Source organism: Chelonia mydas, unplaced genomic scaffold (assembly GCF_015237465.2).
Source record: "Chelonia mydas isolate rCheMyd1 unplaced genomic scaffold, rCheMyd1.pri.v2 scaffold_61_arrow_ctg1, whole genome shotgun sequence".
Taxonomy (NCBI): Eukaryota; Metazoa; Chordata; order Testudines; family Cheloniidae; genus Chelonia; species Chelonia mydas.
In genome coordinates, this window is record NW_025111272.1 from 59,144 (window position 1) to 124,640 (window position 65,497).

At 62.7% G+C, this 65,497-nt stretch overlaps 6 protein-coding genes and 2 non-coding genes across 12 annotated transcripts in view; all 8 read right to left on the bottom strand.

The window, feature by feature from the left end:
- The window catches only part of CD68 (CD68 molecule), a 7,379-nt gene extending 3,863 nt beyond the window's left edge, over positions 1–3,516 (bottom strand). The window contains exons 1-4 of the mRNA XM_043537619.1: positions 3,500–3,516; positions 2,886–3,089; positions 2,366–2,466; positions 268–866 (exon numbers count right to left, since the gene is read on the bottom strand). Of these exons, the coding sequence (XP_043393554.1) occupies positions 268–866; positions 2,366–2,466; positions 2,886–3,089; positions 3,500–3,516 (921 nt within the window). The remainder of the gene's footprint in view (positions 1–267; positions 867–2,365; positions 2,467–2,885; positions 3,090–3,499) is intronic.
- Positions 3,517–5,405: 1,889 nt separating this feature from the next.
- EIF4A1 (eukaryotic translation initiation factor 4A1) lies at positions 5,406–13,710 on the bottom strand. The gene is made up of 11 exons (XM_037888781.2): positions 13,644–13,710; positions 12,047–12,095; positions 11,490–11,622; positions 11,051–11,190; positions 10,319–10,487; positions 9,929–10,038; positions 8,587–8,730; positions 8,091–8,228; positions 7,495–7,584; positions 6,920–6,999; positions 5,406–6,441 (listed from the first exon to the last, which is right to left on the bottom strand). The coding sequence occupies exons 1-11, from the start codon at positions 13,664–13,666 to the stop codon at positions 6,297–6,299; spliced, it is 1,221 nt and encodes a 406-aa protein (XP_037744709.1). The 5' UTR covers positions 13,667–13,710; the 3' UTR covers positions 5,406–6,296.
- On the bottom strand, positions 8,377–8,511 carry LOC114018729. The gene has a single exon (XR_003563992.1). It is a non-coding gene; the product is annotated as a small nucleolar RNA SNORA42/SNORA80 family (small nucleolar RNA).
- On the bottom strand, positions 10,118–10,244 carry LOC114018730. The gene has a single exon (XR_003563994.2). It is a non-coding gene; the product is annotated as a small nucleolar RNA SNORD10 (small nucleolar RNA).
- A 5,960-nt stretch (positions 13,711–19,670) lies between the features above and the next one.
- On the bottom strand, positions 19,671–32,595 carry SENP3 (SUMO specific peptidase 3). Of its 3 annotated transcripts, XM_043537621.1 has the most exons (12): positions 32,473–32,581; positions 30,579–30,699; positions 26,275–27,140; positions 25,889–26,137; positions 25,176–25,287; positions 24,847–24,994; positions 24,525–24,572; positions 23,956–24,033; positions 23,053–23,190; positions 22,059–22,142; positions 21,174–21,224; positions 19,671–20,433 (listed from the first exon to the last, which is right to left on the bottom strand). In XM_043537621.1, exons 1-12 carry the CDS (start codon positions 32,564–32,566, stop codon positions 20,323–20,325), a joined length of 2,100 nt encoding a protein of 699 aa, XP_043393556.1. In that variant the 5' UTR covers positions 32,567–32,581; the 3' UTR covers positions 19,671–20,322. The 3 variants fall into 3 exon arrangements, with proteins under 3 accessions (XP_043393556.1, XP_043393557.1, XP_043393558.1); XM_043537622.1 differs by lacking the exon at positions 30,579–30,699 and having other exon boundaries at positions 26,275–27,141; positions 32,473–32,595; XM_043537623.1 differs by lacking the exon at positions 32,473–32,581 and having other exon boundaries at positions 30,629–30,696.
- A 6,439-nt stretch (positions 32,596–39,034) lies between these two features.
- Positions 39,035–42,872, bottom strand: LOC102942355 (thialysine N-epsilon-acetyltransferase). Its single transcript, XM_037888786.2, has 6 exons — positions 42,546–42,872; positions 41,725–41,776; positions 41,371–41,454; positions 40,636–40,737; positions 40,321–40,361; positions 39,035–39,872 (listed from the first exon to the last, which is right to left on the bottom strand). Exons 1-6 carry the CDS (start codon positions 42,606–42,608, stop codon positions 39,693–39,695), a joined length of 522 nt encoding a protein of 173 aa, XP_037744714.1. The 5' UTR covers positions 42,609–42,872; the 3' UTR covers positions 39,035–39,692.
- Positions 42,873–43,812: 940 nt separating this feature from the next.
- LOC102948152 (thialysine N-epsilon-acetyltransferase-like) lies at positions 43,813–54,773 on the bottom strand. Of its 3 annotated transcripts, none has more exons than XM_043537625.1 (10): positions 54,622–54,773; positions 54,158–54,212; positions 53,767–53,850; positions 52,893–52,991; positions 52,324–52,364; positions 46,701–46,752; positions 46,095–46,178; positions 45,249–45,350; positions 44,380–44,522; positions 43,975–44,264 (listed from the first exon to the last, which is right to left on the bottom strand). In XM_043537625.1, the coding sequence occupies exons 1-10, from the start codon at positions 54,682–54,684 to the stop codon at positions 44,088–44,090; spliced, it is 900 nt and encodes a 299-aa protein (XP_043393560.1). In that variant the 5' UTR covers positions 54,685–54,773; the 3' UTR covers positions 43,975–44,087. The 3 variants fall into 3 exon arrangements, with proteins under 3 accessions (XP_043393559.1, XP_043393560.1, XP_037744711.1); XM_037888783.2 differs by having other exon boundaries at positions 43,978–44,264; positions 44,482–44,522; XM_043537624.1 differs by lacking the exon at positions 44,380–44,522 and having other exon boundaries at positions 43,813–44,264.
- A 1,480-nt stretch (positions 54,774–56,253) lies between these two features.
- Positions 56,254–65,497, bottom strand: part of CHRNB1 (cholinergic receptor nicotinic beta 1 subunit) — a 13,584-nt gene continuing 4,340 nt past the window's right edge. The window contains exons 4-11 of the mRNA XM_037888788.2: positions 64,752–64,861; positions 64,258–64,366; positions 63,167–63,314; positions 60,433–60,624; positions 58,830–59,053; positions 58,500–58,672; positions 57,580–57,727; positions 56,254–56,606 (exon numbers count right to left, since the gene is read on the bottom strand). Of these exons, the coding sequence (XP_037744716.2) occupies positions 56,466–56,606; positions 57,580–57,727; positions 58,500–58,672; positions 58,830–59,053; positions 60,433–60,624; positions 63,167–63,314; positions 64,258–64,366; positions 64,752–64,861 (1,245 nt within the window). The 3' untranslated portion in view covers positions 56,254–56,465. The remainder of the gene's footprint in view (positions 56,607–57,579; positions 57,728–58,499; positions 58,673–58,829; positions 59,054–60,432; positions 60,625–63,166; positions 63,315–64,257; positions 64,367–64,751; positions 64,862–65,497) is intronic.

Sequence of the window (65,497 nt, forward strand, 5' to 3'; positions counted from 1 at the left end):
GCCACCCCTGCTCTGACCCACCAGCCCCCACTCCCCTCCCAGAGCCGGGGAGAGAACCCAGGAGTCCTGGCTCCCAGCCACCCCTGCTCTAACCCACCGGCCCCCACTCCCCTCCCAGAGCCGGGGAGAGAACCCAGGAGTCCTGGCTCCCAGCCACCCCTGCTCTGACCCACCAGCCCCCACTCCCCTCCCAGAGCCGGGGAGAGAACCCAGGAGTCCTGGCTCCCAGCCACCCAGCCCTAACCACTAGCCTCCCCTTCCTCTTACCCGCACTTTGGAGCGGTTCTCGTATTGGATCCGGATCTGGAGGCCCGACTGAACCCGGAGGCAGATGTCCGACCCGTTCCACACCGAGTAGTTCCCTACCGCCGCGTCCGGGGGCAGCGTCGGGGCCGCCGTGGTGAGGTGGGGGGTCGTGTGCTGGGTGGTGTGGTTGGTCGGGTGGGTCGTGGTGTGGTTGGCCGGGTGCGGGGTGGTGTGGTTGGTCGGGTGGGTCGTGGTGTGGTTGGTCGGGTGGGTCGTGGTGTGGTTGGCCGGGTGCGGGGTGGTGTGGTTGGTCGGGTGGGTCGTGGTGTGGTTGGCTGGGTGTGGGGTGGTGTGGTTGGCCGGGTGGGTCGTGGTGTGGTGGGTCCCGTGGGTCGTGGTGTGGTTGGCCGGGTGCGGGGTGGTGTGGTTGGCCGGGTGGGTCGTGGTGTGGTTGGTGGGGCGTGTCGTGCGGTGGGGCGTGGTGGGGGTGGTTTTGGTGAAAGACGGCACGAGGGTGGCCGATGACTTATGGCGGGGGCAGCCGTCGCACCGGGCCTCGATCCCGGAGCCGGGCGTGGTTAGTTCCTGGGCCCCATCACCGGGCGGGGTGAAGATGCAGACTAGAGGGGTGAGGAAGGGGGGGACACAATTAGACCTTCAAAGTAGACACAGGGCACCAATACACCTCCCCTGGCTAGCTGCATGTCAATGGCCATCATTAGGGTCCAGAGTAAACACACACGTTGCTAACCTGGCTGCCGGGGACAGGAAATATAGAAGGCTAATTTCTCTCCTCCCACAACCTCTACCCTCTGCCTGCCCCCTGCCCCATGCCTATGTTGAGTGCAATCTTTTAACTTGCTTTCATTTTGCCACCATTAGGGCCCAGAGTGAATACCCTCCTAAATATCCAGATTCCATCCTCCATGTTCCAAAGGATGTGGGCCCCCCAATTACATCATGCCCTCAAATCCTGCCCCCTAAGTGATCCTCTCTCAGCCAACACCAGCGGCAACATGAAACGTACCATCATTAGCCTTCAGAGTTAACATCCCAATTGAGAAGACACATCCCCTGGGGCGGAAAGGTGGGGCCAAAGCCCCAACCCCAGCTTCCCCCTGCCCCCCGAACCCAAATCCTTCTGCCTTGTTCTCCAGCCACCCAACTCAGTTTTGGTGGCTCATTTCCAATCATGCCCTCATTAGGTTTCAGAGTTAACGCGGCTTAACATTCTCTTCGGATCCAAAAAATGGACTTTTAGGGCAACTCCACAGATTGCAACTCTCGACAGAACCCGGTTTGCCGCCGCCTTGGTCCCGGGATACGAGCCAGACACAGTGGGCGGGGTCGTAGCTGACGGATTTATACATCTGACCCTTTTGGAAAGCCGGGGTGGGGGGGTTGGCCCACTTTGCACCCCAATATTGCCGGGAAAAGGAGCAAGGTCCCTGTTTTGGGGGTGGAGGGGGGGTGGAAACTGAGGGGGCAACCAAAAAAATTCCATTTTTCTGCACCCCAAACCGAGCAAAGTCGGGCCCCGCTGGCCAAGCTGCGGCAGGCGAAAGCTCACGACATTTCCGCGGTGACCCTTGCGCAAGGGTGACCTCGGGCTCGACGCAGGACGAGAAAATAGAAATAAAACTCCCCCTTCGGCTGGGCAAACTTCGCGTGCTCTGCCCCCCGCCCCCCGAATCGACCAGACTGCTCACTTTTCGATGCCAAATGGGGCGGGGGGCTGGGAGCCAGGACTCCTGGGTTCTCTGCCTGGCTCTGGGAGGGGAGTGGGGGGCTGGTGGGTTAGAGCAGGGAGGGCTGGGAGCCAGGACTCCTGGGTTCTCTCCCTGGCCCTGGGAGGGGAGTGGGGGCTGGTGGCTTAGAGCAGCGGGGGGCTGGGAGCCCGGACTCCTGGGTTCTCTCCCCGGTACTGGGAGGGGAGTGCTGGATTAGAGCAGCAGGGGGGCTGGGAGCCAGGACTCCTGGGTTCTCTCCCGGGCCCTGGGTGGGGAGTGGGGGCTGGTGGGTTAGAGCAGGAGGGGCTGGGAGCCCGGACTCCTGGGTTCTCTCCCCGGCTCGGGCAGGGCAGTGGGGTGCGGTGGGTGAGAGCAGGGGCGGCACCTACCTGCCAGGCAGAGCAGCAGGACCAGGGCCCCCATGCCGAAGACGCTGCCGGATCGTCCGTCTGTCCGTCCCGCCCGGCCCTTCCTGCGCGTCCCTGATAAACTGAAGGAAACGAAACCAGTTCCCCTGCCAAGGTCGCTCCCCCACCCCCCACCCCCGCCCGCCAGCGCGCTCGGAAACGGGCCTCGCGCACAGATAGCAAGGCCTCGAGGCCGAGATGCAGCCACCTCTGGGGTGGGGCGGCCGGTGAGACGGGGACCCCTCGCCCGGCGCCAAGATGCGGCCACCTCTGGGGCGGGGCGGCCGGTGACGCGGGGACCCCTCGCCCGGCGCCGAGATGCCGCCACCTCTGGGGTGGGGCGGCCGGTGACCCGGGGACCCCTCGCCCGGCACTGCGGCGCGGCCACCTCTGGGGCGGGGCGGCCGGTGACACGGGGACCCCTCGCCCGGCATGTGGCCACCTCTGGGGCAGGGCGGTGGGTGACACGGGGACCCCTCGCCCAGTGCTGAGATGCGGCCACCTCTGGGGCGGGGCGGCTGGTTTTACAGGTGCTGAGGTGACCCCCTCCTCGGCCGTGGGGCTGGCGACATGCTGGGCCCCATGGGCTGGGGGTGGCGGGAGGCCACGCAAGATGGGCTCGTGGCTCTGACGGACACCAGCTGCCTCAGGGAGGGGGGCTGATGATTCAGGGCTTTCGGTTCCCCATGAGGCTCCGGGGACAGACCTGAGTCAGCCCCCAGGAAAGGCCCGTGACCTTCACGTGGTGGGCGTGGAGCTCGGGGTGGGGGCTGGGAGCCCGGACTCCTGGGTTCTCTCCCCGGCTCTAGGAGGGCAGCAGGGGCTGGTGGGTTAGAGGGGGGTGGGGGCTGGGAGCCCGGACTCCAAGGTTCTCTCTCCAGTTCTGGGAGGGGAGTGGGGGCTGGGAGCCCGGACTCCTGGGTTCTCTCCCTGGGTCTAGGAGGGCAGCAGAGTCTGGTGGGTTAGAGGGGGGTGGGGGCTGGGAGCCCGGACTCCTGGGTTCTCTCTCCAGTTCTGGGAGGGGAGTGGGGGCTGGGAGCCCGGACTCCTGGGTTCTCTCCCCGGCACTGGCTGTCTCTATCTCTTCCTTGTTTTATAGGTGCAGGTTCCCTCGACCTTTGAGGCTGGGGCATGGCCGGGCTCCAGGTGCGGCTCTGCCCTGGCTGCCGGCAAACGATCCTGCGCCCCCCACTCCGGCGGGGTGAGCCCCGGCTGCCCCCTAACTGGGCCAGACCCGCTGTGCCTTGGAAACCGGCCTGGGAGTTAACACTGGGAGCCAGGACTCCTGGGTTCTCTGCCCGGCTCTGGGAGGGCAGCGGGGGCTGGTGGGTTACAGTGGGGTGGGGGCTGGGAGCCCGGACTCCTGCGTTCTCTCTCCAGCTCTAGGAGGTGAGTGGGGGCTGGGAGCCAGGACTCCTGGGTTCTCTCCCCAGCTCTGGGAGGTGAGTGGGGGCTGGTGGGTCAGAGAGCCAGGACTCCTGGGTTCTCTCCCTGCCTTTGCGAGCTGGTGCATGAGAACCAGGAGGTGGGGGGGCTGGGAGCCAGGACTCCTGGGTTCTCTCTTGTAGGTACAAAGGGCTGGGTGGGAGATGAGCCCACCCCAGAAGTGGCTGCAACCCCCCTCTCCGCGACTCACCTCTGGCCTGCCGCAGGGCCCCAGCTCGCTCTACTTCCGTCTCCCCCTGGAGGTGCTGGGGAGGGGAGCAACTTGTGCCCTCCCACCACCAGGGGGCAGCCTCACGCCCCCCCTCCGGCCCTGGGGAGCTCTCTGCCTCGGCCTCTCCTTGTAGGCCCATTGCCAGCTTACTAAAGTCTAACACGAGAGACCTGCGGAACTCCCTGCCGCCAGGGCGAAGAGTAATTCATTAGGGCGCTCAGTTAATCAGGGAGGGGGCTAGTGGGGGCTGTGGGCTCGTAGTCCCGCCCAGCAGTCCTGCTGCAACCTCTTACAGGAACAGGGGAGTTGAGGCAAAGGAAAGGGCAGGAGGGGGAGCCCGGACTCCTGGGTTCTAGCGGCCCTGTTCCCCAATAGATTTGGGCTCGGATGCCTGGGTTCGATGCTTTCGAGCTGTGAACCTCTGGTCACGGACTGGGGAAGTCTTACCCATGACTCAGGAGGAGCTGAAGCCGGTCTAAGCATTGTGACAGCCTAGCACAACAGGAATCCTGGTTGTTCACCTGCGGAACTCCCCGCCGCAAGATTGCGGCTGTGGGACAACTCTTGGAGGACCAGCAGAACAGGGTAGGAGAGAAGAACGGGCCCTGCTGGATGTGGGACCTCACCCGTCCACCCATGCAGTTTGGGGGGAGGTGGGTGAACAAAGAGCTCCTCCCACCTTTCATCTCATGGGTCAGCAACCATGTTCCCTAAATCACAAGACATCAGGATCCCCACTGTCAGCCCCCCCCCCTTTTTCTTTTAAAGGGCCTTGAGCAACAGCTGCCCCCGTGAGTCAAAGGAGGGCGAACTCATAGCCCCATTGTTCAACAGGGGAGACTTTGCCCCCCTTCCCCCTCCTATTAGTCCAGCTGCAGGGGAAACGGCTGGGATCCCACTGCTGACACCAACACCCTCTGCTATAGTCACCACTTTCAGTCAGTAGATTGCTAGGCCCTCCCCCAGAAGGTGCTATCACCTCAATTTCTCTGTGGGGAAAGTGAGGCAAGGAGGGGGGAAAGCCGCAAGCCAAGTGTCATTCAGGAAGGACAGAGGGGGAGGGAGAAAAAAAAGCAGGTAGCCTAGTGCAGTGCGAACTAGCCCACTTTGGCTAGTAAGGGGACTGCTGTGGTAAGGGATTTCCCCCCCATGCACCTGGGACAATTAGGCATGCAAGACTCTGGGATCCCACCGCTCACACCAATGCCTTTAGGAGAGGATTAGCCATGCAAAGAACCCCAGGAACAGAGAGTACACCCCTCCTCCAGCCAACTGGGATTGGGGGAGGGTCCGGCCAAACTGCCTTGAGCCCCGGGGGGGGGGAGGGGCCACCCCCCCTTTACAAACACAACCCAAAGCAGCGGCCATTTTGCAAGAAGATTTTTATTTGGTACGTTCGTTTCCTTTCAATAAATACTATACAAAAAGAAAGTAAAAAGGTCGCACACAATTTTGTTGGATGGGTGGGGAGGGTACGACAAATTTCCAGCTTACTGTTGCTTTTTTGGGGGGCAACTGATTTTGGGGGGGGCTCCCTCCCATGACAGCTACCAACCCTGAGGTAGGTCCGACTTGCAAGCAGTTCGATTTAGCACCAGGATCAGGGTGGTGTAGCTTTGGCTGGGGGGGGCCTCGTTAGGAGAGACGGCCAGATCTGTGGGGGCTAGGACAGCAGGACTCCTGGGTTCTACACTGGAGCGGGGATAGAACCCGGCAAATCCTAGAGAGCATGTGTGTGGGGGGGGGATTAGTGGATACAGGGGACAGAAGTAGGAGCCAGCGTCCCATCTGCCCCCTCCTCCCCAAATTAAAGGAGGGACCCCCAAACCAGGATGCCTGGGTTCTAACCCCAGCTCTGTAGCAGATCAGAGCCAGGACGCCTGGGTTCTGCGCGAGATGAAGAGGACCCAGGAGTCCGGCCACACCCTATTCTAGGAACACGAAGGAAACGGGGGGGAGGGGGGACACCGCAAGCCAGGATGCCCCCACTCCAGTTAAAGGAGGCTCCGGGTCCCCCCCCCAGGTTTGGCCTTGGGGTGCGAGCGGCAGGACAGCGAGAAGTGGACAGAGACCAGAGAAATGCCACGAAACACTAAATTGGATTTTTCTCACCTCCAAAAAGTGACATTTATTCAAAAGCCAAAAAAAAAAAAGGAAAAATAATTAAAAAACGAGAGAGAGAGAGAGAAGAGAGTCTGCAGCCGGCGCGTGACAGCGGCTGGCGGGGCAGCGCCCGGGGCGCCCACCGGGGGGCGCTCAGATGAGGTCGGCCACGTTCAAGGGCATCTCCTCGATGGAGGTGTTGTAAAAGGTCTCTATGTCGCGCAGGGTGCGTTTGTCCTCCTCGGTCACCATGTTGATGGCCACCCCTTTCCGGCCGAAGCGGCCCCCTCGGCCGATCCTGGGGGGGGCGGGGGGAGAAGGGGTGAGCGCAGGACGCCTGGGTTCTCCCCCTGGCTTGCTTGGGAGCTAGTGGCTAGGAGGAGCCGGGGAGCCAGGACTCCTGGGTTCTCCCCCCAGCTCTGTGAGGAGCCCATGGGGCTGGTGGGGGTACTGCAGACGGGAGCCAGGACTCCTGGGTTCTCCCCCCGGCTCTGCGAGGGGCCTGGGGGCTGGTGGTTAGAGCAGGGGGGCTGGGAGCCAGGACTCCTGGGTTCTCCCCCCAGCTCTGCGAGGGGGCTGGTGGGGGTACTGCAGGCTGGAGCCAGGACTCCTGGGTTCTCTCCCTGGCTCTGCAAGGGGCCCAGAGGCTGGTGGTTAGAGCAGGGGGGCTGGGGGCCAGGACTCCCGGGTTCTCTCCCTGGCTCTGGGAGGGGAGTGGGGGCTAGTGGTTAGAGCAGTGGGGGCTGGGAGCCAGGACTCCTGGGTCCCCCCAGTACCTGTGGATGTAGTTCTCCCGGTTGGTGGGCAGGTCGTAGTTGATGACGAGAGACACTTGCTGAACGTCAATCCCACGGGCCTGGGGGGGAGAAAAGACAGGCAGCGTTCAGGCCCCGGCCCCCCACGTGTGGGGCAGCGCCCATTCCCAGGCTGTGGGCTGCTGTGCCACGGCCGAGGCCCGGGGGGGTGGGGGCGCCCGCCGCGGGGAGCAGCCCCCCCTTGGTGTGCCAAGGAGCTACATTCCGCGTACAGCACGGGGGGGGCTGGGCGGAGAGGGAATCTCCTTGGGGGCTGGGGGCGCCCAGGCCACCTGGGTTCGCCAACACCTAAGATGGCCGCTGTCATGTGATGGCAGCCATTTTAGAGGGGCCGGATCTTTCCAGCTGCCCCCCAAAACCAGCACCCCCCAGTTCCCCCCCCTCCCAGGGCAGACCCAACCGCAACCCGCAAATCCCTGCTCTTAAAAATCCCTCACAGCAGCCCCCCCAGGGAGCTGCCCCCAAGTTAACCCACCCCATTCATCTGTCCCCCAGGTTTGGCCCCCCCTCCCCCCCAGCCCCCCAAGTCTCCTCACCAGCAGGTCAGTGGTGATGAGGACCCGGCTGGAGCCGGAGCGAAATTCGCGCATGATTACATCACGCTCCTTTTGGTCCATGTCTCCATGCTGGGGGGCGAGAAAAAGAGGGTCACCAGCAGCTAATCCACAGGCCTAACCGTGCACTGGGGGGTCTCACTGCACCCCACCCCAGATCTCTGGGGTAACCCCCCTGAGAATCCTGCACCTTCCAGCAGCCAGCGAAGGGGGAAGGGACAGAACCCAGGAGTTCCTGGCTCTTAACTCCCCCCACAGCTCTAAACCTGGCACACACAACTCTGGGATCCCCCACCCCACCCCAAACAGCTGTACCCCCCATTTCAGGGACCGGGAACCCAAGGGCACCCATAGTTCAAGGGGGCCAACTGCTGTTGCATGGGGTACACTACGGAAGGGCCACGGGCGGGGGGGACGGGACGACTCCACCATAAATCCAGATCCATGCAGCTGGGGTGAGACCCAAACACCCTGGCTCCCAGCACCCCCCCCCCCCCGGCTCTAACCACCAGCCCCCACTCCCCTCCCAGAGCTGGGGAGAGAACCCAGGCGTCCTGGCTCCTCCCCGCCCCCTGTACCATGGCAGAGACGGTGAAGTCCCGGGCATGCATCTTCTCGGTGAGCCAGTCCACCTTCCTGCGGGTGTTGATGAAGATCACGGCTTGGGTGATGGTCAGGGTCTCGTAGAGATCGCACAGGGTGTCCAGCTTCCACTCCTGGGGGGCACAGGACCCGTGGGGGGGGTGTGAGGGTGACAGCCCCCCCCAGGGCATTCATGTGGGGGACCCCTGGAAAATCCACTCCCAACTCCACCCCGGTGGGCAGAGCCTCCCCTGCTCCCAACACAGCCGTAACCCAGACCCACAGTGTGCCCCCCATTTCAGGGACCGGGACCCAGAGACATTGGGGCGGCCATGGTTCAGGGGGGCTGATCGCTCTCGCATGGGGTACACTATGGAGATGCCATGGAGGGACCCCTCCATAAATCCAGGACCATGCGGTGAGGATAGAACCCAGGAGTCCTGGCTCCCAGGGTGCCCCCGATCTCCCCCCCATGGGAGAGCCCCCCCTCACCTCTCTCTCAACATTGATGTAGAACTGCCGGATGCCCTCCAGGGTCAGCTCCTCCTTCTTCACCAGGATGCGGATCGGGTCCCGCATGAACTTCTTCGTGACCTCCAGGACGTCCATCGGCATCGTGGCCGACAGGAGCACCACCTGGGGGGGGACAGACAAGGGGGGCAGTGAGCGGCGCTGCTGCCTGCCCCACCCAGAAATCCCCTCTGCTCCCTGACAGCTGTAGCATCTCCCCCTGGGTTCTAGACCCCTCTACGGGAAGTTCTAGCTCCCCATTAACTAGTGCCTGCCCCCTGGGTTCTAGACCCCTCCACTCGTTCTTCTAGCTCCCCATCAATAGGCCCTGCCCCCCTGGGTTCTAGACCCCTCCATGGGTGCTTATAGCTCCCCATCAACTAGTGCCTGCCCCCTGTGTTCTAGACCCCTCCACTCGTTCTTCTAGCTCCCCATCAATAGGCCCTGCCCCCCTGGGTTCTAGACCCCTCCATGGGTGCTTATAGCTCCCCATCAACTAGTGCCTGCCCCCTGTGTTCTAGACCCCTCCACTCGTTCTTCTAGCTCCCCATCAATAGGCCCTGCCCCCCTGGGTTCTAGACCCCTCCATGGGTGCTTATAGCTCCCATCAACTAGTGCCTGCCCCCTGTGTTCTAGACCCCTCCACTCGTTCTTCTAGCTCCCCATCAATAGGCCCTGCCCCCCTGGGTTCTAGACCCCTCCATGGGTGCTTATAGCTCCCATCAACTAGTGCCTGCCCCCTGGGTTCTAGACCCCTCCACTCGTTCTTCTAGCTCCCCATCAATAGGCCCTGCCCCCTGGGTTCTAGATCCCTCCATTAGTAGCTGCAGCACCCCACCGACTAGCCCCTGGATTCTAAATCCCTGCCCTACCCTTCCCCACATGACTGACCTGCCCTTTGGGTTCTAGACCCACCCCCCCTTTACTGCCAATTCTAACTCCTTATGGACTAGCCCTGCCTCTGGGTTCCTCCCAGTTCATTCCACTGCTCCTTGGGTTCTAGACCCGCCATGACAATCCCAGCTCCTTCTGGTCTAGTCCGCCCCTGGGTCCTAGATCCCTGCAGCTGGGTTCGACTCCCCGTGGACAGTCCCCGTTGGCTTCTAGTCCAACCGCTTCATCTGGTCTTGCCACTCCCCGAATAACCTAGACCCACACACCAGTCCTAGGCTCCCCATCCATTGTAGGGGTCTCCTGCAACAAACCCATACTCAGATGAACCCCCAGTTCTGGATCCAGCTCCTCCCAGGCGACTGCTCTTGGCCCACCAGGGGCCCTTGATTCCAGACCCCCCGCACCTCCCCCCCCCGGGTTCCAAGCTCACCTGGGTGTTCCCGCTCAGCTTCTGGAATATGTCGTAAATCTGATCCTTGAACCCCCGGCTCAGCATCTCATCGGCCTCGTCCAGGACGAACATCTTAATGAATTTGGGCGCTGCGGGGAGAGGGCAGGGAGGCCGTTAGCCTGAGCAGGGTGCGGGGGGCAAGGAGGGGAGTCAGCCCCCAGAGATGCTGTTCTCAGTCAGAGAGCTCTGATCACACCCAGAAGCCCCTGTGCCAGGCCCGGACGGCAGAACGCCTAGCAGGGGGCACAAGGTGGCACTGGCATCAGCTGACACGCATGGGGAATCGTCACTGAACAGATACGGGGCAGGTCCACGCCCACCCGCCCAGGGGGGCGCCCAGAGCGGGGACCCCCAAGCCATGGAACTTACACAGGTATCTCCTGTTCAACATGTCGAAGACACGGCCCGGAGTCCCCACAATGATGTGGGGCGCTTCCATCTGCAGCTTCTGCACCTCGGCCCGGACGTTGGTGCCCCCAATACAGGCATGGCAGGAGGCCCCCATGTAGTCCCCGAGGGCCATCACGACCTTCTGGATCTGCAGGGAGGAAGCGAGGGTGAACGGCCGGAGAGCCAGGCTTTGCCCCAGAGGCGGCCGCATCTCCGCACCGGGCGAGGGGATCCCCGCACAATCAGCCGCCCCCACCCCAGAGGTGGCCGCATCTCCGCGCTTGGTACCGAGGGGGCCCCCCCCCGACAGCCGTGTGCCCCCCGCATGAACCAGCGACAGCCACTGCCCGGGATACTGCGCTGGGATGAATGGGGGCTCGTCTCTCTCCCCCTGCTAGATTCAAGAGCCGCGCCACCAATCAGACGCGTCTTTGCCCAGTTAGCAAGGGAGGAAGTGGGCGTGATTCCTACCAAGTAACCATGTGGACCGAGCTTGCTCTCCCACCTCCCCTCCCACACGCCTTGAGCCGTGCCCCAGGACTCCTGGGTTCTCTCCCAGGCTCTGGAGGGTTTGAGCAGTGAAGGCTGGGAGCCAGGACTCCTGGGTTCTGTCACCCTTGATGTCTCAGTTAAGAAGAGAGGCAGGGATTGTCACCCGACTGAGTCACCCCTTTAAACGAGGGAGCGGGGGCACCGCCCTGCCCAACTCACCTGCTGGGCCAACTCTCGGGTTGGGGCCAGCACCAAGGCCTGGGTCGCCTTGAGGTCCAGCTCGATCTGCTGGAGGATAGAAATGGCGAAGGTGGCCGTCTTCCCAGTACCAGACTGAGCTTGTGCAATGACATCATAACCTGGGGGAGCGGAGAAGTCACCGGTCAGCGCCCCGCCCCAGAGGTGGCCGCATCGCAGCACTGGGTAGCCCCGATAGCCGTGTGCCCCCAGCATGAACCAGCGACAGCCACCGCCCGGGATACTGCGCTGGGATGAATGGGGGCTCGTCTCTCTCCCCCTGCTAGATTCAAGAGCCGCGCCACCAAGCGGACGCCTCTTTGCCCATTAGCAGGGGAGGGGGAAAAGTCCGGCCGGGTTCTCCGCCACTGAAGTCTGCCCCGCTGGGACCCACCCCCCCCCTCCCCAGGGGCCGACTCACCCTTGATACAAGGAAGAATGGCTCTCTGCTGGATGGCGGAGGGCTTCTCAAATCCGTAGGCGTAAATTCCCCGCAGCAGGGACTCCGACAGGTTCATGTCGTCAAAGCTGTCAACGATCTCATTCCAGTTGCTCTGAGGGGGGGGGGGGGAGGAGGAATGGGTTAATACCCCCCCCATAAAGTCCCGCCCATGAATTCCCCATGCACCCCCCAGCCCCTCGAGACTCCTGTCTTGGCCCCCCCCCCACCGCATACAAACCTCTCTCAGCCTGCTGCTCGCCTAATTCACCATCCCCAAAAGTAATCCTGGCTGGGTACCCCCGCATCTCTAGTGACACCCCATTAGGCACTGCTTTGCTCCCTGCAGCCCCCCCCCCCCCAATGAGCCCATCCACCCACCCCCCTGCACTTCAGAGCCTCTGCCACAGCCCAACCCCCCCAGATACCCTATCCCTTCCCCCAAGGAGCCCATCCACCCCCCTTGCACCTCATGGCTGCCCCCCCCCACCTGCACAACTCATCCTCCTGCCCCACAGACCCCCCCACCCCCAGCCCACCTCAATGATGCCATCGGGGTCCATTCCCTCGGGGCCATTGTCTCTAGAACTGGAAGGCAAAAGGGAGACAAGGGGTGGGGGTTAGACGAGGTTAGCGAGAACCAGACGGCGCCCCCTGGGGCTGCTCCCCCGCCCCCCTCCAGACCCTCACTTGAGGGCCCCCCCCCACTCACCCTGCCCCCCCCTGCACCCACCAACACCATCAGGACCCCCCTGCACCCACCCCCGGGGCAGGGTGTGCCCCCCCTTCTCCAGGGGGCCGAGCGCCCCCCCCCCCTTTCTAGACGCCTCCCCCAAAACCACGTCCTCCTCACAGCCTCAGCCTAAAGAGCCTGGGGTCCCCTCAACCCCCCGGGAATCCCCCCCCCATCCCCCCCTTTCCCTTCCCCCCCAGCCTGGGGGGGGCTCAATCCCACCCCCCCGCCCTTCCCCTTCCCCATCCCCCCCCTCAAGCCTGGGGGGCTCAATCCCACCCCCCCCCGGCTCCTGACAAGCAAGGGCCGGAAGTGGCCCCCCCTCCCCTCCCGTGACCTCGCGCCGCCCCCAGGCCCGGCCCAGGCCGCTCCACGTGCTCGGGCCTCTCCCTCGGCCCTTCCCCCCCCCCTTCCTCACACCCGGAAGTCCCGCCCCCCTCTGCCCATTGGCGGGGAGGCCGGCGTGACGTCACGGCCGCGTTCCCCGGATGCCCAGCGGCAGGACAATGGAGGCGCCCGGCGGGGCCGCGCGCTTCTCCTCTCCCGCGCGCGCGCCGCGCCCCCCCCCCGCAGGGAAAGAATGGATTCGCCCACCGCTCTTCCCCCCCCCGCTCTCCCGATAATGGACTGGGCCGGGGAGGGGGGGATCGAGGGATGGGCTCGCCCATCTCCCCCCCCCACGCCCCGCGGATGGATCCGCCCAGGCGAGACCAACCCGCATCCCCGCGCCGCATTAACGCCCCCCCCCATTGGGTGGTTCCGTCCTGTCGTCCCCACGAAAGTTACTGGAATTGGGCTGCCCCCCCCCACAGGATTCCCCCCCCCGACGGGGAGAATCGACTCGTCCCCTCCCCCCCCCCCCCGCCGGATCGGATGGTTCCGTCCGGAGCCAGGCCGCATCCAGATCGTCCAGCGTCACAAAATGGCGTCGCGCACCACACCGCCCGCCCCCCCCCCCCACTCGGGCGGGGATGGTTCCGTCCAGCCCCCCTTCTCGGTGGCTCGAACTGCACCCCCTCCCCCTGAGCGCGAATGGGCTCGCCCACCTTGTTCTCTGCCCTCCCCCCCAGGCCCGGATGCTTCCGCCCGCGTCCCCCGGGGAGGGGGTTTAAATGGACTCGCCCATCCCCCCCAAAGGAGAAGGAAAACAAGGGATTGGATTGGCCCATCCACCTCCCAAACCGGAATGACTCCCCCCCTCCCCCCAAAACGAGTGGTACGAGTCGAATTGCGGCCTAAAAGCCCCTTTCCTGTCATGGGCTCGCCCGACTCCCCCCCCGCCCGCGGAATGGTTCGGCCCGCGCGCGCAGGGAGCAGAACGCCGCGGGGGTCGCGCCCGCCCCTCTGGGGGGCTGGGCAGTGGTACGGTCCGGCGGGGCCTAGTCGGGGCCGCGCGCACTCACCGGCTCTCCAGACACGCAGACATCCTGGGCAGGATCCTTCCCCCACCCGCCTCGCCCCGTCTTATAACCCCCCGGCAAGCCCCGCCCCCGCCCCGCTCCCATTGGCCGCCCGCCCACCGGCCCCGCTCCCATTGGCTGCTTCCCCGCCCAGGGCCCGCCTCCCGGCTCCGCGCCCATTGGCCGGCTCCCGGCCCGTGACGTCGAAGCCGATTGAAAAGAGGCGTGTGACGTCAAGGCGTCCTGCCCCCCCCCACTTCGGGGGACCCCGCCCGCCAGCGGGGTGAGTCAGGCGCCAACACGCCGGGCGGCGATTGGCTGGCGCGCGCGCTCGTCAGGGCTCAGCGAGCCAATGGCCGGGCGGGCAGGAAGGGGCGGGCTCCGGGGCCGGAAGTGAGGCCGCCAGGGGTCACACACGTGGGTGGGGAAAGGCTGGGGCCTGCCTTTGTGCGCGTCTCGCCCACCCGGGCCGTGACCCCTCCCGGCCCCCGTACCCCAGCCAGCCCCTCCCCATCCTCCCCGCCACAGAACCCCCCATTCCCAGTGCCCCCCCATCCCCTCTAACCAGCCCCCCCGCCACAGGCCCCCCCCGGGATCCCTTCCACCAGCCCCCCCGCCACAGGCCCCCCCCATTCCCCACAACCCCCCCCCCGGATCCCCTCCTACCAGCCCCCCCGCCAGCCAGCCCCTTCCCATCCCCAGCCCCCCCGCCACAGGGCCCCCCGGGATCCCCTCCACCAGCCCCCCCCGCCACAGGCCCCCCCATCCCCTCCTACCAGCCTCCCCTCCAGCCAGCCCCTCCCCAGACCCCCCAGCCACAGCGCCCCCCCGAGATACCCTCCTACCAGCCCCCCCGCCAGCCAGCCCCTCCCCATCCCCCTCCCCCCCGCCACAGGCCCCCCCCGGGATCCCCTCCACCAGCCCCCCCGCCACAGCCCCCCCCCATTCCCAGTGCCCCCTCATCCCCTCCTACCAGCCCCCCTGCCACAGGCTCCCCCCGGATGCCCTCCACCAGCACCCCCATCTCCAGCCCCCCCAGCCACAGTGCCCCCCTAACCCCTCCTACCAGCCCCCCCACCACAGGCCCCACCTGGGATCCCCTCCATCAGCCCCCCTGCCACAGGCCCCCCCATCCCCATCCCCAGCACCCCCACATCCCCTCATACCGGACCCCCCCACAACTCCCTTGGATTCCCCCCTCCAGATCCCCTCCCACTAGCCCCTCCCAGCAAGGGCCCTACCCAGAGCTATCTAGCTGGGGACAGTTTTGCTTCGAGCCTCCCCTGTCTGTTCCCCGCCCCCCCTCGAGCTCATTCCCCACCCTGGGCTTCCACAGGCACCTCTGCCTGCCTCAGTTTCCCTCCTCCAACAGCTCCCCCCACCCCCGCCAGACCACTGTCACACCCCCGGGTCCAGCTGCCCGATGGCTCTGATGGCCAGGTGGGGGCTCTCGGGCCGTGGGCCTGCCCCAAACCCATTCAGCGCTGGGGGGAACGGATGAGAGCGGGGCGCCTGGTGGGCTGGGTGGCCGCCAGGCAGGGGTTGGCGGGGCTGTCGGCGGCTGCGGGGCTCTGGGTTTGTGGGCCTGTTCTCACAAACTGGCGTTTCTCACCCTGCTCCCATTACCGGCTCCGGGGTCACCGGGCAGAGACTCTCAGTTAGGGGCCCACAGCCGAGAGGACCCGGTAACGCGTTCCCCCGCGTGACCATTGGGCCACCATCAGACTCCCGCTCCGGCCGGGCTGAGCCCAGGGATGGATTATAATTGGGGGGCGCATTAGCCACACAACGGCATCGAAACCGGTCCCCAGGCTGCAACAAAGGTCAAAGGTTTGGCTGGCACGCACGGGCCAAACACACTCAGAGGCCACTGCGTCTGCTGGACCCCAAGGCAGAAAAGTACGAGCAAATGCATCAAATATAACACCATCCCCGCCCCCACGCTAAGGTGAAATATTTCCAAAGCCGGCCCGTTTGTGTTTAGACGCTTTCGGCCCATTAGGGGGAAAAACCAGATGTCGTTTCGATGGGTCGGGGCCCTTTGGGCGAGGTGATGCTGTTTGCCGATCGCCTGGCCCGGGACGTTGAAATGTTCCGCGAGAAAGAAAAACTGCCCAAGGTCTCCAGCCGCCCCCCGGCTCCGTGCCCGGCATGGTAGCACTGGCCTTGGTCGAGCTGCCGGGTGACCCCGCCGTGCTCCAAATGGTGCCAGGCTGGTAAATTAATAGTATGCTGGATTGCTGGACTCCTGGCTCCTTTCCCTGGTTTGGAGAGGGGAGCGGGGTCTAGCGGTTAGAGCAGGGGGGGACCCACAGATCCCTTTCCGCGGTACTCCTGCCTAGGCAGTCCGTGCCCGTTGTGTGCAGCTGACTATTCCTTACTAAGTGGGGTACTGTGCATCTGTCCTGATTGAATTTCATCCTCATTTCTCCGCCTCGTTTTGAATTTCAATCCCCTCCTCCAAAAGCACTTGCCACCCCTCCCAGCTTGGGTGTCGGCCGCCAACTCGAAGCGTGCTCTCGCCGCCATTATCTAACTCCCCGATGAAGATACAGAACCGATCCCTGCGGGACCCCCTTCGTTATGTCCTGCCAGCTTGACTACGAAGCGCTGATAACTCCTCGCTGGGAACAGTTTTCCAACCCGTTCTGCACGCCTCTTATAGTAGCTACCGCTATAGTAATGGCTTGTGAGGTCACGTGAGCCAGTATCAAAGCCTCACTAAAGTCAAGATAGACCCTCTCTACCGCTTCCCCCCTAGCCACGAGGCTTGTTACCCTGTCAAAGAAAGCTAGCAGGTTGGTTTCATGCGATTTGCTCTTGCCAAATCGGAATCATAGAAGATCAGGGCTGGAAGGGACCTCAGGAGGTATCTAGTCCCACCCCCTGCTCAAAGCAGGACCAACCCCAACTAAATCATCCCAGCCAGGGCTTTGTCAAGCCGGGCCTTAAAAACCTCTAAATCCATGCTGACCGTTACTGATCACCTTATTATCTGCTTGGTGTTTGCATATTAGTGGCTTAATTCTTTGCTCTGTTATCTTTCCGGGTACCAAAGTTAAGTTGACGGGTCTGTAATGCCCCGGCTTGCCCTTAGATTGGCCCTCTGGAACCGCTCCCGTCTTCCAGGACTTTCCGAAGATAACGACCAATAGCCGAGCTATCTCCTCAGTCAGCTCCGTGAGTGTTCTAGGATGGACTCATGTTAGCAACAAGGTCAGGGAAAGCGAGGGCCCCTGACTGAATGGGGGAGGCAACCACGTGACAGGGGATGTGGAAAAAGCTGAAGTACTCAGTGCTGGTTTTGCCTCGGTCTTCACAGACAAGGGCAGCTCCCAGACTGCTGCACTGGCCAGCACCGTGTGGGGAGGAGGCGAGCAGCCCTCAGTGGAGAAAGAACAGGTTAAGGGCTGTTTCGAAAAGCTGGACGTGCACAAGTCTGTGGGTCCAGATCTAATGCAGCAGAGGGTGCTGAGGGAATTGGCTGATGCAATTGCAGAGCCATTGGCCATTGTCTCTGAAAATTCGTGGCCACTGGGGGAGGTCCCCGACCATTGGAAAAAGGGCAAAAAGAGTACCCATCTTTTAAAAAAAGGGAAGAAGGAGAATCTGAGGAACTACAGACCGGTCAGCTTCACCTCAGTCCCTGGAAAAATCATGGAGCAGGTCCTCAAGGAATCCATTTTGAAGCACTTGGAGGAGAGGCAGGTGATCAGGAACAGTCAACCTGGATTCACCATGGACAAGTCATGCCTGACCAACCTGATTGCCTTGTACGATGAGATAACTGGATATGGGGAAAGAGGTGGATGTGATATATCTTGACTTCAGCAAACCTTTTGACACGGTCTCCCACAATATTCTTGCCAGCAAGTTAAAGAAGTATGGTCTGGATGAATGGACGATAAGGTGGATAGAAAGCTGGCTAGATCGTCGGGCTCAACGGGGAGTGATCAATGGCTCCATGTCTAGTTGGCAGCCGGTATCAAGTGGAGTGCCCCAGGGGTCGGTCCTGGGGCCAGTTTTGTTCAATATCTTTATTAATGATCTGGAGGATGGTGTGGATTGCACTCTCAGCAAGTCTGCAGAGGACACTAAACTGGGAGGAGAGGTAGATACGCTGGAGGGCAGGGATAGGATACAGAGGGACCTAGACAAATTAGAGGACTGGGCCAAAAGAAATCTGATGAGGTTCAACAAGGACAAGTGCAGAGTCCTGCACTTAGGACGGAAGAATCCCATGCACCGCTACAGACTAGGGACCGAATGGCTCAGCAGCAGTTCTGCAGGAAAGGACCTAGGGGTGACAGTGGACGAGAAGCTGGATATGAGTCAACCGTGTGCCCTTGTTGCCAAGAAGGCCAATGGCATTTTGGGCTGTATAAGTAGGGGCATTGCCAGCAGATCGAGGGACGTGATCGTTCCCCTCTATTCCGCATTAGCGAGGCCTCATCTGGAGTACTGTGTCCAGTTTTGGGGCCCACACTACAAGAAGGATGTGGAAAAATTGGAAAACGTCCACCAGAGGGCAAAAAAAAATGATTAGGGGGCTGGAGCACATGACTTATGAGGAGAGGCTGAGGGAACTGGGATTGTTTAGTCTGCGGAAAAGAAGAGTGAGGGGGGATTTGATAGCTGCTTTCAACTACCTGAAAGGGGGGTTCCAAAGAGGATGGAGCTCGGCTGTTCTCAGTGGTGGAAGATGACAGAACAAGGAGCAATGGTCTCACGTTGCAGTGGGGGAGGTCTTGGTTGGATATTCGGAAACACTATTTCACGAGGAGGGTGGTGAAGCACTGGAATGGGTTCCCTAGGGAGGTGGTGGAATCTCCTTCCTTAGACGTTTTTAAGGCCCAGCTTGACAAAGCCCTGGCTGGGATGATTTAGTTGGGGTTGGTCCTGCTTTGAGTAGGGGGTTGGCCTAGACACCTTCTGAGGTCCCTTCCAACCCTGATCTTCTCTGATTTCATCAGGCCCTTGGTGACTTGAAGACATCTCAGGTGGCTGAGTCATTTTTAACTTGTTCTTTCCCTGTTCTAACCTCTGCTCCTAGCTCCTGTTCAGTACGTGGGACGTCCAATCCCCGTGAAGCTTTTTGGTGAAAACAAACAAAGAAAAGTCAGTTAGCACTTTTGCCATTTCAACGTTTTCTATCATCGTTTCCCTCCCCCCTCGTTGAGTAACGGGCCGACCCCTTCCTTGGTCTTCCTCTTGCTTCTAATGGATTTGCCAAATGTTTCTTTGTTACCCAGTATGTCTCTAGCTAGTTTGTTCTCGTTTTGGGCCTTTCGAATTTTGTCCCTACGTATTTGTTTATATTCCTTTGTCATTTCACCTAGTTTCCACTCTTGCGTTTCAGATCCTTGACGATCTCCTGGTTAAGCCAGGGTGGTCTCCAGGCATACTTCTCTCTCTCTCTCTCTCTCAGGGCAATCGTTTGCTTTTGCACCCTTAATCACGTCTCCAAAAGAAAACGGCCAAATCTCTCAAACTCGTTTTCCTCTTAGACTTGCTTCTCACAGGATCCTACCTACCAACTCCTTGAGTTTGCTAAAGTCGGCCTCCTTGAAATCCATTGTCTTTATTGTGCTGTCTTCCGTCCTATCCTTCCCTGGAATCACGAACTTGTCTTCCACCTTCAAATTCTTAACCAGTTCTTCCCCCTTCGTCAAGGCCTCGCCCCGAGTTGCTTTCTCCACCTTCTGAGCGAAAAAATGGCGTCCAAGGCAGTCCAAGGATTCATCGGATCAGCTGTCCCCTGCCACGTTGTTTTCCCGACAGACGTCGTGGTAGTCGAAGTCACCCGTGGCCACCAAGTCCCGGGCTTCGGCTGAGTTTGTTAAGTTGTTTCAAACTCGGCTTGTCTTACCAGTATCCCGCTTCCCACCCCGGCGCCCCCTAGCAGACATTCTTCCTCCAAACGGCCAACACGGGGAGACAATTTGCCCCGCTTGGCGGGCGGGGCGGGGGAGTACACAGGGCAAATGACACCCCCTCCCTGCAGGACCCACATTTCAAGCCCAGGGGGGGTTCTCCAAAGAAACGAAGTTTATTGCCCAGAACAATTTCCCGCCGCATTATATATATATATATATATATAAAAAAAAAAAGCTTCTCATCTCACAGCCCAGTGTATAAACTTGTGTCCCCCCCCCCACCCCACAACATACAATTTCACTAACACAAATAACCCACGGGAGAAGAAAAGGTGGGGGTAGAGATTCCAACGTCATCTCCCCTCTGCCCCCCTTCCCCGAGGTCTGGGTAGAAATGGCTCCTTCTCCCCCCGCCCCCGTAGTGACACCCCTCCCCCCAAAGCCGGTGTCTCCCCAAAATTCAGGGGTAGGGGGTGTATTTACCATGACCCCCCCCCTCCAAATATGTAACAAGGGAAACTGGGTTTAAATATGAAAAAAATAATACAGAACCGGGGGAGAGGGGGACGCCCCCCACCCCCCCAAGTAAAAAACGGTCCCCCAGAAGTCTGGTTGGCGGGGGCAGGAGGGAGCTGGGATTAGCTGCCTCCCTCACCCCGGCTTGAACAGTTCCAATGCTACAGAGTTAATGCCCCTTCCCGCTGCCCGTCCTGGGGTTCGGGGTGCCCCCCCCGGAGCGGGGGAGGAGGCGGTGTCCGCGTGGCCCCCTCCGGGAGGGAAGAGGCGGCTGCGTGGGGGGGGGCGTCTCACACGCTGAGTTTGCAGTGGCAAAGCTCCTTGTACATCTGTCGCCGGAGCTTCGGCATGTCCTGCTGGGTGAAGGTGAACGCCCGGCCCAGCGCCAGGAACTTGCAGTACTGGGGGGCGGGGGGGGGAGAAGCAGAGTTAACGAGGGGCACAGAGAAAAAGTTTTCCCCTCTAGGGGGCGCCGGCTCCCACCTGGGCCCAGGGCGGGGACTGGCGGGCTCAGGGGGGCAGGGAATGGGGCCCGGGGCCTGTCCCCTCTAGGGGGCGCCAGCTCCCCTCGGGCCCCAGGGCCGGGCCTGGCTGGCTCAGGGGGGCGGGGAATGGGGCCCGGGGCCTGACCCCTCTAGGGGGCGCCGGCTCCCACCTGGCCCCAGGGCGGGGCCTGGCGGGCTCAGGGGGGCGGGGAATGGGGCCCGGGGCCTGACCCCTCCAGGGGGCGCCGGCTCCCATCCGGCCCCAGGGCGGGTCCTGGCGGGCTCAGGAGGGCGGGGAATGGAGCACGGGGTCTGTCCCCTCCAGGGGGCGCCGGCTCCCATCCGGCCCCGGTCTGAGTGAGCTGAGCTCGTCGGGTCTCAGCCCAGTTCCCGGCCCATCACCAGCGCGGGTGGCGCGAGACGCGGCCCACCACTGCGATGGGGAAAACGCACGGTGGGACTCGGGGGGCAGGGGGCGGGGAGAGAATGCGAACGGCATCCCTGCAGCCTCCGCTGTGGGTGGAGTTGGCAGGTCTAACGGGGGCCTAGTGGCTGGGGGCTGTCAGTGTGCACAGGGGGAGATCCGGGCAATGGGGGGGCGCCAGTGAGGAACCGCTGCTCCCCCCGGCTCCCCCCCAGCCCCAGCTGCCGCTCACCTGCAGGACAAAGGCTCCGCAGTCACTGTCGTTATTCTGCCTGGCCACGTTCTGGGGAGAGGGGAGGGGGGAGCGAGTGAAGTCCGAGCACCCCCCCTGCCCGCGGCAAGAACCCAGCCCCCCCCGCTCTAACCACTAGCCCCCACTCCCCTCCCAGAGCCGGGGAGAGAACCCAGGAGTCCTGGCTCCCAGCCCCCCCGGCTCTAACCACCAGCCCCCACTCCCCTCCCAGAGCCGGGATGAGAACCCAGGAGTCCTGGCTCCCAGCCCCCACCCCCTGCTCTGACCCACCAGCCCCCACTCCCCTCCCAGAGCTGGGGAGAGAACCCAGGAGTCCTGGCTCCCAGCCCCCCCTGCTCTGACCCACCAGCCCCCACTCCCCTCCCAGAGCTGGGGAGAGAACCCAGGAGTCCTGGCTCCCAGCCCCCCCCCCCGCTCTAACCACTAGCCCCCGCTCCCCTCCCAGAGCCGGGGAAAGAACCCAGGAGGCCTGGCTCCCAGCCCCCACCCCCTGCTTTGACCCACCAGCCCCCACTCCCCTCCCAGAGCTGGGGAGAGAACCCAGAAGTCCTGGCTCCCAGCCCCCACCCCCTGCTTTGACCCACCAGCCCCCACTCCCCTCCCAGAGCTGGGGAGAGAACCCAGGAGTCCTGGCTCCCAGCCCCCCCTGTTCTAACCACTAGCCCCCACTCCCCTCCCAGAGCCGGGGAGAGAACCCAGGAGTCCTGGCTTCCAGCCCCCCCCGCTCTAACCACTAACCCCCACTGGCCTCCCAGAGCTGGGGAGAGAACCCAGGAGTCCTGGCTCCCAGCCCCCCCCCGCTCTAACCACTAGCCCCCACTCCCCTCCCAGAGCTGGGGAGAGAACCCAGGCATCCTGACTCACCATCTTAAAGGAGCCCCTCCAGCCATCTCTGAAGTCCGGCCGATCCTTCTTGTCTGCTTCAGCCTGGAGGTACCTACAGATGTGCTGGGGGGGGGCGTTGAGGGGGGGCAGGAGGAGCACAAAGGGGGTGACTCAAGGTGGGGGGGGGGGGGGAAGGGGCCACTGCCAGGAGTTGAGGGTGCAATGGATGCCCCCTGGAAAGGACAGGCCCCTGCCCCATTCCCCACCCCCCTGAGCCAGCCAGGCCCCGCCCTGGGGCCGGGTGGGAGCCGGTGCCCCCTGGAGGGACAGGCCCCGCCCCATTCCCCGCCCCCCTGAGCCAGCCAGGCCCCGCCCTGGGGCCGGATGGGAGCCGGCGCCCGCTGGAGGGGACAGGCCCCTGCCCCATTCCCCGCCCCCCTGAGCCAGCCAGGCCCCGCCCTGGGGCCGGGTGGGAGCCGGCGCCCGCTGGAGGGGACAGGCCCCTGCCCCATTCCCCGCCCCCCTGAGCCAGCCAGGCCCCGCCCTGGGGCCGGGTGGGAGCCGGCGCCCCCCAGAGGGGACAGGCCCCGCCCCCTGCCCCCCTGAGCCAGCCAGGCCCCGCCCTGGGGCCGGATGGGAGCCGGCGCCCCCTGGAAGGGACAGGCCCCTGCCCCATTCCCTGCCCCCCTGAGCCAGCCAGGCCCCGCCCTGGGGCCGGGTGGGAGCCGGCGCCCGCTGGAGGGGACAGGCCCCTGCCCCATTCCCCGCCCCCCTGAGCCAGCCAGGCCCCGCCCTGGGGCTGGATGGGAGCCGGCGCCCGCTGGAGGGGACAGGCCCCTGCCCCATTCCCCGCCCCCCTGAGCCAGCCAGGCCCCGCCCTGGGGCTGGATGGGAGCCGGCGCCCGCTGGAGGGGACAGGCCCCTGCCCCATTCCCCGCCCCCCTGAGCCAGCCAGGCCCCGCCCTGGGGCCGGGTGGGAGCCGGCGCCCCCCAGAGGGGACAGGCCCCGCCCCCTGCCCCCCTGCCCGGTTACCTTGGGGCAGCGGCGGTTGAGTGTCCGCTGGGAGTCGAAGTAGGTGATGCTCTTCTGCCGCACGTCCACGGAGACCAGGGACCAGTGCACCTCCAGGTGGATGGGGATGAGCAGCAGGTCCTTGTTGAAGATGTCCACCTGCGGGGGGCGCCCCACGCACTCAGCCAGCCAGCCACCTCCTCCAGCCCCGCCTCCGGGGGAGAGCGCCCCCTGCCGAGCCCCCCGCCTTGCTGCCTGCCCCCCAGCGCCCCCTAGGGCCAGCCCTGCCTTCCAGGGGGGAGAGCCCTGCCGAGCCCCCTACCCCCCCAGCGTCCCCTAGCGCTGCCCTGGGGCCAGCCCTGCCTGCCAGGGGAGAGCGCCCCCCGCCGAGCCCCCAGTCCCACTCCCTGCCCCACTGCGTCCCCTAGCACCGCCCTGGGGCCAGCCCTGCCTGCCAGGGGAGAGCGCCCCCCGCCGAGCCCCCCGTCCCACTCCCTGCCCCACTGCGTCCCCTAGCACCGCCCTGGGGCCAGCCCTGCCTGCCGGGGGAGAGCGTCCCCTGCCAAGCCCCCCACCCCGCCCCCTGCTCCCCAGCGCCCCCTAGGGCCAGCCCTGCTTTCCAGGGGAGAGAGCCCTGCCGAGCCCCCTGCCCCCCCAGCGCCCCCTAGCGCCGCCCTGGGGCCAGCCCTGCCTGCCAGGGGAGAGAGCCCTGCCAAGCCCCCCGCCCCGCCCCCTGCCCCCCAACGCCCCCTAGGGCCAGCCCTGCTTTCCAGGGGAGAGAGCCCTGCCGAGCCCCCTGCCCCGCTCACTGCCCCACTGCGCCCCCTAGCGCCGTCCTGGGGCCAGCCCTGCCTGCCAGGGGAGAGCACCCCCTGCCGAGCCCCCCGCCCCGCTGCCTGCCCCACAGCGCCCCGACGCACTCACATTTTTGGTCCAGCGTTTCACCCCCTCGTACCCCTTCGTTCGTAGCTTATCATAGAAAAAACTGTTGAAGAAATGGACCTGGGGAGGGAGGGAGGCTCTGTTTAGACACCAACAGCCCCAGGCCGGGCCCTTGCACCCGGCTGGGCGCAGCAGGGCCTCTGGGCTGCCCCAGCCCCACGGCTCTAACCACCAGCCCCCACTCCCTTCCCAGAGCTGGGGAGAGAACCCAGGAGTCCTGGCTCCCAGCCCCCCCTGCTCTGACCCACCAGCCCCCACTCCCCTCCCAGAGCTGGGGAGAGAACCCAGGAGTCCTGGCTCCCAGCCCCCCTGCTCTGACCCACCAGCCCCAACTCCCCTCCCAGGGCCAGGGCTTCTCCGACTCCTATCAAGTCTCTGTTGAAGTGGTGGGGCAGGCCTGATTTACCCCAGTGGGGGCTGCAGGGGAAGCCAAGCACTGGGGTAACAGGGGGTGTAGGTCGGGATCGAGGGGGGTCAGTCCCCATCAGCTGCAGGTTGCCAGTTAGAATGGCACCCCGCCACCCCGAAACTCAAGGTAAGAGGGCGCTCACCTTGTCTGGCACCGTATCCATGACGAGGTCCCCGTACATGTTCATGACCTGTGCACGCAACAGTGAGAAAGGACAGAGGGTTAGGGGCACCCCACCCCACTCCGGGCCTGGTGCCCGGCGCTGCGATGCGACCCCCTCTGGGGCGGGGCGGCTGGTTACACAGAGACCCCCTTGCCCGGCGCTGAGATGAGGCCACCTCTGGGGCGGGGCGGCTGGTTATACAGGGACTCCTCGCCCAGAGCCGAGACACCCTGGGGCTTGGGGGCCAGTACTGACTGCCAGGGGAGGGCCCCCCCCCCGGTGGGCTTGCTGAGCGCCCCACCTGGTCATTGAGCCAGTTGGGGCCGTAGAGCGTCTGCAGGTCGTCCATGGTCAGCACATGGCGCTTGTAATTCACCCGGAAGCCCCTCACCATGGCGTTGCCCGGCATGCGCTGGTACGACTGGATCAGCTGCTGCACCGTGCCCTTCCTGTGGAGAGGGGTAGCCGGGGTGGGAGGCAGGCATGAGAATGGAACCCAGGAGTCCTGGTTCCCAGCCCCTCCCCCTGCTCTAACCCACCAGCCCCCACTCCCCTTCCAGAGCCGGGGAGAGAACCCAGGCGTCCTGGCTCCTAGCCCTCCCCCGCCCTGCTCTAATCCCTCCCGGGTACCTCTGTGGCGTGGAAAACTCTTGCTGGAAAATGTCTTCTAGCTTCTCCACCACCTCATCGGTGCTGACGGGGATGAGGCTGCCGTAGGCCTGAAGGAACTCATCCAGAATGCCTGCGGGGTGGAGAGCAGCAGGATAGAATAGCTGAGGTGACAGTGCTGGGGGCTGAGATGCGGCCACCTCTGGGGTGGGGCGGCTGGTTATACAGGGATGCTGCAGTCAGAGACCGCGATTCATCTTCGCTTGCGTACGAAAAGCAAGCCTCTTTCCACCACTGATGCAATGCGGGGAGGGTTTTTTATGAGCATCACCGCATTGCAGGCTGTCTGCCTGAGTTGGCAGGCAGCCTGAGACCCTGGCTCACTGGTGCGTCATGTCCCCCAGACGAGCTAAGTGGGATGTTAACTCTGAAACCTAGTGATGGTGCCTGGTTTTCTCTGGGTCTTAACTGAGCAGGGAAGCATGGAGAGTTGCCAAAGGGGAGGAAGCCAGAAAGCGGCACTGTCCGGCGGCATGGCTGCATCCTGTCCTAATCCCTGCCCTTCACCCCCCCAAGGCTGCTGAACGAAAGCCTGACACCTTGTGGCGGGAGGTCAACGCTACACCCGTTTTGGCGTGACGTCCTCCTGCACTAGCCCCTCCCCTGCCTTCTCCCCAACTTTACTGGGGGGCCCCGCATAGGGGAGCACCCCCTCCCACGCCCTAGCTCCTTACTCTGCACGCAGGTGACGTGTTCCTCCCGCAAGGGGCTGAGTTGTGCCGCCTTCTCCCCGGGGAGCGCCTCTCTCGGGGGCCCTCCGGGCCCATCCTTGGCCCGGAAGAACTCCTCCACCGCGTGGGCCCCGCCGATGCTGCAGACGTTGCTGATGACGATGCTGGGGTCCGAGGAGGCGGCGGCCAGGGCTCCGAGGTCGCCGTCGGGGGCCAGGGAGGCGAAGCCGTTGGGCAGGGCGCCCGCGGGGCCTGGGGAGGAGACATGGGGCCCGTTACGCTGGGGGGAGGATGGGTGTAAGGGGTTCCCTATGGGTCCAATTCCACCCCCTCTGCCATAGCCCCTTCCCACAACAAGCAATGAGGCCCTCCCGCCCCCTCCTGGTTACCTGGGTCCCCGTCCAGCGTGGGCGCCTCTCTCCTGCTCCCGGGGGGCGACCGCTCTGCCGGGAGCCGGGCGCCGTCCTCCCCGCCCACCTCCATGGCGCCGTCCGCCCGCTGCAGCTGGGCGTACTGCGGGTACGGGGAGGAGCCGGGCTCCTCGCCCATCAGCGCCCCCAGCAGGGTGAGCCGGGGGGGCGAGGGGGCGAAGGCCCCGCCCAGGTGGTAGTCCAATCGGGGCGAGGGGCGGGGCCGGAAGCGCAAGGGGCAGGGCCCTGGCTTGGCCCCGCCCTGGCAGTCCTCCTCCTCCTCCTCCAGGGGGCAGCCTTTCAGGTCGTCGTCGGGCTGGGAGCCGGGCGAGAGGGAGGAGCGAGTCCGCTTGGCGCTGCCCCGCCGGCGCCCCCGGCAGGCCAGCTTGCCCCACAGCTTCCAGGGGAAGGCCAGGGAGGAGCATTTGGAATACAGCAGCATGCGGAAAGCCCGCCGGGCCCGCTGACGCCGTCGCAGCTGGCAGCGCCGCCTGCTGGCCCCCAGGAGCGGTGGCCGCCCCCCGGCGAAGGGCCAGTCCGGGCCTCCGCTCCTGGCCACCTTCTCCCCGGTGGTTTTGCTCCGGGCCCAGCCCGCGACGCGAGGCAAGTCCCAGTCGCCGGCATGGCCTTCCTCCTCGCTGTCGAAGCCCGGGGGTTGCTCTTTGGTGTAGGCCAGCCGGCGCCCGCCTTCGAAGCAGCCGCCATGCTTGGGGGCCGGGGGTTGGGGCTCCTCCCAGTCCTGGGACGCCAGGCGCAGCCTCTCCCGCCTCGGGGGCTCACGGAGCCCAGGGCTGGGGCCCCACAGCTTCTTGGCCTGGATGGTTTCCTTCATGGCTCCGACGTGCCTGTAGGGAGCGGGGGACAAGGGTAAGGGCTGCCAGCCTCCTGCTGCACTGGATGCCAGAGAGATCCTCGACTCACTGCCATGCCACCCATCCCGTGCCTCAGTTTCCCCCATGCTCCTACTCTACTGGGTACTGAGGGAGGAGGGGTGGCAACACACCTCACAATGGGGGAGTCACCGTCAGCGTAACAGGGGACCTCTGATCCCAGCTGGGACCTGGCACAATCAGGCCAGGATCTGCCCAGACCTTATCCAAATCCAGTCGGGGTGGTGGGGGGCATCCCTATCTTGGGGTGGGGAGAATCTCGATGACGGGGGAACCAATCCCGGTCAGACAGGGCCTGTGCAACACTCAGCATAAGTCCCCGCCCAGTTCGAATTCCTAGACGCTACCGTAATGGACTCTCTTGAATCAGTTTGAGGCTGGTTTGGCCAAATTTGTTTCACCCCCGGACAGGGACCCATTGATTCTGGACCAATTTGGGAGCCTCCACGCTTCTTCCGTTGGCCTCTGTAGCTGTGTCGCTCCCAGGATATGAGAGACACGAGCTCTCAGGGACCCAGAGAGCGTCCGCGTGTAAGCTCAAACCCCTGTCTCTTTCGCCAACGAAAACCGGTCCAATAAAGGGTGTCTCACCCTTCCTGGTCTCTATATTAAATCACAATACATGTGCGTGTCTGACTGAAAGCTCTCTGAATCCTGTGTCCCATTGTGGTGCCCACAACTTAAGGACGAGGGTGGTGAAGCACTGGAATGGGTTCCCTAGGGAGGTGGTGGAATCTCCTTCCTTAGAGGTTTTCAAGGCCCAGCTTGACAAAGCCCTGGCTGGGATGATTTAGTTGGGGTTGGTCCTGCTTTGAGCAGGGGATTGGACTAGATACCTCCTGAGGTCCCTTCCAACCCTAATCTTCTTCTTCTATGAGCCATCGGAGAGGGGCAGGAATGAAAGAGTTGTAGGAATGATTCAAAAACCAGCCTTAGATTGAGAGACTCAAAGAGCTCGGTCTCGTTTGCTTGGCAAAGAGAAGGTGAAAGGGTGACCTGATCACTCTAAATATCTACCTGCGGAATAAATATTGCATAACGGGCTTTTCAATCTCGCAGAGAAAAGTCTAATACCATCTCTGTGCGCACTGACAGCCCCCCAACCAGAGAAATGCACAGGGGGGAAAAAGGCGTACAGCTTGGAAAAGAGACGACTAAGGGGGGATACGATAGAGGTCTCTAAAATCATGACTGGTGTGGAGGAAGTAAATATGGAAGTGTTATTTACTCCTTCCCAGAACACAAGAACTAGGGGTCACCAAATGCAACTAATAGGCAGCCGGTTTCAAACACACAAAAGGAAGTATTTCTTCACACAATGCACAGTCAACCTGTGGAACTCCTCGCCAGAGGGTGTTGTGAAGGCCAAGACTATAACAGGGTTCAGAAAAGATCTAGATACGTTCATGGAGGATAGGTCCATCAACGGCTATTAGCCAGGATGGGGTCCCTAGTCTCTGTTTACCAGAAGCTGGGAATGGATGACAGGGGATGGATCACTTGATGATTCCCTGTTCTGTTCATTCCCTCTGGGGTACCTGGCATTTCCACTGTCAGAAGACAAGATACTGGGCTAGATGGACCTTTTGTCTGACCCTGTCTGGCCGCTCTTATGAGAATAATTAAACACTGGAACAACTGATCGAGCATCGTGGTGGATTGTCCATCACCGACAATGTTTAAATCAAGATCGGAGGCTGGGAATTTGGAGGAGAACCTAACTGGTTTGAAGACAGAGCTTCAGCCGTTTAAGAATGGGATTATCTAACAGGATTGCCCAGTAGGGCAGGGGATCTTGTCTCCATGACGTAAGAGGTCCCTTCCGGTTCTGTTGTGCATCTGTGCAGCGCTGCAATCGCCAGATCAAATCCAACCAGCCTCAGACACTTCAAACAAAGGTGTAAAAACCCTACAGATGCGGGATAAACTACCCCTACAAATGTCTCGTCTTGATCTCTGAGATCGGCTTAAATCCTGAAGCATGAGGTAGGTTTAACTGCCCTTCCAAAACTCGTTAGCGTTCACTATCCTAACTCTGGATATTCCAGAGAGATGGCCAATCCCTCTTTGTATCTTGTTACGTTGCTGGCCTGAAGCAGAGAGTTCCGCCGATTAACCGCAGTTAGACAATACGTGCAAATGAAAAGGTGGCGAATTCAAACCTGATCAAAGGAAACTCATTTCATGGACTGTTCCCTTGTTCTTGTCTCAAGACAGAGACAACAGAAATTCCCAGTCCGTCTTCTTTATCCCAATATGGTTAAGCAAGACAGAATTTCATTATTTTTTATAATTTTTTTTATAATATCTATGTTTATTTTTCAGCCTTTCCCATGATTTTTAGCCATTTACATTTTCACAGTTGTGCAAAATGATGGGTTGCCTTATTTTAAATGTTTTTATCTATTTCAAATTTTCACAGCTGGGCAATAATTTAACGACAGTAAAAGTTGAGCTCCAAAAAGCTAAAGATTTACAACTGTTTAAAACACGGACTGTCAATAGCACACGTCAAAACTGATTTAAGGATATTGGCTTCCTTCGCCTAGCCGTAAATGTCAATGATCATCGATGAAAATATTTTCTCATCTGTCTGCGTGCGTACACTGAAATCGACTTTTACTTAATCGTCCCAAGTCTAATTATTTTATGGACTTTTAGCATCTCCCCTCTTATTTATCTCCTTGCGAAGAAGATTCGTCTTAGAAGCTCGCTTGATTACAGTCCTGGGGAGAAAATTCCGGGGACTAAATTCTTTCAGGTAGCAGAGAAAGGCAGATCAAGATTTTAACGGCTGGAAGTTGAAGCTAGGCAAATTCCGATACGTAGGGCCCTACCAAATTCACGGGCCGTTTTCACAGTCATAGGATTTTAAAAAATCATCAATGTCATGATTTCAGCTCGTTAAATCTGAAATGTCACGGTGTTGGAATTGCAGGGGTCCTGACCCAAAAAGGAGTCGTGGGGGGAGTGGGGCTTGCAAGATTATTGTAGGGGGTGTTGAGGTACTGCTACCCTTACTTCTGCCCTGCAGCTGGCGGGGTGCCGCTCTCTGCTTGTGCAGCTCTGAAGGCAGTGCCGGAGTACGGATGGCAATACCATGACCCCCCTTAAAATAACCTTTTTTGGGTCAGGACCCCCAGTTTGAGAAACGCTGGTCTCCCCTGTGAAATCTATATTGTAAAGGCACACAGAAGACCCGATTTCACAAGGGGAGACCAGATTTCACGGTCCGTGACGCGCTTTTAGTGGCCGTGAATTTGGTAATCTCTGCATTACCCAAGGAAGGGATCTGGAGAACGCGGAGGTTCAGATCATAAAGCAGAGACCCCTGGGCAGGACTGAAGACAACAACCCCTGCCGCTGATTCAATTTCTCTACACTCTCACGTACCCAAATAAATTCCGGGTCCCCCGGGGCGTTTCGGATAACGGGGAGCGTACCGGTATAAAGTGGGGCTTTGGCAGAAAAGCTGCGTCCAAAGCAGCGTGCCTAGTGTAGACACGACCTGCTGCTGAAATAAAAAGCTTTCCCAAGATAGGCACAGCAAAGATGTGACCTCCCTGCCATGGAGGAAAGAGGCAATGGCGGGGTGGGGGAGACACACAGAGCCATGGGCACGGGGTGAGACTGGGGGGCCCTGGCATGGGAGAAGGCAGAATGGAGAGAGAATGGGGCACCCTGGTATGGGGCTGAGAAGGGAATCGGGGTGCACACAGAACCACTGGCATGGGGGAGGAAAACTGGGGACACACAGAACTTCTGGCATGGGGGAGATTGAGGGACCCCAGTATGTGGGGGGAAGAGTCCCTCGTGTGGGGGGGAAGTGAGGGACCCTGCCACGGGGGAAGGAGGCAATGGGGGGGCCCAGAGAGCCCCCAGCACGGGGAGCGGAGGGAATGGGGATACAGACAGAGCCCCTGGTATGGGGGAGATGGGAAGAAGCTGCAAGAGAGGGGGATGGGAGGTGGTCCCAGGGAGCCTGTCAGGGGGTGGGGAATGGCGGGAGGCAAGAAGCTGCCCGCATCCACAGTGAGCTCGACTAATCCAGCTGCGGAGCGTGCGTGCCCTCTTGTTCGCATTACCGGGCATGGACCGGGAGGCCAGGGCGCTAGGCAAAGACACCCAGAACAAAGATCTCACCACCTCAGAGACGGCAGCGTCACGGGCGATGCTCGGGATCGGGCAGCAAGGGCCGGGACAGCAAAGACAAGCCGGCGATAGAGATGGGGAGGGGGCCAAGAGACGGGGGGTGGAGGGGGCACTGGGAAAGCCAACGACCTGCGGAGCCGCGTGAGGGGGGGGATGAGCAGCACTCGTGGAGGCCAGGAGAAGGCAGAGCCAGCGACGGAGCCGGGAAAGGAGGCGAGTTCGAGCGAGGGACGGGAAAGGCACCTCGACGCTGCAAGAGTCAGGACCTTCTGGGTTGGAACGGCCGCAGAGATCAAAGCAGCAGCAAAGTCGCTTGGTTTTTCACTCGGGGGTCAAGCCCCGGGTTTCGGGGGGTGGGTTAGCGAACCCGAGTTAAGCCCACGCCGCAGGGCGGCCGTACCCCCGGGAGCCCGGCCGGATTCGGAGGCAGCCTAGAGGGGAGGCAGAGGCCTGAGTCCAAGCCCGACAGGGTGTTTTGTAAGCGACCCCCCCCCCCAGCCCCGATCCGGCGGCAAAGGGCCAAGCCCCCCGGCGGTGCTGGGCTCTCCGGAGACTGGGGGAAGGGGTGGACCGGGGGGGTGTGTCTCTTCCTCCCCATGTCACAGCGCCGGGGGGGGGCCCGCCCCAGCCAACCCCACTGAAGCCCCCCCCGGGCCTGGGTATGTGGCGGGGGGGGGGGGGGAAGTGCCTCGGACTCCAGGCAAAGCTCCCGGGGGAGACGGGACTGGTGGGGGGGGGGGCTCTGCCCTGAGATCCCATCAGCCCCCCCAGGAGAAGATCAAGGGAGGAAAGGGGAACTGGGGGGGGCACAAAGCCTCTAACACCCCCCCAGAGCGGGGGAGGGGAGGAGCGGACCCAGGTGGGGACAGGGCGCGCGGGGGGGGAGGGGCGGCGGCGGCGGACCGCAGTGGGGACAGGGCGGGGGGGGGGAGGAGCGGACCCAGGTGGGAATAGGGCGCGCAGGGGGAGGAGCGGACCCAGGTGGGGACAGGGAGGGGGGAGGGGCGGCGGACCCGGGTGGGGACAGGGCGCGCGGGGGGGAGGGGCGGCGGCGGACCCGGGCGGGAACAGGGCGGGGGGGAGGGGCGGCGGACCGCAGTGGGGACAGGACCGAGGGGCGGGGCTGGTCACTCACCCCCCCCGGAGAGCGGGGCCTCGCTCCGGCTCCCTGCGCCGCCGCCGCCGCCTCCCAGGACCGAGGAGCCGCCGGCGCCGCCCAATGGCGTCATCAACCCGCGCGCCCGAAGAAAAAGGGGGGGGCCGCGCGCGCCGCGTCACCTCCGCCGCCCCGCCCCCTCCCCCGGACGCAAGCGCCGCGTTACGTCACGTTCCCGGCGCGCGGCGTCACTCCTCCCCCTTCCCCCCCCTCCGACTTCGCGCTGCGCTCTGCGTCACCGCGCTGCCCCCTTGGGCGGGGCCACGCCTCGCTCCTGGGGTGTCACGTCACGGCCTCGGCGTGCGTCCCTCAGAGGGAGGGGGCGGGGCCTGATCCTTCCCGTGGGAGGGAGGGGCTGGGAGAGGGAGCCTGGGAGGCCGCGGGGCATTGTGGGAGAGGCAGTCACCCCATGTGCCCCAGGGCATTGTGGGACAGGAGGCCGCAGTTGCCCCAGGGCATTGTGGGATAGGTCACCCCGGGGCATTGTGGGACAGGAGGCCACGGTCGCCCTGGTGCATTGTGGGATAGGTCGCCCCGGGGCATTGTGGGACAGGAGGCCACGGTCGCCCCGGAGCATTGTGGGATAGGTCGCCCTGGGGCATTGTGGGACAGGAGGCCACGGTCGCCCCGGAGCATTGTGGGATAGGTCGCCCTGGGGCATTGTGGGACAGGAGGCCACGGTCGCCCTGGTGCATTGTGGGATAGGAGTCCACGGTCACCCTGGTGCATTGTGGGATAGGTCGCCCCAGGCCATTGTGGGACAGGAGGCCACAGTCGCCCCAGGGCATTGTGGGACAGGAGGCCACGGTCACCCTGGTGCATTGTGGGATAGGTCACCCCAGGCCATTGTGGGACAGGAGGCCGCAGTTCCCCCAGGGCATTGTGGGATAGGTCACCCCAGGGCATTGTGGGACAGGAGGCCACGGTCGCCCTGGTGCATTGTGGGACAGGAGGCCACGGTCACCCTGGTGCATTGTGGGATAGGTCGCCCCAGGCCATTGTGGGACAGGAGGCCACGGTCGCCCTGGAGCATTGTGGGATAGGTCGCCCCAGGGCATTGTGGGACAGGAGGCCGCAGTTGCCCCACGGCATTGTGGGACAGGAGGCCGCAGTCACCCTGGTGCATTGTGGGATAGGAGGCCACGGTCGCCCCGGAGCATTGTGGGATAGGTCGCCCCGGGGCATTGTGGGACAGGAGGCCACGGTTGCCCCAGAGCATTGTGGGATAGGTCGCCCCGGGGCATTGTGGGACAGGAGGCCACGGTCGCCCTGGTGCATTGTGGGACAGGAGGCCACGGTCGCCCTGGTGCATTGTGGGATAGGTCGCCCCAGGGCATTGTGGGACAGGAGGCCACGGTCGCCCTGGAGCATTGTGGGATAGGTCGCCCCAGGGCATTGTGGGACAGGAGGCCGTAGTTGCCCCAGGGCATTGTGGGACAGGAGGCCGCAGTCACCCTGGTGCATTGTGGGATAGGAGGCCACGGTCGCCCCGGAGCATTGTGGGATAGGTCGCCCCAGGGCATTGTGGGACAGGAGGCCACGGTTGCCCCGGAGCATTGTGGGATAGGTCGCCCCGGGGCATTGTGGGACAGGAGGCCACGGTCGCCCCGGAGCATTGTGGGATAGGTCGCCCCAGGGCATTGTGGGACAGGAGGCCACGGTCGCCCCGGAGCATTGTGGAATAGGTCGCCCTGGGGCATCGTGGGACAGGAGGCTGCGGTCGCCCCAAGGCATTGTGGGACGAGAGGCTGCCCTGGAGCACCCTGGAACTGGAGATGGTCCTGGGGCACCATGGGACACTAGGCTGCCTCGGGGCACTGTGGGACTGGAGACCATCCTGGGGCATTGTGGGAGAGGAGCCCACCCCCGGGGCATTGTGGGACAGAAGGCCGCCTGGCACGATGGGTTGGGGCACGAGGCCGCGTCCTGTCACGGAGGGCTGGCAGAGCCCTGCACGTTTTTCTGGGAAGGCAGCCTCCCCACCCCCCCAGTGCCTCAAGGCATCGTCTAACAGCTGCCACGTGCTGAGGCTGAGAGGGGTGACCCAGTGACTCCCTTCTGGGCCCTGCCCCCGGCCTGTACAAGACCAACGGCCCCAGCCCAGCCCTTGCGCTGCAGCCGGGCTTGGAGATAAGGTCCGCTCTGCCTCCGCCTCCCAACGTACTGCGGCTGGGACTCGGCCTTCCACGGCGCTGGACGTGATTTGTTGGAGGAAGAGGCAACGCAGATGCTGGAAAGGGAAATCACGCCTCGCTGATCTACTACAAGTCTTTCAGGGGCATCAACAAACACGTGGACAGTGCATCTGGCGTATCTGGACTTTCCGAAAGCCTTTGACAAGGTCCCTCACTGAAGGCTCTTAAGCAAAGCAAGCAGTCACGGGATAAGAGGGAAGGTCGTCTCATGGGTCAGAAACTGGCTAAAAGATTGGGAACAACGGGTAGGAATAAACAGTTTTCAGAACGGAGAGCGATAAACAGCAGGGTCCCTCAAGGATCTGTACTGGGACTGTGCTGGCTGGAGTATGGAAGAGCTTCTGTACGAGGAGAGATTAAGAAGACGGAACTGTTCGGCTTGGAAAAGAGGATTACGGAGAAGGAGATGATACAGGTCTATCAAATCATGAATGATGTGGAGAAAGTGTACTTATTTTCCCTTTCACATAACACAAGAACCAGGGTGACGTGCTCAAGTTAATAAGCCGCAGCTTTAAAACCAAACCAAAGGAAGTACTTGACCCAACCTGGGGAACTCCTTGCCAGGGGATGTTGTGAAGGCCAAAAGTATAACATGGTTAAAAAAAGAATTAATTACGTTCCTGGAGGATAGGTCCATCAGTGGCTATTAGCCAAGATGGTCAGGGGGACAACCCCATGCTCCGGGTGGCCCCAAACCTCTGACTGGCAGAAGCTGGGCTTGGACAACAGGGCAACTTTCTATTGATCCAGCCCCTGTTCCATTCCTTCCGTTGGAAGCACCTGGCACTGGCCCCCGTCGGAAGACAGGATACTGGGCTAAATGGACCGTTGGTCTGACCTTCTATGGTCATTCTGATGTGCCAGTCAAGCCATTTTAGAGAGGTCAACCCCTTCCACGGTAGAGTCCTTTAGAGAGGCTAACAAAGGAACCTTCAACCCAGCCCCTTCCCCGTACCTGGATGCCTGTCTCCAACCTGCTAACAGGACTCTGATCTGCCCACCATCCAGTCCCCTCCCACCACGTTTGTTTGGGGGTTTTTTTTGGGGGGGGGGGTCAGCTTTTTGTCCAAATCTGTTTCTTGCCCTCCTTCAGGGTGTGACTTTCCCCTAGACCTTCCACACCGGTTCCCAACCCATTCCAAAGTGAACCCTCACTCCAAAGAATCTATGGAAATCAGACATCTCCTCACTCTTTATTGCACAGAAAGACAGAAGTCGCATGCCCAGTTGCGGGGCCGAGTGGCCACAGCTTTTGACCACGAAGACGACACCGAGGGCGGAGAGAGCCACGACGACAGCCAATGCCACCAGCAAAATCAATACCAGCAAAATCAAGATCTCAGGCAGATCTTCACCACCTGCAAGAGGAAGAAGGGGGAATAGAGCCAGACACAGTGGAGTCTTGGATCCACAGACCCTCATTACAGCTCATGGCTGTGCCCAGTGGTGTTTCAGGCTCAGAAGGAGCAATTAAGCCCCTTTAAGGTGTGAGAGCACGAAAGAACCTGGGGAAGATGACCGCCCAAGGCAGCCTGCTGCTTGGAGGTTGCCTCCAACAGGCTCAGCCTGTAATCAGAGAATGCCAGGAGAAGGAATTTAATACCTAGCTCTTTTCATCTATAGATCTCCAGGTGCTTTAGAGAAGGTCTCCATTTTACAGATGGGAAAATGGAAGCACGTTAAAGGGACTTGGAAGATCTGGGTGACCTTGCCCGTGTCCCCGTTCAGTGCTCTGTTCACTAGCCCACTCTGCCTTTTGGGCACTCCAGGCCAGAAAGCCAGAGCACCGGTTGCTCTTTCTGCGTTCAGGGAAGCAGGACTTTGTAGATGGTATAAACAAGGGTACACCTGACTCCTGTCACTCCATCTCCTCATAAAGGCACCTCGGAAAGGCCCAAAATATCTGCTAGCCACTGGGGCCAGCAGCAGATTCACAGCCGAAGGCCCAAAGGAGCCACTATGACCTCAGACATCCTTGATAACATAGGCTGATGAAATTCACCCATCAGGCGCTCCAGCCAGATCTAGGAGAGCTAGTTGAAACCTCAGTATTTTGTTTGAGAAATCCCAAGATTTATGTAGGGCTGGAAAGGTTTCCTGGGTCATCCAGTCCAGGCAATCGCATCATATAACCCCGGTCATAAATTTATCAAGATCCATCTGAAGTCTCGTTAGGTTTCCCTCTGATCTCCTTGTTACTTCTATTAGGAGTTATTCGAGTACCCCCACTCGGATTGTTAGAAACCTTCCAATTTAAGATTATTCATGGACGTTTTTGTTCCAATTTGGAACAAAAACGGAGAAGTTTGAAAGTTCCCCACAACACAGTGTCCAAAATTTTTGTTCTGGATCCTTGATTTTATAATCCCCCCCCTGCCACATACAAAAAATGGTCTGTTCTACCAAGGTCGAAATGGAACGTTTTGATCTTCATTGGAACATCCTTGTGGAGTTGAGTTGGAAGATGCTATGGGAAACACGTTGCGTCTTAATAGGGCATGGAGAGATGTTCTGTTGGATGACTAAAGTGAGAGCTTTAGCCGCAACTGGTCACGCTTTCTGATGGCCATTTTGAGGACCCCAAGTGCTGGGAGAATTCACCCTGATTCGGTCCTTAGCGTTGGCCAAGATGGTCGCTATCCTGAGGTCGTGACGCTTGTTAACTAACCCACGCAGGGGTTGTGACTCCTTGCATGAAAGAACAAGGTGTTATAAAGCTAGGACAGACAGGGAACAAGAGGGGGTCCTTGGGAAATGTGGAGAGGCGTGCATGCACCCCAGGATGTGTGTGGAGACAGAGGTTCACTGCTCGGGATCATAGAAGATTAGGGTTGGAAGAGACCTCAGGAGGTCATCTAGGCGAATCCCCTGCTCAAAGCAGGACCAACCCCAGCTAAATCATCCCAGCCAGGGCTTTGTCAAGCGGGGCCTTGAAAACCTCTAAGGATGGAGATTCCACCACCGCCCTGGGGAACCCATTCCAGGATCACAAGTCCTGCGGTGCGTCACAGCTGCCCTGCTCTGGCCCAGCTAGATGGTTCGAGGATTCACCATCCAGCAGTAGTGGGAAGATATTCCATGGCCTACAATGGTCGGAGATGATTTCCAGATTTTTGCGTGCACACTGGGAAGCTTTCGGCACATGCAGCTTGCACCTGAAACGACCGCCGTTAGGAGCGAGCAGCTTCCCCTCCAGAAGCTCCCATAAATCAGAAGGCAAATAGCCCCGCCTCCAATTTGTCAGCACTTCAGGAGCTGGGGTTCTTGACTCACAATCTTCGTACAGAAGAGGGACCGGCAGGGCGCGGTTCTCTTCCCCTGGGCCGCCATCTTCCCGGTCTCCCTTTGTCTTCCCAGGACATCGGCAGACATTTCGTCCGCTTCTGGAACGAGATGGGGTCTGGAAAGATCGTCCGCTTGGAATGCCACCGCTGGGTCCCCATCTGCGTAGGAAGGGGGAAAAAATACATCAGTTATGCCAGCGTCTAGACACCTTGCTGTGCTTCTCTGTAGGCTCTTCTCTGTGGGTCCTTCTCTTTTCTGTGGGTCCTTCTCTATGGGTCCTTCTGTATGAGCTCTTTTCTTCTCTGAGGGTCCTTCTGTCTAGCTCTTTTCTTCTCTATGGGTCCTGCTCTTCTCCTTTGGTTCTTCTCTTCTCTATGGGTCCTTCTGTCTAGCTCTTTTCTTCTCTGTGGGTCCTTCTGTATGGGCTCTTTTCTTCTCTATGGGTCCTGCTCTTCTCCATTGGTTCTTCTCTTCTCTATACGTTCTTCTCTGTGGGTCCTTCTCTTCTCTGTGGGTCCTTCTCTATGAGTCCCTCTGTCTAGCTCTTTTCTTCTCTGAGGGTCCTGCTCTTCTCTATTGGTTCTTCTCTTCTCTATAGGTTCTTCTCTTCTCCATGGGCTCTTCTCTGTGGGTCCTTCTCTATAGGTTTTTCTCTTCTCTATGGATTCTTCTGTATAGGCTCTTTTCTATGGGTTCTTTTCTTTTCTATAGGCTCTTCTCCTCTCTATGGGTTATTCTACCCTGCCCCCCCCCCCCAATGTATACATTCTAAGGTCACAATCTGTGGTCATGTAGGGGCCATGGGACTTGCCGCCTGGTTGATCCCAGGAGTATCTGAGCTCCATCCCCCAGGCCATTAAGCAACTGGGCATGCGATTGTCCTCTCCCGGAGAAAGAGGGGCGTGGGTTGGAGGAGCTTATTTTGATAGGGTTTTATTTAATAAATAAATGGGTAGATTTCTAGCTACTACAGCCAGGACAGATCATTGTGATCTCCCTGGCCAGGCCTCCTGGAAGGAGGGTCTAGTGGGGGGAGGGCGGGGGCTGGGAGCCAGGACCCCTGGGTTCTATCCCTGGCTCCCCCAGGAGCTCCTTTTCTCAGGACTAGCTCACGACTGAGATCAGGGCGACGCCCAGACCTCCCCGACCGAGATAGCCAAGCCCACAGAGGGATGATTCGGACACTGTGTGTCATACTCCCTCTACTGCGACCTCCCCATGGGTGATTCCCCTACTATTCAACGGATATTTCAGCACAGGGGAGTTAGGCTCTCTTGCTCCCTACTCCTGCCCCAGGGAACTGGGTCATGCAGAAATCCCTCACCCCATACCCTGCAGCTCCCCCGCAACACTTCCTACCCACCCCCCGCCCATTGCCACCTGAATATGCCCCCCCACTCCGACCCCAACATTCTTGGGGGTGAGTGATTTGGACACAGACAAATATTTGTTTGCCATGGTTTTATTCCATGCACTAGTCGCTGGGGCCTGCTGGAACACGGGACCCCAGTGGATCTAGAGACCCCCTCCCCCCGACCCCACTATCCTCATTCACACAGTCTTGCCTGACCCCCAAACCGCCCTCCCCCCACCAAATTGATCAGAGGAAAGGGGTTTTACAGGAGCATCTATGAAGGTTTACAGCAGAGGAGTGGGAGCCAGGACTCCTGGGTTCTCTCCCTGGCTCTGGGAGGGGAGTTGGGGCTGGTGGCCATGTCACTGTCCCAGCTGCCCCTGCGCCAGCTGCTCCAGGGCATCTCCTCCGAAGTGGAAGAAGTGCCAGCCCTCCGCGGCCGTGAGGTCCACCGCCCCCTGGCCCTGGTAGAAGTCGATGGCCGCTTGATTCCAGTCCAGCACCATAAACTTCATCTGAGTGCATCTGTTCTTCACACCAATCTGAGAAGGATCAACGGGGGGTGGCTGGGAGTCAGGACTCCTGGGTTCTCTCCGCAGCTCTGGGAGGGGAGTGGGGGCTGTTGGGTTAGAGCGGGGGCGGGGGGGGGGGCTGGTAGCCAGGACGCCTGGATTCTCTCCCCAGCTCTGGGAAGGGAGTGGGGGCTGGGAGCCAGGACTCCTGGGTTCTCTCTGCAGCTCTGGGAGGGGAGTGGGATCTAGTGGTTAGAGCAGGGGGGCGCTGGGAGCCAGGACTCCTGGGTTCTCTCCGCAGCTCCGGGAGGGGAGTGGGGTCTGGTGGCTAGAGCAGGAGAGGCTGGGAGCCAGGCCAGTGCCTCAGTTTCCCCCATGGTAGAAGTGGGAACAATGATCCCCCTAGGGGGCTGGTTTGCAATCTGAGAGCAAGGAAAGGAAGGGATCAGAAAGGGCAAAGGGTCCAATGTCCTGTTACCTCTGCGATTTTACTCATAAGCTTCTTGCCAATGCCTTTACCTGCGTGGGGAGAGAAATCAGCAATTTAAGAGCAGGGTCTAGTGGTTAGAGCTGGGGTGGGGCTGGGAGCCAGGACTCCTGGGTTCTCTCCCCGGCTCTGGGAAGGGAGTGGGGGCTGGGCAGTTAGAGCAGGGGGGGCTGGGAGCCAGGACTCCTGGGTTCTGCTCCACTTTTCCGTGTCCTAGCTCTTCCCCTGGGGTGACTGCCTTGCAGGCATCGCTGGGGCTGTCTGTGTTGGGAACCCCAAATAATGCCACTCTCCCCAGTTCCGTACCTCTGAACTCAGGCATGACGTACAGGTCTTCCATGTAGATGTTTCTGCCTTTCCAGGTACTGTAGGTGAAGAAATAGAGGCCGTACCCCACGACGGTGTGTCCTGGGGCGGGGAACAAAATCCACCAGCTGCCCCCACCTCAGGCACCCCCAAATTCCTCATACTCTCCCAGCCCCCCCAAACCCTTCCCCCAGCCTCTGAGAAATCCCTTCTTCACCCGGCCCCCAATTCCCCACCTCCCAGCCCCCGAAATTCTCTTCCCTGCTCTCAGCCCCCCATTCTCCATCCCCAAAGCTCTCCAGGCACCCCCCATTCTATCCCTGGCTCTGGGAGGGGAGTGGGGGGCTGGTGGGTTAGAGCCGGGTTCCTGGCTGAGGAGGGGCCTGGGAGCTATTTTAGGGGGGGTCCCCTCCGTGGAAAAAGTGAATCAGACAGAAGGAAAAAGAGACAAAGATCTGGATCTTCCCCCCAAACTCAGCCCCTCAGCCACCTCCCCCCGAATCCTCACTGCTGGACCCCCGACCTCCACTTCTGAGACACCGGGACACAGAGCTGGGGTCAGGGATGGCCCGGGGTGGGGGAGCCAAGTCTATCAGGGAAAACTGGGGTAGCTAGTTGTGGGGGGGGGGAGGAGGCGGCGGCACTGAGCTGTCTTCGGCCTCTTGGAGTCCCCCGAATTATTACTGTACCGGGGGGTGCCCCCCCCCGGGCATTGTGGGGCGGGGGGTGCATTACCGTCTCGACTCCGGTGTTCGGGCGGGACCTCTGCCACCAGACATCTGTAGAAAGGGTCGTTGGCGAAACCATCTTCCCTGAGCACTGGGGAGGATATTGGGGGGTGAGGGGGAGACATGGGGGGATGGGGAGGAAAGAGAACCCCACCGTCACTTGCATGCAGGACCCCCCCACCTCCCTGAACCCCCCCCCCACAGTCCCCCTCCCAAATTGGGGCAGCTTCAAACCCCACTCCATGTGCCCCACCCCCCCCGCAGATGCCTCTCTCCCCACCTGCTCCAGAAGAGGGGGTGCGCAACCAGATCCCAAGGGGGGAGGGTGGCGTCGGCGGGGGGGAGGAGGGGCAGAGCTCACCTTGGTCATTGATTTGTACCTGGTCCGGGAGCTTCTCAAACTCTGCCAGCTCCTGGGGGGCAGAAAGGGAGCCCGTGGATCAGCACCCCCCAACTCCTTTCCCCCCCAGCCAGCACCACCGGGATCTCCCCTCAATTCCCCTCTCAGTCGGCCCCCCCACCAATTCCTCTCTCAGCCCCCCCAACCCTCCCTCCAGCCTCTGAGAAATCCCGTCTCCACCCAGCCCCGCCGTTTCTCCCCAGCCCCAATTCCCCTCCCCCTAGCCCCCCCAATTTCCTTCCCTCTTCCCAGGCCCCCCATTCTGCACCCCCAAAGCTCTCCAGGCACCCCCTTCTCTCCCTGGCTCTGGGAGGGCAGTGGGGGCTGGTGGGTTAGAGCTGGGGGGCTGGGAGCCAGGACTCCTGGGTTCTCTCCCCGGCTCTGGGAGGGCAGTGGGGGCTGGTGGGTTAGAGCGGGGGGGCTGGGAGCCAGGACTCCTGGGTTCTCTCCCCGGCTCTGGGAGGGGAGTGGGGGCCGGTGGGTTAGAGCGGGGGGGGGCTGGGAGCCAGGACTCCTGGGTTCACTCCCCGGCTCTGGGAGGGCAGTGGGGGCTGGTGGTTAGAGCGGGGGGGCTGGGAGCCAGGACTCCTGGGTTCTCTCCCCGGCTCTGGGAGGGGAGTGGGGGCCGGTGGGTTAGAGCGGGGGGGGCTGGGAGCCAGGACTCCTGGGTTCTCTCCCCGGCTCTGGGAGGGCAGTGGGGGCTGGTGGTTAGAGCGCGCGCGGGGGGGGGGGGGGCGCGGGGGGCTGGGAGCCCGGACGCCTGGGTTCTGTCCCCATCCAACCTTTATCATCCGCACGACCTCCACACAGTCTTCAGCCCTGCAGGGCCGGACAACGCACTCCATGCCCCCTCCCTCGCCGATCGCCTGGGTTCAAAGTCCCGGCGGGGGAGGCGAGGCTCTGGGAGCTCAGAGTGGGGAGCCGCCGACTGGAGAGAGAGTACTGTATTTCCCAGCATGCACCTGGCTCTGCCCCACAACCGCTGCCCCGTCCAACTGTCCATGGGGCAGAATCCTCCCCCCCGCCCATGAAAGAGACTCAACCTCTCGCTCTCAACACGGAAATAACTAATGGAACCCAGGAGTCCTGCCTCCCAGCCCCCCCGCTCTAACCCACCAGCCCCTACTCCCCTCCCCGAGCCGGGGAGAGAACCCAGGAGTCCTGCCTCCCAGCCCCCCCTGCTCCGATCTCCCAGCCCCCCACTCCCCTCCCCGAGCCCGGGAGAGAACCCAGGAGTCCTGGCTCCCAGCCCCCCCTGCTCTAACCCCCCAGCCCCCACTCCCCTCCCCGAGCCGGGGAGAGAACCCAGGAGTCCTGGCTCCCAGCCCCCCCTGCTCTCACCCACCAGCCCCTACTCCCCTCCCCGAGCCGGGGAGAGAACCCAGGAGTCCGGGCTCCCAGCCCCCCCTGCTCTAACCCCCCAGCCCCCACTCCCCTCCCCGAGCCGGGGAGAGAACCCAGGAGTCCTGGCTCCCAGCCCCCCCGCTCTAACCCACCAGACCCTACTCCCCTCCCAGAGCCGGGGAGAGAACCCAGGAGTCCGGGCTCCCAGCCCCCCCTGCTCTAACCCCCCAGCCCCCACTCCCCTCCCAGAGCTGGGGAGAGAACCCAGGAGTCCTGGCTCCCAGCCCCCCCGCTCTAACCCACCAGCCCCCACTCCCCTCCCCGAGCCGGGGAGAGAACCCAGGAGTCCGGGCTCCCAGCCCCCCCTGCTCTAACCCCCCAGCCCCCACTCCCCTCCCAGAGCTGGGGAGAGAACCCAGGAGTCCTGCCTCCCAGCCCCCCCTGCTCTAACCCACCGGCCCCCAGTCCCCTCCCCGAGCTGGGGAGAGAACCCAGGAGTCCTGCCTCCCAGCCCCCCCTGCTCTAACCCACCGGCCCCCACTCCCCTCCCCGAGCTGGGGAGAGAACCCAGGAGTCGTGGCTCCCAGCCCCCCTGCTCTAACCCCCTAGCCCCCACAGCCCCACCTCCTAAAGCAGCCCTGAAGGGGTTGAAAGATACAACTCCCCCCCCCGCCCCCCCCCCCGAATCATGCACAAGTGAGTTGACACCGTTGTTTATTGGCAAGGGTCCCGAGCCGCGCGGGGTCCCTGCCCCGAGGAGCCCCCCAGGGGCAGGTCACGCCCTGTGGCAGCCCCCGATGGCGCTGTCTCTTGCCAGCCGGATCTGGATTCTGGTCCGAAATCCTGCCGGCGGCAGGATTGAACCCGCAGGACGCCCGGGTTCTCTCCCCGGCGCTGGGAAGGGAGTGGGGGCTGGAGGGTGAGAGACGGAGGGGGGCCGGGAGCCAGGACTCCTGAGTTCTCTCCCCAGCTAGAGCTCTTCACTGTGTCGCCCGCTTCGCCATCTCCCCCACGGCCTGCCCCTCGATGTGCCAGACGAGCCAGTTGTCCCTCGCTGTCACGTCCACGGCCCCCAGTTTCTTGTACAGCGCCGTGGCCGGCTGGTTCCAGTTGGCCGACATGAACCGGAGCTGGGTGCAGCCGTGGGCCAGCGCGAGCTGCGGGAGAGACGGAGGGGCAGAGCTGTTTTACTGACTCACCCATTGGCGTGGGACCAGCAGCGTCCTATCTGCTCTGATGCCAGAAAGCAAGGCTTGGCCCCAGAGGAGTTACCTGGGGGTCTGGCCCCACAGACGGAGCAATGGCCCATTGACCCCAGATTTGGCCCACACAGTTCGGGGAGGAAGAGAGACTGAATTTCGGAGCCAATCTCACCTTGGCCACTTGGCTCAGTAAACTGGTGCCAATCCCTTGGCCTGCAGAGAAGAATATAAATCACTTAGCTCTGAGATTCATACATCCCAGGGCTGCTGTGACACCCTGGCTGGCTCCGAGCCCCCCCTGCTCTAACCCATCAGCCCCCCGCCCGCCAGAGGCCTGCCCCCCAATCATTCCTAGAGCAGACCTTTTAGAACATCAGGGATCTGCTTGGTGCTAAGATGCGGCCACCTCTGGGGCGGTGACACGAGGACCCCTCGCCCGGCGCCGAGATGCAGCCACCTCTGGGGCGGGGCGGCTGGTGACCCAGGGACCCTCGCCCGGCGCGCAGATGCACCCACCTCTGGGGCGGGGCGGCTGGTTACCCAGGGACCCCTTGCCCGGCGCTGAGATGTGGCCACCTCTGGGGCGGGGCGGCTGGTTACCCAGGGACCCCTTGCTCACTGATGATACGTGGGTTCAAACCCTGACCCATGCAGATCTTGCATAAACAGGCCTTAATATTGTTTCCATGAAAGGCAGGACGGTATTAGTTTGGTGCCTGGAGAGAGCGCCCCCTGTCGAGCCCCCTGCCCTGCTCCCTGCCCCACAGCGCCCCCTATCGCCGCCCTGGGGCCAGCCCCCCCTGCCGGGGGAGAGCCCCCCTCCCCCCTCCCTGCCCCCCCAGTGCCCATAAGCGCCACCCTGGGGCCAGCCCTGCCTGCCGGGAGAGAGCGCCCCCTGCTGAGCCCCCCGCCCCGCCCCCTGCCCCACAGCGCCCCTACCTCTGAACTCCGGCATGACGTACAGATCCTCCCCGAAAACGAGCCGCCCTTGCCAGGTGCAGTATCTGAAATAATGGAACTGGTACCCGACGATGGTGCGCCCTGGAGAAACCAGCATGGAAGGCAGAGACAAGGATTGCAGCCGGCAAAGATTTAGCCCCTTGGATGACTTGCTGTGTGCCCACCTCTGGGGCGGGGCAGCGGGTGACCCGGGGACACCTCGCCCGGCCCTGAGATGCGCCCACCTCTGGGGCGGGGCAGCGGGTGACCCGGGGACACCTCGCCCGGCCCTGAGATGCGCCCACCTCTGGGGCGGGGCGGCTGGTGACCCGGGGATGCCTCGCCCGGCCCTGAGATGCGCCCACCGCTGGGGCGGGGCGGCTGGTGACCCGGGGACCCCTCGCCCGGCCCTGAGATGCGCCCACCTCTGGGGCGGGGCAGCGGGTGACCCGGGGACACCTCGCCCGGCCCTGAGATGCGCCCACCTCTGGGGCGGGGCGGCTGGTGACCCGGGGATGCCTCGCCCGGCCCTGAGATGCGCCCACCGCTGGGGCGGGGCGGCTGGTGACCCGGGGACCCCTCGCCCGGCCCTGAGATGCGCCCACCTCTGGGGTGGGGCGGCTGGTGACCCAGGGATGCCTCGCCCGGTGCCGAGATGCGCCCACCTCTGGGGTGGGGCGTGACATAAGCTGCACCCTATGGAGTCAAACACCTCACTCTGTGCAGAACAGCGCCCCCCGCTGAGCCCCCCCCCTGCTGCCAGCGGGCACGTGAGTGTCGCATCCAAACACTGCCCAGCCCCCATACCATTTGCCCTCCCCCTCCCCACATATTCCCACACCTCACCGTCTTTGCTCCTGTGGTCAGGGGGAACTTCGGCTACCAGACAGCCAAACTTGGGGTGCCTCCCGAAGCCGTCCTCCCTGAGCGCTGCAGGCAGAGAGAATAAACAGAAACTGGCTGGATCCAGGCGGGGCTGGGAGCCAGGACTCCTGGGTTCTCTCCCTGGCTCTGGGAGGGGAGTGGGGGCTGGTGGGTTAGAGCAGGGCGGGCTGGGAGCCAGGACTCCTGGGTTCTCTCCTTGGCTCTGAGAGGGGACAGGGGACTGGTGGGTCCGAGCAGGGGGGCTGGGAGTCAGGACTCCTGGGTTCTCTCCCTGGCTCTGGGAGGGGAGTGGGGGCAGGTGGGTTAGAACAGGGCGGCCTGGGAGCCAGGACTCCTGGGTTCTATGGGGGAGGGGAGTGGGGTCTGGTGATTAGAGCAGGGTGGGCTGGGAGCCAGGACTCCTGGGTTCTCTCCCTGGCTCTGGGAGGGGAGTGGGGACTAGTGGTTAGAGCGGGGGGGGGGGGAGGAATTTCAACAAGGAGTGGGGGTGAAGAAACTCCCATCTGCTCCCCTGGCACTGAAATCCAACCCTGAACGTAGCTCATGGGTAAAGCCCCACTAACTTACCTTCGGGGGTAGTTTTGACCTGATCCAAAGCCTTGTGAAACGTTGCCCCTTCCTGTTGAGAGATGACAGATCCTGTGTAACCAGCCGCCCCGCCCCAGAGGTGGCCGCATCTCAGCGCCGGGCAAGGGGGTCCCTGTGTAACCTGATGCCCTGCCCCATAGGTGGTCGTTTCTCCATGCCGGGCGAGGGGTCCCTGGATCACCAGCCGCCCCGCCCCAGAGGTGGCCGCATCTCAGTGTCAGGTGAGGGGTCCCTGGATAACCAGCCGCCCTGCCCCAGAGGTGGCTGCATCTCAACACCTGTTGTTAATGTGCCCACATCCCTGCTACCCTGGGAATGGGGAACTTTCCAGCTGAATCCAGGACTCCTGGGTTCTATCCTGGCTTCGGTAGGGGAAGGGAGAGGAAATTAGCAGTCAGAGCAGGGGAGGCTGGGAGCCAGGACGCCTGGGTTCTATCTCCACCCGTTGCTACCACCCCTGGGCAGCTCCATTCCCTCGGGGTGTGATTACGCTTCCCTACGCTGCTCACCCGAATCAGCTGCATGACGTCCTTGAGGTCCCTCAGGGCCCAGGGTCGGATAACATAGCTCACGGCTGCTGGCATCTCTTCTCCTCTCTCCCCCTTCTCGGCTCTTGGACTTTTGGCCTTTCGGTCACATATCCAGGAGGAGGAGTCCCAGCCACTTGGAGAGCCCTCCGTGTCTGCAGTTCCCTATGGAGCCAGGAGGGGGCGCCAAGTAGAAGGCAACCCCACCACTAACACCAACCAGATGGGATCCCACCGCTCACACCAATTGGAATCCAAGACACGTTAGCCACGGTACCTCTCCCTCTGAGCCAGAGGGGCAGGGGTAGCCACGTAAAAGGGGCCAGTGTCCCCAGCTACAGACACTCCTAGCCCAGAGACCAGTGTGCATCCGTGGGGGATAGGATGTGGTGAGCATGGAACTGAGCCCTTGGGGTGAAGATGGGGGGGGCCCAGGAGAAGCTGGGTGCTATACCCATGGGGGAGGATGGATCCAGTGAGAGAGACAGAGGTGTATAGGGAGGGATGGATAGAGGGGTGTTGTGTATGGATGGACAGATTGATGGATAGATAGATAGGTGAGCGTGCATGGGGATGGCTCGGTAGATAGGAGGGGGGATGGATGGATGGACAGAGGTATGTGGATTTGGATGGACAGATGGTAGAAGTGGATGGATGGATGGATGAGTATGGATGGATGGGTAGATGTATGGATGGACAGAGGTGCGTGGGGTTGGACAGATGGATGGATGGGTATGGATGGATGCATAGATGGACGGATGGACAGAGGTGCATGGGGGATGGATGGCAATATGGGAGAGGTGAGTGGGTGGGTGGATGGATGGATAGATAGAGATGGTTAGATGGGTGGATGGAAGGATGGACAGAGGTACATGGGGTTGGATGGACAGATGGATGGGTGGATGGGTAGATGGATGGATGGACAGAGGTGTGTGGGGTTGGATGGACAGACGGATGGATGGACAGATAGGTAGGTAGATATGGATGGACGGATGGGTGGATGGACGGGTAGATGAGTGGATGGATTGATGGATGGATGGGTAGGTAGATATGGATGGACAGATGAGTGGATGGATAGATGGACAGCTGGACATGGGGATGGACAGATGGATGGTTGGACAGATAGATAGACATGGATGGATGGACGGACGGATGGATGGGTAGATAGATATGGATGGACAGCTGGACATGGGGATGGATGGATGGATGGATGGGTAGGTAGATATGGATGGATGGATGGTCGGATGGATGGATAGATATGGATGAATGGATGGACAGCTGGACATGGGGATGGATGGACAGATGGATGGACAGATAGATAGACATGGATGGATGGAGGGATGGTGTCACGGAGTCCCCGGGCGATGCTCTGGATCTGCTCCCCATGAAGCCAGTCAGGACTCTGGGGAGTCTCCTCTCTGGGAGCAGCCTGTCTGCAGGACACACAGCTCCCCCGGCTCCACCTTCTGGGTCTGACCTCGGAGCCTTCAGCCTCCTCTGCCCCTCCGTGCGCTTCCCACAGCGAGTCCACCCATGCGAGGTCCTGGGGGGGCCAGAGGGTCCTGCCCCCCAACTCCGCAGTCAGACGGGACTCTCAGCCAGCCAGTAACACAGGAGGTTTATTAGACGACAGGAACATGGTCTAACACAGAGCTTGTAGGTGCAGAGAACAGGACCCCTCAGCTGGGTCCATTTTGGGGGGCAGGGAGCCAGACAACCCCGTCTGCCCTTCACTCCATGTCCCAGCCAGCCCCAAACTGAAACTCTCTCCAGCCCCCCCCTCCTCTGGGCTTTGTCCCTTTCCCGGGCCAGGAGGGCACCTGATTCCTTTGTTCTCCAACCCTTTAGCTCTCACCTTGCAGGTGGGAAGGGCCCAGGCCATCAGTTGCCAGGAAACAGGGTGTCGGCCATTCTCTGTGTCCAGACCCCTGCCCACATCTGCCCTCTAGGGCTCTGCAATGATCATACACCCTTATCCCACCCCCTAGATACTTAAGAAATGCCTAGGGGAAACTGAGGCACCCCCACACTATTCAGAGGAAACATTAAGAACAGTCCCCCACTTCGTCACAGATGGATGGCTGGACGGGTAGATAGATATGGATGGAGATGGGTGGATGGACAGATGGACAGATGTGCATGGGGCTGGCTGCACAGACGGCTCAAAGCGGGTACCCGGTACCCTGATGGACGGCCAGGCCCGGCCCTGGGCTGGGGGGGCTCACTGGTGTCCCGGGCTAGCTCTGCCTGGTCTCAGGCTCAGCCCTGCAGCAGGTGGGCTAATGGCAGGCCGCCTGCTGGGCTCCTCCTTGGGCTGGTTCGGGGCCACGGGGTGGGGGTGGGTGGGATCTGGTCGGCCTCAGTCCCCTGGCTAGGGGCCCCACAGATGGGCAGAGCGAGGCAGGCCCCTGTGCAGGGCAGGGGGCCCCTCAGGGAACCTAATCACTAAGCTGGGGGTCGAGGTCCATTGCTGCTCAGCTGACAAGCCTCTCAGGGGGCATCGGGGGGGTCGCCCCCCGCCCCACTCGCTGATCACATGCTGGGGGGAAGGGATCGACATGGGACAAAGATCTCATGGGGGGGGCAGTGGCGGGCTGGAAAGGAAGGTAAAAATTACCCAGCCCCAAAACTAGATGGTTTAATGGTTAAGGGCTGGGAATGCAGGGGGCAGGACGCCTGGGTTCTCCCCCGGACTCTGGCAGGAGAGTGAGGGCAGGCGGGTTAGAGCCGGGGGGGGCTGGGAGCCAGGACTCCTGGGTTCTCCCCCCGGCTCTGGCAGGGGAGCGGGATGAAGGCTGGGAAGTTCTCTCGGGCCGAGGGTGGAATTTCGGGTCACATCCAGGGCCCCCGAGCCGCCCGCTGGCCCGGTTCGGAGCAGGGCGACGAACGTGGGGCGCCCGGCTGCCTGGCATCTCGGCCCTACGTCCTGCCAGTCTCTTCCTTGGCACAGCCCCGCAGTCGTCCCCCCCCGGCCTCTGTGCCCCCCCTTTCATCTCAGTTTTCCTGGCCACGGAGCAGGTGCCCCCGGCCGGTCGGGGGAGCTCAGGATGGGGCCCAGAGGCCGTCGGATGGGCCCTTTCGGGTTCTCGAACCGTCCCCGAGTCCTTGGGTCAGAGAGGTCTCAGGTCCCACCTGGCTCTGCCTTCCTGTGCGGGCCCCAACCGCCCCCCCGGGATCCCACCGGCCCCCGGGGACCCCACTGCCAGCTTGATACGGCGCCGATAATCCATGGCAGGGAACGGCAAATCCACCACAGCCCTGCCCCCCGCCCTATCCACCAGCCCCCACTCCCCTCCCAGAGCTGGGAAAGAACCCAGGAGTCCTGGCTCCCAGCCCCCCCTGCTCTGACCCACCAGCCCCCACTCCCCTCCCAGAGCTGGGGAGAGAACCCAGGAGTCCTGGCTCCCAGCCCCCCTCTCCTCTAACCCACCAGCCCCCACTCCCCTCCCAGAGCTGGGAAAGAACCCAGGAGTCCTGGCTCCCAGCCCCCCCTGCTCTAACCCACCAGCCCCCACTCCCATCCCAGAGCCAGGGAGAGAACCCAGGTGTCCTGGCTTCACTTCCCCATGTCCATTAAAGCATTTATTTTTAGGGTCTTCCTGCAAGAATCACCCTGACGTCACCAGCCAGGCCCACACCAGCCCCCCGGTAATTTTTCTGGCGGGGGGGGTTGGGGCACTGGGAAAACCAGCTCCTCACGTCCCACCAGGGCTAGGGCTAACCCTGTCCCCATCAGACCCCCCCTCTTTAACCCCCTCCCTATTGCCCCCCATCAGAGCCCCCTCCCCCTCTCTGCGGACCCGCCCATCCTTTGGGAGTTATGGAGACAACCCCCTCCTCCCACCCCACTGGGGAATCCCCCTACCCCCGGAGATGCTCACTCCCTCTGGCGAACCCCCAGCTCCCCCCAACCCATCTGGGCTCTGTCCCCCCCCCCCCTGCAAGGCCCCTAAAATTTGCTCCGGGCCGCCAATCTCCGCAGGGCGTCCTCTTTGAAGTGGAAGAGGCTCCAGCCCTCCTTGGCCGTCAGATCCTGGCCGCCCTGCCTGGCCAGGAAGCCCATTTCGTAGGTGTTCGACTCGTCTATATGCATGCGGAGCTGGCCACAGCCCTTGGCCACGGCTGCCTGCAGGGGGCAGCAAAGAGAGAGGGGTTAGACCCGCTGCTGCTGGGGGAATCTTCGCTACCGGGAGGCAGTGCGGGGCATAGGACACACAGAGGAGCAGAGAGAGGGGTTAGACCATTGCTGTGTGGGGAATCTCCACTACCAGGGGTCAGTAAAGGGCACAGGGCACATGGGAGAGCAGAGAAAGGGGTTAGACCAGCTGCTGTGGGGGGAGTCTTTGTTTCGGCGGGCAGTGTGGGGCATAGGACACACGGAGGAGCAGAAACAGGTTAGACCCACTGCTGGGTGGGGTGATGAAATCTCTGCTACCTGGCAGCAGTGCGGGGCATAGGACACATGGGAGAGCAGAGAAAGGGGTTAGACCAGCTGCTGTGGGGGGAATCTTTGCTGCTGGAGGGCAGTGTGGGGCATAGGACACACGGAGGAGCAGAAACAGGTTAGACCCACTGCTGGGTGGGCTGGTGGAATCTCTGCTACTGGGCAGCAGTGCGGGCCATAGGACACATGGGAGAGCAGAAAAAGAATTTAGATTTGGTGTTGTGGTGGTGGGGGGGAATCTTGGCTACCTGAGGGCAATATGGGGCATAGGACACACTGAGGAGCAGAGAAAGAGGTTAAACCCACTGCTGTGGGGGAATCTCTGCTACCTGGTAGCAGTGCAGGGCATAGGACACACAGGGAGGGGTGTGCGATGGCGGGGGGCAGAGGGCTGGGGTGTCTCTCACACACACAGGCTAGTCACCCCAATCCTGGCCCATCGCTGTGATGAAGTAAGAGGTCTCAGATGACCCGGGTTGGGGCCGGTCAGACAGGTGGGGGGTGGGGCTGGTGACCCCAGCAAAGAGGGGTTTGCTCCTTAGGGCAGAGTTGGGGGGCTCAGGGTGGGGTGTGGGGGTTAGAGTTGAGCAGCCCCCCCTACCCCCCCGCACCGCCAGTGACCGAAACTCACCTGGGCAGCCTTCTCAATCAGCCGCTTCCCGATCTGCTGGCCTGTGGGAGGAACAGAACTGAGCCCGGACTCCTGGGTTCTCTCTCTGGCTCTGGGAGGGGAGTGGGGGCTGGTGGGTTAGAGCAGGGGGGACAGGGAGCCAGGACGCCTGAGTTCTCTCCCCGGCTCTGGGAGGGGAGTGGGGGCTGGTGGGTTAGAGGAGGGGGGGCTGGGGGGGCCAGGACGCCTGGGTTCTCTCTCCGACTCGGGGAGGGGAGTGGGGGCTGGTGGGTTAGAGCAGGGGGGGCTGGGAGCCAGGACGCCTGGGTTCTCTCCCCGGCTCTGGGAGGGGAGTGGGGGCTGGTGGGTTAGAGCAGGGGGGGCAGGGACCCAGGACTCCTGGGTTCTCTCTCTGGCTCTGGGAGGGGAGTGGGGGCTGGTGGGTTAGAACAGTGGGGGCTGGGAGCCAGGACACCTGGGTTCTCTCTCCGGCTCGGGGAGGGGAGCGGGGCCTGGTGGGTCAGAGCGGGGGATGGGGGGCAGGGAGCCCGGACTCCTGGGTCCTCCCCCCGGCCCTGGCCCGGCCGTACCTCTGAACTGCGGCTGAACGTAGAGATTATCCACGTAGAGGTTCCTGCCCTTCCAGGTGCTGTATGTGAAGCTGGACAGGACGTAGCCCACGATGCCACCTGTGGGGGAGCCCTGAGCTTCGGGCTGGGGCAGGATCTGTGGGCGTCACCCCGGGGCTGGGGTAGCCCCTCGACGCCCCCCCCCACCCCCACCCCCGCAGCGACAGCGGTCGGTAGCTGTACGGGGCCCATGACACACAGGGAGCCATCGGCATCCTCGCCAGCCTGGGGCAGACACGTGCACATCTCCGGGGGTGGCATCGCACGAGCGATCACGCACCACCAGGGGGCGGCGTCGCACGAGTGGTTACACACCACCAGGGGATGGCGTCACACGAGCGATCACACACCACCAGGGGGCGGCGTCGCATGACCGCACGCACCACCAGGGGGCGGCGCTGCACGAGCGATCACGCACCACCAGGGGGTGGCGTCGCACGAGCGATCACGCACCACCAGGAAGCGGCGTCGCACGAGCGATCACGCACCACCAGGAAGCGGCGTCGCACGAGCGATCACACACCACCAGGGGGCGGCGTCTCACGAGCGATCACACACCACCAGGGGGCGGCGTCGCACGAGCGATCACACACCACCAGGGGGCGGCGTTGCATGAGCACACGCACCACGAGGGGGCGGCGTCGCATGAGCGATCACACACCACGAGGGGGCGGCGTCGCACGAGCGATCACACACCACGAGGGGGCGGCGTCGCACGAGCGATCACACACCACGAGGGGGCGGCGTCGCACGAGCACACGCACCACCGGGGGGTGGCATCGCATGAGCGGTTACACACCACCGGGGGTGGCGTTGCACGACCCCACACACATACCCTCCTTGTTCGTCTGCTGGGGGGGCAGCTCCGCCACGTAGCAGTCGTACTGGGGTTGCGCCCCGAACCCGTCCTCTCTCAGCGCTGGGCAGGGGAAGGAGAGACACGTGTCAGGGCCCACCGCCCCCCCCCCCGCGCAGGGTGTGAGAAAGGGGCGCACCGGAGTGGGGCACCGGTGGGGGGCACTGCCGAATGGGAGGGAGCCAGAGCTGTGGGGCAAGGGGTGTGCAGAGCCAGAGACACCCCCCTAGCACCCCTCACTACTCGGACCCCCTCCCTGGGCCCCCTCCCCCTCTGCCCCTCATCCCTCCCTCATTGCTAGGACCCCTCCCCCTCTGCCTGGGCTCCCTCCCCCTCCGCCAGAGCCCCCCAACCCCCTGAGGGCTCTTACCTTCCAGGGTGACTTTCACATCGGTAGGGGGCAGCCTGTAATGGACGGCAATCTCCTGCAACAGACAGCCCCCCCCCTGAGTGCCCCAGAGCCACCGCTGCCCCCTGGGCCCCAGCCCCCTGCCCCCGAGGGCCAGCCCCCTGCCACCCCCATCCTGAGCCTCTCTCTGCTACAGCAGGATCGTAGAGGGGTGGGGGGCGACCTCCGGACGCCTGGGTTCTCTCCCCAGCTCTGGGGAGGCAGTGGGGGCTGGTGGGTTAAAGCAGAAGGAGGCTGGGAGCCAGGACTCCTGGGTTCTCTCCCCAGCTGTGGGAGGGGAGTGGGGGCTGGTGGTTAGAGCAGCAGAGGCTGGGAGCCAGGACTCCTGGGTTCTCTCCCTGGGTTTGGGAGGGGAGTGGGGGCTGGTGGATTAGAGCGGGGGGAGGGGGCGGGGGGCTGGGACCAGGACCCCTCCCTTCCCTGACCTTGATGAACTGCAGGATGACCTTGCAGTCCTTCACCGTGCACGGTCGGATGATGCAGTTCATGGTACCGGGTCCCTCCTCTGCCTTTTTCCCTCCCGGCCCTTGGACTCCTGCTGCCCCTTTAAGAGCAGCTGCCGGGGGGAGATGGGGGTGGGGGTGGGGCTACACAGTTAGAGGGAGGAGTTTTGTCCAACCTTTGAGTCTCAAATGGCTGCGAACCAATTCCCTCCAGCGCCAGGAGGGGGTGCCAGGCAGGAAGGAGCCATCCCACCGCTGACACCAAACAGAGGGGATCCCACCGCTGACACCAAACAGAGGGGATCCCACCTCTAACACCAAACAGAGGGGATCCCACCGCTGACACCAAGCAACTTCTGATTGCAAAGGAGCTTGGGACCAGAGGGACGGTGACTCCTTCTCCCCGCATAGGGAGCAATAGGGGACCTGGGGAGTGGGGGGTGGGTCTGCAGCCACAGCTGGGTTTCAGGTGGAGGAAATAGGGCCAGGTTTGAGGGTGGCTCTGGTCTACACCGGGGGTTATGGGGAGTGAGGACGGTGAGCGTGTGTGAACAGATGGGGAACTAAAATGGAGTGGGGGCTTCTGGGTTATGGGCTGAGATCTGGGAGGGGAGTAGGGTGGGATTCAGGACTCCTGGGTTCTCTCCCCACCTGTGGGAGGGGAGGGGGTGTTTAGTAGGTCGGTGGGGGGACTGGAATTCAAGACACAGAATCTGCAAGCTGGGGAGAGAGCCCAGGAGTCCTGGCTCCCAGCCCCCTCCTGCTCTAACCCACCAGCCCCCCGTCCCAGAGCCAGGGAGAGAACCCAGGAGTCCTGGTGTCCCTTGGCCATGAGCCGGAGAGACCCCGAATGGGGGCCAAGGGTGAGTCTCAGGGAATCCAGAGCTGTTGAGAATCACAGGACATGTCAGGCCCGTACCCTGACCCCTCCGCCCCATGGGCAAGGGACCCACGGTGGCTAGGGCAGCCGCTGAGAATTCCTACCCCCTGCCCCGCCCCCTACCGAGTGACACAGCCCCCCCGAGGCAGCGGCCTGTGCCCCATTCCCTGCCCCCCTGAGCCAGCCAGTCCCTGCCCTGGGGCTGGAGGGGGGCCAGCAACCCCCAGAGCGGACAGGCCTCTGCCCCGTTCCCCGCCCCCCTGAGCCAGCCAATCCCCGCCCCCCCCCCCCCCCCCGGCGTGGGTCTTTTTCATTTAAGAGTCAGCAGATTCTGATGTAAAACTTGAGCTGATGATTAACATGAAAGGACCAAATCTCCGGGCAAACGTGCGAGCGAGGGACGTGGGGGGAAGGGGGGCGTGGGAGATGATCCCCTAATTTAGGTCTCCCTGCCAGACCCAGCTACCTGCCCCTGCTCTAACCAGTAGCCCCCACTCCCCTCCCGGAGCTGGGGATAGAACCCAGGAGTCCTGGCTCCCAGCCCCCTCCTGCTCGAACCCACCAGCCCCCCGTCCCAGAGCCAGGGAGAGAACCCAGGAGTCCTGGCTCCCAGCACCCCCTGCTCTAACCCACCAGCCCCCCCCTCCCCGAGCCACGGAGAGAACCCAGGAGTCCTGGCTCCCAGCAGTGCCCCCCAACAACTCTAACCCACTAGACACCGGATTAAATGAAGCCAAAGGATCCGGGTTTTACTGTAAACCAAACTGGGATTTATTCAGCCCCAGAAAACAGCCATCAGCACCTCTCAGCGCCCTCTGGAGTTCACAGGCAGAACTGACGCCATCAATCTCCCCGGGGCGCAGATCCGGAGTCACTCCCAATCGCGTTCACACGCCCGCTGGCGATCAGCGGAGTGACTCCGGATTCACGGTGGAAGCAGTGGGGCTCACGGGAAGGGGTGCGCGGGGGGCAGGTTGTAGCTGGCGTCGAGGAAGATGGTGAGGGTCCCGACGCTGGTGAAGGTGATGAACGTCCAGAGGAAGAGGCGGTCGACGACCATGGCCACGTACTGCCAGTCCTCCTTGAGCTGGGGGGAGATGGGGGGCAGGGGGAGTGAGGTGGGGGGCTGCTCCTTGCCGCCCCCTGTCTGCTGAGTAGGTGCGGCTCGTGACCCCTAACCTCGCCCCACTGACCCTCCTTAAACCATCCCACCACCCCCTAAGTCTGCCCCATTGGCTGCCCCCCACACTGCCCCATTGTGGCCCCCAACCCCGCCCCACCAACCCCATAAACCTCCCCCAACCCCCCAAGACTGCCCCATTGGCCCCCTCTTAACCTGGCCCCATTGTGGCCCCCAACCCTGCCCCATTGACCCCCATAAACCTCCCCCGACCCCCCAAGACTGCCCCACTGGCCCGCCCTTAACCCTGACCCATAGGGGCCCCCAACCCTGGCCCTCAGATCCCCTAAACCTGACCCATTGACCCCCCCAAAACTTGACCCACTGGCCCCTACCCCTGCCCCACCAGTCCCCTAATCCTGCCTCACGACCCCCTCAATTTGACCCTTTGGCCCCTAAACTTGCCCCACAGATCTCCCCACACCTGCCCCATTGGCCCAAGCCTGCCCCACTGGACCCCTAACTCTGCCCCACCAACCCCCACAAATCTTCCCCACCACCCCAAGACTGCCCCATTGGCCCCCCTTAACCCTGACTCATAAGGGCCCCCAACCCTGCCCCACTGATCCCCCAAACCTGACCCATGGACTCCCTTAAACTTGACCTGCTGGCTGCTAACTCTGCCCCACCAACCCCCAACCCTGCCCCACAACCCCTAAACTTGCCCCACCGACCCTCCCAAACCTGCCCCACTGAGCCCCCCCCCCCAGAACCTGCCCCATTGTGCTCCTCATTCCACCCTCCAGGGGTATGAGCAAAGCCCCCCACCGCGCTCAGCGCTGGACAGAGAGACAAGCTCCGATCCTGGGGAGTGGGGGGCGTTGGCTGGGGCTGGAGTCAGAGTCCACGGGTGTTGGGCAGACGGCCGGCCCCCACTCACCGTGTCGTAGTCCTCCTGGTCCTGCAGCTGCCGGGCGATGTAGGTGACGGCGTCCATGGCGGACTTGAGGTCGGGCGGCAGGACGAGGCATTCGCTCGGCCCGTCCATGAACCGCCTCAGGTCCTGCGAGAAGGGGTCCTGGTAGAACCTGAAGGGTTAACCGGACAGAGCTGGGAAGACCTCCACGGGGGCCCAAGAGACGCGGCCACCTCTGGGGCGGAGCGGCTGGTGACCCGGGGACCCCTCGCCCAGTGCCGAGATGCGGCCACCTCTGGGGCGGAGCGGCCGGTGACCCAGGGACCCCTCGCCCGGCGCCGAGATGTGGCCACCTCTGGGGCGGAGCGGCCGGTGACCCGGGGACCCCTCGCCCAGTGCCGAGATGCGGCCACCTCTGGGGCGGAGCGGCCGGTGACACGGGGACCCCTCGCCCAGCGCCGAGATGCGGCCACCTCTGGGGCAGGGCGGCCGGTGACACGGGGACCCCTCGCCCAGTGCCGAGATGTGGCCACCTCTGGGGCAGGGCGGCCGGTGACCCGGGGACCCCTCGCCCAGTGCCGAGATGCGGCCACCTCTGGGGCGGGGCGGCCGGTGACCCAGGGACCCCTTGCCCGGCGCTGAGATGCGGCCACCTCTGGGGCGGGGCAGCCGGTGACCCGGGGACCCCTCGCCCAGTGCCGAGATGCGGCCACCTCTGGGGCGGGGCGGCCGGTGACATGGGGACTCCTCGCCCAGCACCGAGATGCGGCCACCTCTGGGGCGGGGCGGCCGGTGACACGGGGACCCCTCGCCCGGCGCCGAGATGCAGCCACCTCTGGGGTGGGGTGTAACATAAGCTGCACCCTATGGAGTCAAGCACCTCACTCTGGGCAGAACAGCGCCCCCCGCTGAGCCCCCCCCGCCCCACACCGCCCCCCCCCGACCTGCTGGGTTTGGGGAAGAGGAAGTCACAGTTGGGTTTGCGGATGAAATACTCGTCTGTGCCCCGGTTGCTCTTCACCTCCGGTTCCCGTCGGGGGGCTGGGGGAGGTTTCAGGACGGGCTCTGGTTTCGGCCTCTGCAGCCCCAGGTACCGGGGGAGCCGGTGAATGAAAATCTGCCCGGGAGAGAGAATCCAGAGCCCCCCATGAGCCCGGGTGGGAGCCGGCGCCCCCTAGAGGGGACAGGCCCCGTGACCCATTCCCCGCCCCCCCTGAGCCAGCCGGAGGGGAGCCGGGGGCGAGGAGGGGAAGGGGGTGCCGGGGGAGCGTTACCTGCTTGACCCAGAAGGGCATGTCGTGGGTGTTGGGCGACCGGTGGTGCAGGTTGAGGACGACCACGCTGAGGATGACGGAGAAGGTCACCAGGATCATGGTGAACATGAGGTACTTGACGATGATGGGCACGGCCAGCGAGGTCTCCGGCACCTTGTCCGCCAGCAGCAGCAGGAAGACGGTGAGGGTCAGCAGGGCGAAGATGGACAGGGTGATCTTTTCCCCTGGGTAGAGACCGCGGAGGGAGCATCAGCCAGGCCCGGGGAGGACCGGGAGACCTGTGCCCATCTAGCCTGGCCTCTGGGCTCTCCCCAGTGACAGAGGGCCCATCTCACGTGGCCTCTGGTCTCTCTCCCGGCACAGGGGATTCTGGTGCTCATCTGACGTGGCCTCTGGTTTCTCCCCAGCAACAGGGGGTTGTGGGGCCCATCTAGCATGGCCTCTGGTCTCGCCCCACTGACAGGTGGTTGCGGGGCCCATCTAACATGTTGTCTGGGCTCTCCCCAGTGACAGGGGATTCTGGTGCCCATCTAACATGGCGTCTGGTCTCTCCCCAGTGACAGGGGATTGTGGGGCCCATCTAGCATGGCCTCTGGTCTCTCTCCTGGCACAGGAGTTTCTGGTGTGCACCTAACATGGCCACTGGTCTCTTCCCAGTGACAGGGGATTGTGGGGCCCATCTAGCATGGCCTCTGGTCTCTCTCCTGGCACAGGAGTTTCTGGTGCCCATCTGTCATGGCCTCTGGTCTCTCCCCAGTAACAGGGGATTCTGGTGCCCACCTAGCATGGCCTCTGGTCTCTCTCCTGGCACAGGAGTTTCTGGTGCCCATCTGGCATGGCCTCTGGTCTCTCCCCAGTAACAGGGGATTCTGGTGCCCATCTGGAATGGCCTCTGGTCTCTCTCCTGGCACAGGAGTTTCTGGTGCCCATCTGTCATGGCCTCTGGTCTCTCCCCAGTCACAGGGGATTCTGGTGCCCATCTGGAATGGCCTCTGGTCTCTCTCCTGGCACAGGAGATTCTGGTGCCCATCTAACATGGTCTCTGGTCTCTCCCCAGCAACAGGGGGTTGTAGGACTCATCTAACCTGGCCTCTGGTCTCACCCAGGGACAGGGAATCCAGTGCCCATCTTGCATGGCCTCTGGTCTCTCCCCAGGCACAGGGGATTCTGGTGCTCATCTGACATGGCCTCTGGTCTCTCCCCAGCAACAGGGGGTTGTGGGGCCCATCTAACATGGCCTCTGGTCTCTCCCCACTGACAGGTGGTTGCGGGGCCCATCTAGCATGGTCTCTGGTCTCTCCCCAGCAACAGGGGGTTGTGGGGCCCATCTAACCTGGCCTCTGGTCTCACCCAGGGACAGGGAATCCAGTGCCCATCTTGCATGGCCTCTGGTCTGCCAAGGCGCCCATCTAGGATGGACTCAGGTCTGCTGAGGGAGACCAGAGTCCCGGCACCAGATTCCTCAGCTCCCTGGAAAGGGGGCGGTTCCTGGGAGGAGAGGGAAACCTGGCACCGGATTCCTGCCCCCCCTGGAATGGGTCCAGCCCCGCCCCCCTCCGCCATTGCACCAGGGGCAGCCCGTGCCCGTCTGCCCGGCACCCACCGGCGTCGGGGGGCAGGTAGAAGACGAAGATGGCCAGGATGGTGATGAGGATGCAGGGGATGATGACGTTGATGATGTAGAAGAGCGGCTTGCGGCGGATGATGAGGTAGAAGGTCACGTCCTCGTGCTGTGGATCCCCGGGCAGTGTGTTGTGCCGTGCCGGCTTGTGCCGGATCTCCCACTGCCCGTTGTCTGGAGGGCAGAGAGGCGGGTTAGGGGCCAAGGGGTGCCAATCCGGAGTCACCCCACTAGGAGTTGAGGGGGAGTGGGGCTCAGAGACAATTGGTGTCAGCGGTGGGATCACTACCCAGACTATGCAGGGATTGGCTGCGCGGGTTGTGTCTATGCGTCAAGTAACTCGGTGTGTGCGCGCGCACATGTGTGTGTGTGTGGGCTGTGTGTGTGTCACGTTGTGTGTGTGTTGCGGCTTTGTGCGTCGGTCACTGCGTTTGTGGTGTGAGTGTGTATTGCTCTGGGGGTGTTTTGCTGGGTGCATCACGGCTGTGTGTGTGTGTGTTGCTCTGTGTGTGTTGCGGCCCTTGTGTGTGACGCTCTGCTTGTGTGTGTAGCGGTGTGTTTGGTCCCGTGTGCGTCGCTCTGTGTGTGTTGCGGTTGTCAATGTGTGTGTGTAGCTCAGTTGGGGGGGGTGTTGCTCTGTGTGTTGGGGCAGCGTGTGAGATATGGCTCCGTGTGTGTACCTCTCTCTGTGTGTGAGGTGTGGTTGTGCGTGCCTGGCTGTGTGTGTGTGGCAGAGAGAGAGTGTGTGGGCAGCTCTGTGCGTCTTTGAGATGACTGTGTGGTGTGTGCGTGGCTGTGCATGTGTAGGGGTGTGTGTAACTGTATTTGTGTGCAGCTGTGTGTGTGGTGTGGTTGTGGATGTGTGGCGTTGTGCGTGTGTAGCTCTGTGGGTAGGTGTGTGCGCTTTGATTGTGCATTTGTGACTGTGTGTGTCTGTAGCTCTGTGTGTGTTGTGATTGTCCATGTTTTGGCTCTGGGCTGTGTGTAGCTCTGTGTGTGTCTCTCTCTCTGTGTAGCTGTGTGTGTGTGTGTGTTGTGATTTTGCATGCAGGGCTCTGTGTTTTGTGTGTGTTTAGCGCTCTCTGGGAGTGTAGCTCTGTGTGTGTGTGTGTCTCTGTGTAGCTGTGTGTGTGTGTGTGTTGTGATTTTGCATGCAGGGCTCTGTGTTTTGTGTGTGTTTAGCGCTCTCTGGGAGTGTAGCTCTGTGTGTGTGTCTCTCTCTGTGTAGCTGTCTCTGTGTGTAGTTGTGTGTGTGCATGTCTATCTGTGCGTGTGTGTGTAGCTGTGTGTGGCACTGTGTGTGTGTGTGCGTGTAGTGCTGTGTGTCTCTCTGTTGTCTCTGTGTGTATCTGGGTGTGCGTGTGTCACTGTGTGTGTGTGTGTGTGGCTGCGGGGGTCTCTGCGGGGGCCTCGGGGTCTCTGCGGGGGTCTCCGGGCGTGGCCGCGGGGGCGGGTGTCTCTGCGGGGGTCTCCAGGTGTGGCGGCGGGTGTGGCTGCGGGGGTCTCTGTGGGGGTCTCTGCGGGGGTCTCTGGGTGTGGCTGCGGGGGCAGGTGTGGCTGCGGGGTCTCTGCAGGGGTCTCCGGGTGTGGCTGCGGGGGTCTCCGGGCGTGGCCGCGGGGGCGGCTGCGGCTGCGGGGGTCTCTGCGGGGGTCTCCGGGTGTGGCCGTGGGGGCGGATGCGGCTGCGGGGGGCTCCGGGTGTGGCTGCGGGGGCGGGTGTGGGGGTCCCTGCGGGGGTCTCCGGGCGTGGCCGCGGGGGCGGGGGTCTCTGTGGGGGTCTCCGGGTGTGGCTGCGGGGGTCTCTGTGGGGGGTCTCTGGGTGTGGCTGCGGGGGCGGGTGCGGGGGTCTCTGCGGGGGGCTCCGGGTGTGGCTGCGGGGGCGGGTGTGGGGGTCCCTGCGGGGGTCTCCGGGCGTGGCCGCGGGGGCGGGGGTCTCTGTGGGGGTCTCCGGGTGTGGCTGCGGGGGTCTCTGTGGGGGGTCTCTGGGTGTGGCTGCGGGGGCGGGTGCGGGGGTCTCTGTGGGGGTCTCCGGGTGTGGCTGCGGGGGTCTCTGCGGGGGGCTCCGGGTGTGGCTGCGGGGGCGGGTGCGGGGGTCTCTGCGGGGGTCTCTGCGGGGGTCTCCGCGGGGGTCTCTGCGGGGGTCTCCGGGTGCGGGGGTCTCTGCGGGGGTCTCCGGGCGTGGCGGCGGGTGTGGCTGCGGGGGTCTCTGTGGGGGTCTCTGCGGGGGTCTCTGGGTGTGGCTGCGGGGGCAGGTGTGGCTGCGGGGTCTCTGCAGGGGTCTCCGGGCGTGGCCGCGGGGGCGGCTGCGGCTGCGGGGGGCTCCGGGTGTGGCTGCGGGGGCGGGTGTGGGGGTCCCTGCGGGGGTCTCCGGGCGTGGCCGCGGGGGCGGGGGTCTCTGTGGGGGTCTCCGGGCGTGGCCGCAGGGGCGGGGGCGGGGGTCTCTGCGGGGGTCTCCGGGTGTGGCTGCAGGGGCGGGGGCGGGGGTCTCTGTGGGGGTCTCCGGGCGTGGCCGCAGGGGCGGGGGCGGGGGTCTCTGCGGGGGTCTCCGGGCGTGGCTGCGGGGGCGGGTGTGGGGGTCTCTGTGGGGGGCTCCGGGCGTGGCCGCGGGGGCGGGGGTCTCTGCGGGGGTCTCCGGGTGTGGCTGCAGGGGCGGGTGTGGGGGTCTCTGCGGGGGTCTCCGGGCGTGGCCGCGGGGGCGGGGGGGCGCCCGGCTCACCGATGAAGGCGTTCTGGAAGATGACGACCTCCCGCACCTCGCGCCCCTCCTCGTCCAGGGGGTGCAGCAGGCCCAGCTCGGCCGCCCCGTAGGCGTAGGACTGGAAGACCATGGAGCAGTTCTGCCAGTCGAAGGGGAAGTAGGTCACCTGGGGAGGGGAGAGAGAGCGTGGACACAGCGCCCCCTGCTGGCCCCCCTCTGCGGCACAGCGCCCCCTGCTGGGCCCCCTCAGCCAGCGCCCCCTGCTGGGCCCCCCTCTGCGGCACAGCGCCCCCTGCTGGGCCCCCCTCTGTACAGCGCCCCCTGCTGGGCCCCCCTCTGCGGCACAGCGCCCCCTGCTGGCTCCCCTCTGTACAGCGCCCCCTGCTGGCCCCCCTCTGTGGCACAGCGCCCCCTGCTGGGCCCCCCTCTGCGGCACAGCGCCCCCTGCTGGGCCCCCCTCTGCGGCACAGCGCCCCCTGCTGGCTCCCCTCTGTACAGCGCCCCCTGCTGGCCCCCCTCTGTGGCACAGCGCCCCCTGCTGGGCCCCCCTCTGTACAGCGCCCCCTGCTGGCCCCCCTCAGCCAGCGCCCTCTGCTGGGCCCTCCTCTGCTGCACAGCCCCCCCTGCTGGGCCCCCTCAGCACAGCACTCTGCTGGGGCCCCCTCTGCGGCACAGCGCCCCCTGCTGGGCCCCCCTCTGCGGCACAGCACCCCCTGCTGGCTCCCCTCTGTACAGCTCCCCCTGCTGGGCCCCCTCAGCACAGCGCCCCCTGCTGGGCCCCCCTTGCTGCACAGCGCCCCCTGCTGGGCCCCCCTCTGCTGCACAGCGCCCCCTGCTGGGCCCCCCTCTGCTGCACAGCGCCCCCTGCTGGCCAGCCTCAGCCAGCGCCCACTGCTGGCCAGCCTCAGCCAGCGCCCACTGCTGGGCCCCCTCTGTGGCACAACGCCCCCGGCTGGCCCCCCTAGCCAGCGCCCCCTGCTGGGGCCCCCTCTGCTGCATAGTGCCCCCTACTGGCCCCCTCAGTGCAGCACCCCCTGGTGGGCCCCCCTTGCTGCACAGCGCCCCCTGCTGGGCCCCCCCTGTCCCCTGCAGCACGGCGCCCCCCTCACCTGGATACTGCAGCTGCTGCGGTAGAGGGCTGGGGGAAGCCAGCGAACGGTCCCAACGTGAGAGACCAAAACGTTCACAGGCAAGGCGATGTCGAAATTCCCATCGTTACTGAAAGAAAGAAAGAAAGAAAGAAAGAAAGAAAGAAAGAAAGGATTTGTGAAAGAAAAAGGAAAAGAAAGGATGAGTGAGAAAGAAAGAGGCAGAGTGTGAAAGAAAGAAAGAAAGAAAGAAAGAATGTGTGAAAGAAAAAGAAATAAAGAAAGAATGAGTGAGAAAAAAGGGATGAGTGTGAAAGAAAGAAAGAAAGAAAGAAAGAAAGAAAGAAAGAAGGGGCATCACGTGGGCGAAGGACACCAGCTTGCACTATTCACACTCCCTGGCCACCTTGTCCTAGGGCCTCTGTCTGCTCCCTCCTGGGGCCCCCCGCAGCCCCCGGCCCCCCACAGCCCCCGGCCCCCCGCGGCCCCCCGCAGCCCCCCGGCCCCCCGCTCACTTGTTCATGAGGGAGATGTCCGGGCGCCAGACTTTGTCGGAGGACGTCCGGATGGCCGTGATGTCGTCGAAGTCGGACAGGTTCCAGCGCAGGCGATAGTCCGTCCACTCCTGGGTGCGGCCGAGAGGGGGGGATGGACGGAGAGGGGAAAGAGACGGGGGTGAGTGGGAAAGAAGGGAAGAAAAAGGGAATAGTGTGAAGAAAGAAAGAAAGAAAGAAAGAAACAAAGAAAGAAAGAAAGGATGAGAGTGAAAGAAAGAAAGAATGGATGAGTGTGAAAGAAAAAAGAAAGAAAGAAAGAAAAGGAAAAGAGTGTGAAAGAAAGAAAGAGATGAAACAAAGAATGGATGAGTGTGAAAGAAAGAAAGAGATGAAACAAAGAATGGATGAGAGTGAAAGAAAGAAAGAATGGATGAGAGTGAAAGAAAAAAGAAAGAAAGAAAGAAAAGGAAAAGAGTGTGAAAGAAAGAAAGAAAGAGCATGAAACAAAGAATGGATGAGTGTGAAAGAAAGTAAGAAAGAAAGAAAGAAAAGGAAAAGAGCGTGAAAGAAAAAATGGATGAGTGTAAAAGAAAGTAAGAAAGAAAGAAAGAGCATGAAACAAAGAATGGATGAGTGTGAAAGAAAGTAAGAAAGAAAGAAAGAAAAGGAAAAGAGTGTGAAAGAAAGAATGGATGAGTGTGAAAGAAAAAAGAAAGAAAGAAAGAAAAGGAAAAGAGTGTGAAAGAAAGAAAGAGATGAAACAA

Excerpts from the sequence above, each read along its gene's own strand:
- EIF4A1 (XM_037888781.2), bottom strand. The coding sequence starts at position 13,666 with ATGTCTGCGTGTCTGGAGAGCCG. Across the intron at positions 8,731-9,928 it reads AGCTGAGCGGGAACACCCAG|GTGGTGCTCCTGTCGGCCAC; the intron begins GTGAGCTTGGAA and ends GTCCCCCCCCAG. Across the intron at positions 7,000-7,494 it reads TCATCACCACTGACCTGCTG|GCCCGTGGGATTGACGTTCA; the intron begins GTGAGGAGACTT and ends TCTCCCCCCCAG.
- SENP3 (XM_043537621.1), bottom strand. The coding sequence starts at position 32,566 with ATGACGCCATTGGGCGGCGCCGGCGGCTCCTCGGTCCTGGGAGGCGGC. Across the intron at positions 24,034-24,524 it reads TGGATACGGTGCCAGACAAG|GTCCATTTCTTCAACAGTTT; the intron begins GTGAGCGCCCTC and ends CTCCCTCCCCAG. Across the intron at positions 22,143-23,052 it reads TCAACCGCCGCTGCCCCAAG|CACATCTGTAGGTACCTCCA; the intron begins GTAACCGGGCAG and ends GCCCCCCCCCAG.
- LOC102942355 (XM_037888786.2), bottom strand. The coding sequence starts at position 42,608 with ATGGAGTGCGTTGTCCGGCCCTGCAGGGCTGAAGACTGTGTGGAGGTC. Across the intron at positions 41,455-41,724 it reads GGTACAAATCAATGACCAAG|TGCTCAGGGAAGATGGTTTC; the intron begins GTGAGCTCTGCC and ends TATCCTCCCCAG. Across the intron at positions 40,738-41,370 it reads CGAACACCGGAGTCGAGACG|GACACACCGTCGTGGGGTAC; the intron begins GTAATGCACCCC and ends TCCCCGCCCCAG.
- LOC102948152 (XM_043537624.1), bottom strand. The coding sequence starts at position 54,684 with ATGAACTGCATCATCCGACCGTGCACGGTGAAGGACTGCAAGGTCATC. Across the intron at positions 53,851-54,157 it reads TGTGAAAGTCACCCTGGAAG|CGCTGAGAGAGGACGGGTTC; the intron begins GTAAGAGCCCTC and ends TCCCCTGCCCAG. Across the intron at positions 46,753-52,323 it reads TGATTGAGAAGGCTGCCCAG|GAAGGGGCAACGTTTCACAA; the intron begins GTGAGTTTCGGT and ends ATCTCTCAACAG.